Source organism: Heterodontus francisci, chromosome 8 (genome assembly GCF_036365525.1).
Source record: "Heterodontus francisci isolate sHetFra1 chromosome 8, sHetFra1.hap1, whole genome shotgun sequence".
In the NCBI taxonomy this organism is placed as follows: domain Eukaryota; kingdom Metazoa; phylum Chordata; class Chondrichthyes; order Heterodontiformes; family Heterodontidae; genus Heterodontus; species Heterodontus francisci.
In genome coordinates, this window is record NC_090378.1 from 112,742,980 (window position 1) to 112,815,068 (window position 72,089).

Here is a 72,089-nt window from a genome sequence, read left to right on the forward strand (position 1 = left end):
AGCGGCGCTTGAGATGGCTTGGCCATGTGAGCCGCATGGAAGATGGCAGGATCCCCAAGGACACATTGTACAGCGAGCTCGTCACTGGTATCAGACCCACCAGCGTTTTAAAGACGTCTGCAAACGTGACATGAAGTCCTGTGACATTGACCACAAGTCATGGGAGTCAGTTGTCAGTGATCGCCAGAGCTGGCGGACAGCCATAAAGGCGGGGCTAAAGAGTGGCGAGTCGAAGAGACTTAGCAGTTGGCAGGAAAAAAGACAGAACTGCAAGGGGAGAGCCAACTGTGCAACAGACCCTACAACCAATTTTATCTGCATCACCTGTGGAAGAGTCTGTCTCTCTAGAATTGGCCTTTATAGCCACTCCAGGCGCTGCTTCACAAACCACTGACCACCTCTAGGCGCTAACCCATTGTCTCTCGAGACAAGGAGGCCAAAGAAGAATGGCATTGAATAGTCAGATTACACAGCTTCTCCTCAATACTTTAAACAATAGTAACCCCTCGTCTCCCTCCTCCATGTGCCATCAGTTGCCTTTCTGCTTCCCTGGTCCTGCGCCGGACCTGCCTCTTTTAGCGCCAAAGAGATGGCCAGGTGACATTACCCAAACAGCTGTTACACTGGGGACTGTTTTAAAGGGGTAGATTCCTCACAGAGTAAACATTCTTTTGACAAACATTCTTTTCTCTCTGGGGCAGGAGGAGAAATGCATCTCGCCGTCAAGTGGGATTGATTGGTGCAATCAGTTTCAAGGCAGCTGAGGTCATCATTTCTGTGATGCATGCATACAAACGCCTGGGCTCGAGGTGTCCTGTCCCTTTAAAGAGATGAATGCATCACATTGACTCTGGCTGGGCTCCGGTTGTTGAAAAGATGGAACTTGTAATGCCAAGAGTAGGGCATGAAATATGCCGTAGCAAAACAATGACCCACTCTGTTACCAAATTAAAGGGATCATTAATCGATTCCTCAATGCTCTGTAGTTGTATAGCTCACCATGGGCTTCTTAAAGGGACACTGCTTTCCTGAAAGTGCATTTGACAACCATCCACCACATGCCAAAGAGTCTGTGAAAGCTCAATATTGTAACAAGTCATCACATCAGTAACACACTGTAACATCATAAAAAAATGGCCCACAACTCACCTGGTCCTACTTCTACTCATTCCTCCAATCGGATTTCTGGGGTGGGGAGGGGGAAGGGTGAACAATCGCAGTGTGGGACGGGGTTAACAATCGGGATGTGAGTATTGCTCTGTCTCACAGACTGCTGGGACCAAGCTTTGAATCCAGGCCAGAGAGAGGGGATGGAAGTCTCACGTCATTGCTGTAATGGTCTGTTATGAAAGGTGTTGTGGACAATTTCAGCCTAGTCCCTACTGGGCCCCACAGCACAAGAAAACGCCGCTAATTTGGCAGTGAGTTGACAATCTCACTGAGACAGGTGACAAGCAGGGCAGGCAAATGCAAATGCAAACACAAATACAAGATGGGTGCAGCAAGGAGTTCATCTTGTTGGGGCCAGGTAGAGAAGCTTGATGACACTTCCATCGACTGCACCACTGACCCTTGACTACCTCAGTAAGGTTGCTACATTGTGCCAAGTTATATTAGTTTTGTGCAACGCAACTCATAAGATTGCATAGGATATACAGTACTTAAACAGGCCATTTGGCCCAGGCAGTCCATGCCAGCATTTATGCTCCACTGGAGCCTCCTCCCAATGCAACTCCCCGTGGTCACAAATTCTACATTCCGCTCTCTGGGTAAAGAAGTTTCTTCTCAATTCCATATTAGATTTCTTGATGACAATCTTATATTGATGGTCTCTAGTTTTACTCTTCCCCACAGTGGAACACTCTCTCTGTGTGTCTACTCCATCAAAACATTTCATAATTTTAAATAGGTCACCCCTCAGCCTTCTCTTTTCAAGAAAAAAGAGACCCAGCCTCATCCTCTCCTGATAGGTATATCCTCAAATTTCTGGTATCATCCTTGCAAATCTTTTTTGCACCCTCTCCAGTGCCTCTATATCCTCTTTATAATATGGTGACCAGAACTATACACAGTACTCCAAGTGTGGACTAGCCAAGGTTTGATACAGGTATAGCATAGGGTCCCTACTTTTCGATTCTATCCCTCTCAGAATAACCTCTAGTGCTTGGTTTGCTTTTGTTATGGCCTTATTAACCTGTGTCATTACCATTAGGGATTTGTGTTTGTACTCCCAGATACCATTATTCCTCTTGCCCCTTTAAATTCTTATTTTTCAAGTAACATGTGACCTCCTTATCCAGGGACTCCTTGTGAGCAATGCCACAGAAGGATTGGCAAGTTTCAAGATACAAGCCAATTAAAAAGCCTATCTTTTAGCTGGCACCAGTCCACTTTTAGACCAGATATCTGTTTCTGAGTGCAAAGTCAAGCCGGTAAAGGGCAAAAAATGTGAAGCAGACTTTATTCTGGCCATGCGAGGATGTGGTGGTGGCAGTGGGTGTGGGGATGGCAGGGGGGGGTGGGGGTAGTGGTGGTACGGGCAGAGGGTAGAGGTGAAGGGGTTGAGCTTTCAGCCTTCCCATAAAGGCCTGCAATGTGGTTTAACCACCCCCCCGCACTCACCCGGCCTGATTTGGGAAAGTCCATGGTCAGAATGAGAAATCCTTACACACGCTCAGTGGTCAGATCACACACATGCAGCTGTGAGATGGCACACACGTAGCGAAAGGATCGCACACGTGCAGCCGTCGGAGCAGGCAGTGCGGCTGTAAGATGGCGCACACTGGCAGATGTCAAATTGCAGCCATGCAGCCGTGGGACCTTGCACCACAGCTGTCAAATCGCACCCAGGCAGCTGTGAGATCGTACAGGTACAGCGCACATGTGCAGCTGGTGAAATTGCACACGTGCGTCGGTCAGATCGAGCACAGGCAGCTGTGAGATGGCATCCCTGCAGTTTTGAGAGCACACCCATGCAGTTACACAATCACGGGCATGGAGATTGAAACCAGCACCTCTGAGTGCCCAGCAACAGCGCCTGCTAAACCAGCACGCAGGCACTCGCTCCCTTGCAGTCGGACTATCTCCCTGTGATATAAGTGTGTTGTGTCCGACATCGTGGGAGGTGGTTGGCTAATACAGAGCGACTTCTTTACCACATCCCAGTCCCAAGGGGCAACGATGTGGGAACTGGGCAAACAGTGTGGTGAGTTGGGGAGCAGTGTCTGCTGGACACACAGAAGCGACTGTGGGCTGCTTTTTTACACTCGGGATGCTCCAGGATGCTACTGTATTTAAGTAATAAGGATAATCACAGGCTCCCTGGAGATAGGTAGGCAGAATTACTGAAACTGGCCTCTCCCTGCCCCTTTGGAACCAAGAGGAATTTTAAAAAACCATTGCTTACTTCCCAATATTCCAGGATTTGCAAAAACAAGAGGCTTCCCTTCACCTCAAGTAATCTCAGGGAAAAAGAGAGAGAGACAAGGAGGCAAGCAGTGCTGGCAATTGAAATGGCCAACCTCCCCCACACATACACTCAGCACCCCCTCCCCCTCTCCAGGGCCCCTTCTGACTGAAGCGGCTCAGAGTACAGCGAGCCAGCGAGTGAGAGAGTGAGGCTGGCTGGCTGCAGCCAGGCCCACGGATCTCGAGATTGGCAGCAAATGCTATGCCCGAGTCTGTGCTGGAATCCAGTGGGAAAGGAGCGAGGGATTCACTCAGGCACCATGGATGCCGAGGCCTACCTTCACCTCAGTGAGTCTGCCGTGGGTTTTATTTTATATTTAAAGAAAGGAGCCCTCCTTCAGTTGCCTTTATTTCCGATGAGTGACTTGTTGTGGAATTTGGAGAATGTCTGTAGCCCGGGTTATGTGCGCGCGCCTGTGCATAATCTGAATGTTGTTCACTCAGTCAGCGTAGGGTTGAGAGGGGATGGGCAGAGGGGCAGCGAGGTGCCAGATCCCCCCCCCACCCCCCACCTCCTCCCACACACCCTGGGTGAACTGTGACCAGCTAGTTCTAAGACCCCTTCCAGCAATTGTTCAGTGTCTCACATCACTCGAGAGGGGCTGTGCACACCTCCTCCGCTGCTGCTCTGGCCATTTCTGTCTCGTCGGGGGGTGATTGGGGGGTGGGGGGTGGAGGGGAGCGCTGTTGAGATAAAGTCAGATGATTAAGCTTGTTCTTTGGTTGTGGCCTCAGGTGCAAGCGTGAATTGCACCCTGTATCTTTCGCAGTCAGTCTCTGGAGTGTTGTGACGGTTCTTGCTAAAGTTCTGCAGCGGTCAGTTCCTGCTGCATGGCCGCTTTATCCCGGGACAGGCCGCACCACCCTCCAGTCAGGAATTTGTTCTGTCAGAAGTTCGCTGTCAGTCCGGCTGGATAAGCCCCCCATCAAACAAACATTAGAGTCTCTCTCTCTCCCTCGCTCTCTTTATTTATTTATAGGAACAAGCTTCCTGCGAGGCTAAGAAACAGAAATAACCTGGAGTTAACTGTCGGGTGTTTTCTGCAAAAGGAGAGGGAGAAAGGAAGAAAGAGGGAGGGAGAAAGGGAAAGAGACAGAGAGGGAGACAGAGAGACAGAGGGAGGGAGAGAGAGAGAGGGAAGAAGAGAGAGAAAGGGTGGGGGAGAGAAGGAAAGAAAGATGAAGGGAGAAAGGGAGGGAGAATGAAGGAAAAGAGAGAGCAAGAGGAAGGGAGGGGAGAAAGAGAGAAAGGGAGGAAGTGTGGCAGAGAGAAAGAAATGGAGAAAGGGAGAGCAAGGGACAAGAGAGAGGGGAGAGAGAGTGAGGGAGCGGCAGGCGTAGACAGGGAGGGAGGGAGAGAGGGAGTGGGAGACAGCAAGGGAGGGAATGACTGTACTTGAACTGACCTGACCTGTGAGGTTGTCCTTATGTAACCCACATAGCTGCCTGTGGTCAGTCAGCGGGCAATCTGTACAGAATGATGAGTGTTGCCTCTTACCCCCTCCCCTGGGCAGAAGACCGGCATTTTCAGTGCACAGGAGGCCATTCAGCCCCTCACGCCTGTTCCGCCATTCAATTAGATCATGGCTAATCTGTATCTTAGCTCTATCTACCCGTCCCACTTTAGTTCCGTAACCTTTACTACTCTTACCTAGCAAAAATCTATCAATGCAGTTCTGAAATTTTCAATTGCTCCCCAGTCTCAACAACTTTTTGGGGGAGACAATTCCAGATTTCCACTACTTTTTGTGTGAAGAAGTGCTTCCTGACATCACCCCTGAATGGCCCCTTGTTCTGAGTTCCGCACCAGAGGAAATAGCTTCTGTCTATCTTATCAACCCCTTTAATCATTGCAACCTTTTTCATTAGATCACCCCTTAATTTCTATATTCAAGGGAACACACGACTACTCTATGCAACCAGCCCTTATAATGCAAGCCTCGAAGAATGATATTCTCCACATCTGGGATAGGCTGAGTTGTAAAATAGTTGATGTAGAAGGCGGCAGTGACTGTTTAAGGCTATGACTTTGAGGTGCTGTTCACAAACAGCTCTTTGTGGCTTGTGGGCTGTGGTGAGGTTTCATATCGGTCGGCAGAATCTCTACACTCTTGGCGATGGCGTTCCAGTCAGGGTGACTTCCCCTGGCTCGTGCATGCCGATTGGATAATGATGCCCAGGCAGGCCCGTTGAATCTGGGCACGATTCCTTCGCTCAAGGTCCCACAGCAAGTGGCTCCCTCGCTGCAGTACTTGACTTTCCACAGGCTGTGGCTGTGAGCACAGGGAGATGGAGGCCTGCTCAGGGGGCCTGCAGCCTACCTGTTTCACCATATCTGTTTCTTACCTTTTGTGATGATGATCAGAGGCCTGTATTTCACAGGGTCGCCAATGAAGTCTCTCAGGAGCAGGGTGAGCCCTTAGAAAAGGTTCGACTAGGGGCTCCTTACAGTGGGGCACTGGGCAATGATATCGTGGCTCAGTGGGTAGAACTCTTAGCTGGGAGGCAGAAAGTTGTGGATTCAAGTCCCACTCCAGAGATTTGCGCTCATACTCCAGGTTCACGATCTCAGTGCGATACCGTCTGAGATGCCATCTTTTGGCTGAGATGTTAAATTGAAGCCCCGTCTGCCCTGTCAGGTGGACTTAAAAGATCCAATCGTACTATTGGGAGAAGAGCCAGGGAGTTCTCCCTCAACAGACATTGCTAAGATAGATTATCTAGCCCTTTTGCTGTTTGTGGGATCTTGCTGTGCACAAATTGGCTGCCATATTCCCTACATCATAACAGTGACTGCAGTTCAAACAAGTATGTCATTGGCTGTAAAGTGCTTTGGGCCGTCATGTGATTATGAAAGGTGCTGTCGAAATACAAGGGTGCAGATTTGACTCTGGAACAAGTAGATAAAAGAGAGCTTGCATTTATATATATATATTTTTTATTCATTCATGGGATGTGGGCGACGCTGGCCAGGCCAGCATTTATTGCCCATCCCTAATTGCCCTTGAGAAGGTGGTGGTGAGCTGCCTTCTTGAACCGCTGCAGTCCATTTGGGGTAGGTATACTCACAGTGCTGTTAGGAAGGGAGTTCCAGGATTTTGACCCAGCGACAGTGAAGAAACGGTGATATAGTTCCAAGTCAGGATGGTGTGTGACTTGGAGGGGAACTTGCAGGTGGTGGTGTTCCCATGTATTTGCTGCCCTTGTCCTTCTAGTTGGTAGAGATTGCAGGTTTGGAAGGTGGTTTGGAATCCTTTTGGCCAATACCTCCTTATGTGGCTCAGTGTTGAATTTTGTTTGGAAGGGCCCTCTAGAGAAAGTCTTAGACTCTGGTAAAGGTTAACTTAACAACTCTATTATTTACAGTTACTATGTACACTCTCCACAAGCCACGTAAGCTAGCATTCTTCGTGCTGCTTCTTCTCCTCAAGCCTATCTCATGTCACTGTTACATCATCACTTGTGCAGTGGGAGGGGTCTCTCTCACTGTCTTCGGTATTAACACTATACATCCTTATACCACAACTGGTACACCTGCGAGTCCCTGGAAATGTTTGATCACATGAAATGTTTTGCCACAGGGAAGTGGTCAAAGGAGAGACCATTGTATCTGTTAAAGGAAAATTGGCTGAACATTTGAAGCAGAGGAAGATAAAGGGGTATGGGGAGAGAGTGGGGCAGTGATATTAGGTTTGGATTGATACAGGAATATAAGGAGAGAGCAGTGCATTGGGTTTAGTTTTGGATTGATACAGGGGTATGAGGAGACAGTGGGCCAGAGTTTGATATTGATACAGAGGAAAAGTGGGGCAGTGGGATTACTTTTGCCACAATACTGAAACAGCTCTTATCAAAGGCACAAACGACACTCTATGTGACTGTGACAGAGGTAAACATTCCCTCCTCATCCTTCTTGACCTGTCTGCAGCATTTAACACGGTTGACCACATCATCCTTCTGCAACACCTCTCCACTGTTGTCCGGCGGGGTGGGACTGCCCTGTCTCCCACATTCTACCTTCCATGAACCTGACGTCATCCAAAGCTCTACTGTCCATGGACACCAAGTCCCATTTACCCATCACCACTGGGCGGACTGAACTATACTGGCTCCTGGTCTGGCAACACCTCAATTTTAATATTCTCATTCTTGTTTTCAAATCCCTCCCTGACCTCACCCTCCCTATCTCTGCCACCTCCTCCAGCTGGACAACCATCCAAGATCTCTGCACTCATCTAATCCTGGCCTCTTGCACATCCTCAATTTTAACCATTCCACCATTGGCATCTGTGCCTTCAACTGCCTAGGCCCTAGTCCTGGAAGTCCCTCCCTACACTGCTCCATCTCTCCATCTCTCTCTCCTCCTTTAAGAAGCTCCTTAAAACCTGCCACTTTGGACAATCCTTTTGGCCAATACCTCCTTTTGTGGCTCAGTGTTGAATTTTGTTTGATAATGTCTCTGTGAAGCAGCTTGGACCATTTTGCTGCATTACAGGTGCTCCATATATGCAGGTGATTGTTGCTGATTGAGAGACACCGTAAGTTTACAGGTCTTTCAGATTTCGGATCTGGTGTCAATCTGCAGGATTGCCCCTTTAAGCTTCCCACAGTGAACAAAGCTTTCCATTATCCAAGGACCACTGATGGGATATCTGTTACTCTGGAGTTTACCATCTGTAATAATGTTGGATAACAGATGTGTTTCTCAGATACTGGCTCCATCATAGAATTATACAGAGTGTCCAGCACAGAAACAGGCCATTTGGCCCAAATGGTATATGCCAGTGTTTTTGCTCTGCACGAGCCTCCTCCCACCCTACATCATCTCAATCCGGTCCACATATTCTTCTCTACCTTTCTCCCTCGTGTGTTTATCTAGCTTCCCCATAAATGCATCTCTACTATTCACCTCAACCATTCTCGATGGTAGCAAGTTCTACATTCTCATCACTCTCTAGGAAATGAAGTTTCTCCTGAAATGTTTATTTAATGTCTTGGTGACTATCCTATATCGATGGTTCCAGTTTTGCTCTTCTCCACAAGTGGAAAAACTCTGTGTCTACTCTATCAAAACCTTCCATTAGGTTAAAGACCTTTATTAGATCACCCTTCAGACATTGCTTTTCTGGAGAAAAGAAGGTGCAGCATGTTCAATATTTCCTGAAAGCATTACTTACTTGTTTTCTTCATGCCACCCCCACCACCTACTGGTGCCTCCTCTTGACAGCCTGGGAGCATACATCATGCTTATGGTGCTTTCTGCCAGTTAGCTAGGGCTGTTCTGTGGGACCAGTCTGCCAAGCCCTGCAGCAGGCTACAACTTTCCCCCAGGTAGTTGATTTGTCTTTTGAATTCCCAAGGCTCGACAGCTCATTTGTTCTGAACATCACTCCCTCCGTCAGAGACATCTTGTGTTCCTTTAAAAAGACACTGCAGTCAAAGGGAATTCATTTACCGACAGGAGTTTAAGGACATAAGATCTTTTTGTAAAAGAACTGGCAGTTATATAACACCTTTCACAACCTCAGGGAGTTGCAATGCATTTCACAGCCAATGAAGTACTTTTTGAAGTGTAGTCAGTGTTGTAATGTAGGAAACGCAGTAGCCAATTGGTGCACAGCAAGATCCCGAAAACAGCAATGTGATAATGAGCAGATAATGTTGTAGTGATGTCGATTGAGCGATAAATATCGATCAGGAGACCGGTGATAACTGCCTTGCTCTTCTTTGAAATAGTGCCATGAGATCTTTCACATCCACAAGAGAGACTGACGGTGACTTGGTTTAACGTTTCACGTGAAAGACGGCACCTCCGACCGTTCAGCATTCCCTCAGTACTGCACTCAAGTGTCAGTCTGGATTTTGTGCTCAAATCTCTGCAGCAGTAAAACCACAAAACAAATATGGGAGAGATGCAAATTTCCAGTGAAGAGAGGCCATCAGATTTGCAATTGGACCCCAGCATCGATCCACTAATGATTGTAGCAATTCCTCTTTAATTAAGGACAAGGCTTTCAGCCACTTAATGCTCTAATGTGCCCACTGTGTGCAACTGAATCATTTTAATGAACTTCCCGCAGCAGTCTCTCTTTCTCCTTGTAGGAGTTTCTCGTATCCCACATGGCCCATAAACTGCGGTGTGTAGTAGTATGTCAGATCAGTGAAGCAAGCTTTCAGTGAATGAATCCTCAGCTATTAAAGGCCAGGCGGAAATGGATTGCTTTAAGAAGTCTTGTGTGGCCCATGGCTCGATTCCGACTAGCATATGAGGAAAGTGGGGAAATCGGACGTCTCTGGCTTGTTCAGATTATCAACGGTAGAAATTTCACTGTCTGTCATATTCCATTATGAGCAGACACTTCAAAGATCAGCATCCCTACATGGAGTCACATGGTAATCGCTGTTCTTCTGATGTAAGACACTTTTTCTTCATGCCATAAAGAAGTGACCTTTTGGACTGAGCAATGTCCTTTGTCAAATCTCACCAATGTCAACTTCACAAAACATCCAACACACACTGACTGTGGGAACCATAGAGTGGCGGGGGTTTTGTTTCTGGGGGAGTGACTTGGTCTGAGTACTTCAAGGTGAAGCAAGCCCAAGCTGCAGAGAGGTGAAGAAGGTTTTCCCATTCATTATATCGTCATTTAGCAGCCCAGGGACAGCTCCGTTACAGCCAGACATAAAGTGGCGTGCACTCTCCTGCAACAATGTACTCAAAACAACCAAACTCAGGAGAGTGCCTTGTCCTGGCAAAGAAGAACATTGGGCATTCCCCTACCAAGATCAGGACAGATGATGCAGGCCATATAGCCCATCCAACAGATGCCATCACACAAAGCAACAGTCCAAAGTCACAACACCCAAATGCACACTGTGATTGTTCTGCTTGATTGTACAAACAGTGATGGGACCGTGTAATTATACACCTGTGAGTGGACAAACAGTGTTTAGACCATGTAATTATACAAACAGTGATTGGGCCGTGTATTTACACTAACAGTGATTGGACAAACAGTGATTGCACCGTGTAATTTTGTAAACAGTGATTGAACCATGTGATTATAGAAACAGTGATTGGACAAACAGTGATTGGACCCTGTGATTATGCAAACAATGATTGGAGAAGCAGTGATTGGACCATGTGATTATAGAAACAGTGATTGGACAAACCGTGATTGGACCCGATGATGAGACCAACAGTGATTGGCCAACCAGTGTTTGGACCGTGTGATTATCCAAAAGGTGATTGGACAAATAGTGATTGTCAATATAAGTGTACAAACTGCAACTGGACTGTGTGCTGGTACAAACAGTGATTGGACAAAGAGTAATTGGACCGTGTGACTGTACAAACGGTGATTGCACAAGCAGTGGTTGGACCATGTGAGTGTACAAACTGTGATTGTACAAACACTGATTGGACCATGTGATTGTACAAACGGTGATTGTACAGTGTTTGGAACGTGTGAATATACAAACAGCGATTGGGCAAAAAGTGATTGGAACATGTGATTGCACTAACAGTGATGGGACCATGTGATTATGATTGGACAAACATTGATTGGAGCATATGATTGTACACACTGTGATTTTACAAACAGTGATTGGACGATGTGATTGTACATCCAGCGATTGGACTGTGTAATTATGCGAACAGTGATTGGACAAACAGTGATTGGGCCATGTGATTGTACACAATTTCATTGGACCGTGTGTTTATACTAATAGTGATTGGACCATGTGATTGTACAAACAGTGATTGGACCGTGTAATTAGGCAAACAGTGATTGGACAAACAGCAATTGTACAAATAGTGATTGGACCATGTGATTGTACCAACAGGGATTGGACCATGTGATTGTAGAAACAGTGATTGGACAATGTGATTGTAGAAACAGTGATTGGACAATGTGATTATACAAACAGTGATCGGATCATATGATTGTACAAACAGTGATTGGACAAACAGGGATTGGGCCATGTGATTGTAGAAACAGTGATTAGACCATGTGATTGTACAAACAGTGATTGGACAAATAGTGATTGAACAAACAGTGATTAGACCATGTGATTGTACAAATAGTGATTGAACAAACAGTGATTGGATCGTGTAATTATACACCTGTGATTATACAAACAGTGATTGGACCATGTGATTGGACAAACGGTGATTGTCCCATGTGATTGTACCAACAGTGATTGGAAAAACAGGGATTGGACCATGTGATTGTAGAAACAGTGATTGGACAAACCGTGACGAGATCATGTAATTGGACAAATAGTGATTGAACAAACAGTGATTGGACCATGTGATTGTTGAAACAGTGATTGGATCGTGTAATTATACACTTGTGATTGGACAAAGACCATTTGGACCTTGTGATGATACAAAGAGTCATTGACCCATGTATTTATAAAAACAGTGATTGGTCCATGTGATTATACAAATGATTATATATTTGGGCGGCACAGTGGCGCAGTGGTTAGCACTGCAGCCACACAGCTCCAGGGACCTGGGTTCAATTCTGGGTACTGCCTGTGCGGAGTTTGCAAGTTCTCCCTGTGACCGCGTGGGTTTTCGCCGGGTGCTCCGGTTTCCTCCCACCGCCAAAGACTTGCAGGTTGATAGGTAAATTGGCCATTGTAAATTGCCCCTAGTGTAGGTAGGTGGTAGGGAACATGGGATTACAGTAGGGTTAGTATAAATGGGTGGTTCTTGATTGGCACAGACTCGGTGGGCCGAAGGGCCTGTTTCAGTGCTGTATCTGTAAATAGAGTAAAATAAAATGAACAGGGATTGGACAATGTGATTGTACAAAGAGTGATTGGACCATGTGATTGTACAAAGAGTGATTGGACAAACAGTGATTGGACCATATGATTGGACAAACAGTATTTGAACAAACTATGATTGGACCATGTGTTTGTACAAACAGTGATTGTACAAGCAGTGATTGGACCATGTGATTTTACAAACAGTGATTGGTCCGTGTGATTGTGCAAAGAGTGATTGGACCGTGTGATTATACCAACAGTGATTGGACCGTGTGATTATACCAAATGTGATTGGACCATGTGATTATACAAACATCGATTGGACCGTGTGATTATACCAAATGTGATTGGACCATGTGATTATACAAACATCGATTGGACCGTGTGATTATATAGCAGTGATTGGATCATGCTTTTATACAAACAGTGATTGGACCGTGTGATTATACAAAGAGTGATTGGACCATTTGTATATACAGTGATTGGAGTGATTTCACCATGTGATTCTACAGTAATTGGAACGTGTGATTATACAGTGATTGGACCGAGAGTTAATTCAAAAAGAGATTGCACAATGTCGTTTTCCAGACAGTGACTGGACCGTGTAATTTGAAATCAATGTTTGTAACTTGTGGTTATACAAACAGTGATTGGACCATGTGATAATGCCAACAGTGTTTGGACCATGTCATTATAGAAACAGTGATTGGACCATGTGTTGTACAATCGCTGATTGGACCCTATGATTATGCCAACAGTGATTGGACCATGTGATTCTGCAAACAGTGATTGGACCACGTAATAATACAAACACTGATTATACCGTATGAATATACAACAGTGATTGGATTGTGTGATTATATAAACTGCGATTGGACCACGTGATAATACAAACAGTGATTGGAGCATTTGATTATACGAACAGTGATTGGACCGTGTGATTATAAAAAGAGTGATTGGATTGGGTGTTTATACAGCAGTGATTGGACCGTGTGATTATACAAACAGTGATTAGATTGGCTGATAATACAGCAGTGATTGGACCGTGTGATTATAAAGCAGTGATTGGACTGTGTGATTGTACAAATGGTGATTGGACCTTCTGAATATACAAACAGTGATTGGACCTTGTGATGATACAAAGAATGATTGGACCGTGTGATTATACGCACAGTGATTGGACCTTGTGATTGTCCAAACAGTGATTGGACCGTGTGATGATACAAAGAATGAATGGACCTTGTGATTGTGGCAACAGAGATTGCACTGTGTGATTATACAAGCAGTGAATGGACCATGTGATCATACAAAGAATGATTGGACCGTGTGATTATACGCACAGTGATTGGACCTTGTGATTGTACAAGCAGTGATTGGACCGTGTGATGATACAAAGAATGAATGGACCTTGTGATTATAGCAACAGGGATTGGACTGTGTGATTATACAAGCAGTGAATAGACCATGTGATTATACCAACAGAGATTGGACCTTGTGATTATACTAACAGTGATTGGACTGTGTAATTATACTAACAGTGATTGGACTGTGTGATTATACCAAAAGTGATTGGACCATGAGATTATACAAACAGTGATTGGACCATGTGAAAATATAAACAGTGATTGGACCATGTGATTGTACAAATAGTGATTGGACCGTGTAATTGTACCAAAAGTGATTGGACCGTGTGATTGTACAAAGAATGAATGGACCATGAGATTATACAAACAGTGATTGTTCCGTGTGATTATACAAAGAGTGCTTGGACCGTGTGATTGTACAAACAGTGATTGTTCCATATGATTATACAAACAGTGATTGGTCCGTGTGATTGTACAAAGATTGAATGGAACATGAGATTATACAAACAGTGATTGGACCATGTGATTATACAAACAGTGATTGGACTATGCGATTATACAAACAGTGATTGGAACATGTGATTTTACAAACAGTGATTGGACCGTGTGATTATACAAACAGTGATTGGACTATGCGATTATACAAACAGTGATTGGAACATGTGATTATACAAACAGTGATTGGACCATGTGATTATACAAACAGTGATTGGACTATGCGATTATACAAACAGTGATTGGAACATGTGATTATACAAACAGTGATTGGACCATGTGATTATACAAACAGTGATTGGACTATGCGATTATACAAACAGTGATTGGAACATGTGATTATACAAACAGTGATTGGACTGTGTGATTATACAAACAGTGATTGGACCATGTGATTATACAAACAGTGATTGGACTGTGTGATTATACAAACAGTGATTGGACCATGAGATTATACCAAAAGTGATTGGGCCGTGTGATTATACAAACAGTGATTGGACCATGTGCTTTTACAAACAGTGATTGGACTGTGTGATTATACAAACAGTGATTGGAACATGTGATTTTACAAACAGTGATTGGACCGTGTGACTGTACCAAAAGTGATTGGACCGTGTAATTATACAAACAGTGATTGGACCATGAGATTATACCAAAAGTGATTGGGCCGTGTGATTATACAAACAGTGATTGGACCATGTGCTTTTACAAACAGTGATTGGTCCGTGAGATTATACAAAGAGTGATTGGACTGTGTGATTATACAAACATCGATTGGACCGTGTGATTATATAGCAGTGATTGGATCATGCTTTTATACAAACAGTGATTGGACCGTGTGATTATACAAAGAGTGATTGGACCATTTGTATATACAGTGATTGGAGTGATTTCACCATGTGATTCTACAGTAATTGGAACGTGTGATTATACAGTGATTGGACCGAGAGTTAATTCAAAAAGAGATTGCACAATGTCGTTTTCCAGACAGTGACTGGACCGTGTAATTTGAAATCAATGTTTGTAACTTGTGACTTTACAAACAGTGATTGGACCATGTGATTATACAACAGTGATAGGACCGTGTGATAATGCCAACAGTGTTTGGACCATGTCATTATAGAAACAGTGATTGGACCTTGTGTTGTACAATCGCTGATTGGACCCTATGATTATGCCAACAGTGATTGGACCATGTGATTCTGCAAACAGTGATTGGACCACGTAATAATACAAACACTGATTATACCGTATGAATATACAACAGTGATTGGATTGTGTGATTATATAAACTGCGATTGGACCACGTGATAATACAAACAGTGATTGGACTGTGTGATTGTACAAACAGTGATTGGACAAACAGGGATTGGGCCATGTGATTGTAGAAACAGTGATTAGACCATGTGATTGTACAAACAGTGATTGGACAAATAGTGATTGAACAAACAGTGATTAGACCATGTGATTGTACAAATAGTGATTGAACAAACAGTGATTGGATCGTGTAATTATACACCTGTGATTATACAAACAGTTATTGGACCATGTGATTGGACAAACGGTGATTGTCCCATGTGATTGTACCAACAGTGATTGGAAAAACAGGGATTGGACCATGTGATTGTAGAAACAGTGATTGGACAAACCGTGACGAGATCATGTAATTGGACAAATAGTGATTGAACAAACAGTGATTGGACCATGTGATTGTTGAAACAGTGATTGGATCGTGTAATTATACACTTGTGATTGGACAAAGACCATTTGGACCTTGTGATGATACAAAGAGTCATTGACCCATGTATTTATAAAAACAGTGATTGGTCCATGTGATTATACAAATGATTATATATTTGGGCGGCACAGTGGCGCAGTGGTTAGCACTGCAGCCACACAGCTCCAGGGACCTGGGTTCAATTCTGGGTACTGCCTGTGCGGAGTTTGCAAGTTCTCCTTGTGACCGCGTGGGTTTTCGCCGGGTGCTCCGGTTTCCTCCCACCGCCAAAGACTTGCAGGTTGATAGGTAAATTGGCCATTGTAAATTGCCCCTAGTGTAGGTAGGTGGTAGGGAACATGGGATTACAGTAGGGTTAGTATAAATGGGTGGTTCTTGATTGGCACAGACTCGGTGGGCCGAAGGGCCTGTTTCAGTGCTGTATCTGTAAATAGAGTAAAATAAAATGAACAGGGATTGGACAATGTGATTGTACAAAGAGTGATTGGACCATGTGATTGTACAAAGAGTGATTGGACAAACAGTGATTGGACCATATGATTGGACAAACAGTATTTGAACAAACTATGATTGGACCATGTGTTTGTACAAACAGTGATTGTACAAGCAGTGATTGGACCATGTGATTTTACAAACAGTGATTGGTCCGTGTGATTGTGCAAAGAGTGATTGGACCGTGTGATTATACCAACAGTGATTGGACCGTGTGATTATACCAAATGTGATTGGACCATGTGATTATACAAACATCGATTGGACCGTGTGATTATACCAAATGTGATTGGACCATGTGATTATACAAACATCGATTGGACCGTGTGATTATATAGCAGTGATTGGATCATGCTTTTATACAAACAGTGATTGGACCGTGTGATTATACAAAGAGTGATTGGACCATTTGTATATACAGTGATTGGAGTGATTTCACCATGTGATTCTACAGTAATTGGAACGTGTGATTATACAGTGATTGGACCGAGAGTTAATTCAAAAAGAGATTGCACAATGTCGTTTTCCAGACAGTGACTGGACCGTGTAATTTGAAATCAATGTTTGTAACTTGTGGTTATACAAACAGTGATTGGAGCATGTGATAATGCCAACAGTGTTTGGACCATGTCATTATAGAAACAGTGATTGGACCATGTGTTGTACAATCGCTGATTGGACCCTATGATTATGCCAACAGTGATTGGACCATGTGATTCTGCAAACAGTGATTGGACCACGTAATAATACAAACACTGATTATACCGTATGAATATACAACAGTGATTGGATTGTGTGATTATATAAACTGCGATTGGACCACGTGATAATACAAACAGTGATTGGAGCATTTGATTATACGAACAGTGATTGGACCGTGTGATTATAAAAAGAGTGATTGGATTGGGTGTTTATACAGCAGTGATTGGACCGTGTGATTATACAAACAGTGATTAGATTGGCTGATAATACAGCAGTGATTGGACCGTGTGATTATAAAGCAGTGATTGGACTGTGTGATTGTACAAATGGTGATTGGACCTTCTGAATATACAAACAGTGATTGGACCTTGTGATGATACAAAGAATGATTGGACCGTGTGATTATACGCACAGTGATTGGACCTTGTGATTGTCCAAACAGTGATTGGACCGTGTGATGATACAAAGAATGAATGGACCTTGTGATTGTGGCAACAGAGATTGCACTGTGTGATTATACAAGCAGTGAATGGACCATGTGATTATACAAAGAATGATTGGACCGTGTGATTATACGCACAGTGATTGGACCTTGTGATTGTACAAGCAGTGATTGGACCGTGTGATGATACAAAGAATGAATGGACCTTGTGATTATAGCAACAGGGATTGGACTGTGTGATTATACAAGCAGTGAATAGACCATGTGATTATACCAACAGAGATTGGACCTTGTGATTATACTAACAGTGATTGGACTGTGTAATTATACTAACAGTGATTGGACTGTGTGATTATACCAAAAGTGATTGGACCATGAGATTATACAAACAGTGATTGGACCATGTGAAAATATAAACAGTGATTGGACCATGTGATTGTACAAATAGTGATTGGACCGTGTAATTGTACCAAAAGTGATTGGACCGTGTGATTGTACAAAGAATGAATGGACCATGAGATTATACAAACAGTGATTGTTCCGTGTGATTATACAAAGAGTGCTTGGACCGTGTGATTGTACAAACAGTGATTGTTCCATATGATTATACAAACAGTGATTGGTCCGTGTGATTGTACAAAGATTGAATGGAACATGAGATTATACAAACAGTGATTGGACCATGTGATTATACAAACAGTGAATGGAACATGTGATTTTACAAACAGTGATTGGACCGTGTGATTATACAAACAGTGATTGGACTATGCGATTATACAAACAGTGATTGGAACATGTGATTATACAAACAGTGATTGGACCATGTGATTATACAAACAGTGATTGGACTATGCGATTATACAAACAGTGATTGGAACATGTGATTATACAAACAGTGATTGGACCATGTGATTATACAAACAGTGATTGGACTATGCGATTATACAAACAGTGATTGGAACATGTGATTTTACAAACAGTGATTGGACCGTGTGATTATACAAACAGTGATTGGACTATGCGATTATACAAACAGTGATTGGAACATGTGATTATACAAACAGTGATTGGACCATGTGATTATACAAACAGTGATTGGACTATGCGATTATACAAACAGTGATTGGAACATGTGATTATACAAACAGTGATTGGACTGTGTGATTATACAAACAGTGATTGGACCATGTGATTATACAAACAGTGATTGGACTGTGTGATTATACAAACAGTGATTGGACCATGAGATTATACCAAAAGTGATTGGGCCGTGTGATTATACAAACAGTGATTGGACTGTGTGCTTTTACAAACAGTGATTGGACTATGCGATTATACAAACAGTGATTGGAACATGTGATTTTACAAACAGTGATTGGACCGTGTGATTATACAAACAGTGATTGGACTATGCGATTATACAAACAGTGATTGGAACATGTGATTATACAAACAGTGATTGGACCATGTGATTATACAAACAGTGATTGGACTATGCGATTATACAAACAGTGATTGGAACATGTGATTATACAAACAGTGATTGGACTGTGTGATTATACAAACAGTGATTGGACCATGTGATTATACAAACAGTGATTGGACTGTGTGATTATACAAACAGTGATTGGACCATGAGATTATACCAAAAGTGATTGGGCCGTGTGATTATACAAACAGTGATTGGACTGTGTGCTTTTACAAACAGTGATTGGACTGTGTGATTATACAAACAGTGATTGGAACATGTGATTTTACAAACAGTGATTGGACCGTGTGACTGTACCAAAAGTGATTGGACCGTGTAATTATACAAACAGTGATTGGACCATGAGATTATACCAAAAGTGATTGGGCCGTGTGATTATACAAACAGTGATTGGACCATGTGCTTTTACAAACAGTGATTGGTCCGTGAGATTATACAAAGAGTGATTGGACTGTGTGATTATACAAACATCGATTGGACCGTGTGATTATATAGCAGTGATTGGATCATGCTTTTATACAAACAGTGATTGGACCGTGTGATTATACAAAGAGTGATTGGACCATTTGTATATACAGTGATTGGAGTGATTTCACCATGTGATTCTACAGTAATTGGAACGTGTGATTATACAGTGATTGGACCGAGAGTTAATTCAAAAAGAGATTGCACAATGTCGTTTTCCAGACAGTGACTGGACCGTGTAATTTGAAATCAATGTTTGTAACTTGTGACTTTACAAACAGTGATTGGACCATGTGATTATACAACAGTGATAGGACCGTGTGATAATGCCAACAGTGTTTGGACCATGTCATTATAGAAACAGTGATTGGACCTTGTGTTGTACAATCGCTGATTGGACCCTATGATTATGCCAACAGTGATTGGACCATGTGATTCTGCAAACAGTGATTGGACCACGTAATAATACAAACACTGATTATACCGTATGAATATACAACAGTGATTGGATTGTGTGATTATATAAACTGTGATTGGACCACGTGATAATACAAACAGTGATTGGACTGTGTGATTATACAAACAGTGATTGGTCCCTGTGATTGTACAAATGGTGATTGGACCCTGTGATGATACAAAGAATGATTGGACCGTGTGATTATACACACAGTGATTGGACTGTATGATTATACCAACAGTGATTGGACCGGGTGGTTATACCAAAAGTGATTGGACTGTGTGATTATACAAACATCGATTGGATCATGTGATTATACAAACAGTGATTGGTCCGTGTGATTGTACAAAGAATGATTGGACCGTGTGATTATACAAAGTGTGATTGGACCATTTGTGTATACAGTGATTGGAGTGATTTCACCATGTGATTATACAGTGATTGGAACCTGTGATTTTACAGTGATTGGACCGAGAGTTAATTCAAAAAGAGATTGCACCATGTCATTTTCCAAACTGTGACTGGACCGTGTAATTTGACATCAATGTTTGTAACTTGTGATAATACAAACAGTGATTGGACCTTGTGTTGTACAATCGGTGATTGGACCTTGTGATTATACCAGCAGTTATTCGACCATGTGATTTTACAGTCATTGTACCTTGTGAATATACAAACAGTGATTGGACCACTCCCTGGTGTGCAGTAAGGTTAGACTCAGACCAAAGAAGTTGCATCATTCCAAGCAGAAGGGCCACCCGTGCATCAACACGAACAGAATTTCTCACCCACAGCTGTTACAAAAATTTCTAAATTCACTTGTAACAGCCCTTCAAAACACTCCCACAGGGGATGCTGAGACCAAGTGGGCCCACATCAGAGACGCCATCTATGAGTCAGCTTTGACCGCCTACGGCAAAAGTGCGAAGAGAAATGCAGACTGGTTTCAATTTCAATTGCACTGTTGAACTACAAGAAAGCCCCCAGCGAGTTAACATCGGTAGCACTTAAAGCAGCCAGAAGCACTGCACAAAGAACAGCCAGGCGCTGCACAAACGACTACTGGCAACACCTATGCAGTCATATTCAGCTGGCCTCAGACACCGGAAACATCAGAGGAATGTATGATGGCATTAAGAGAGCTCTTGGGCCAACTATCAAGAAGATCGCCCCCCTCAAATCTAAATCAGGGGACATAATCACTGACCAACGCAAACAAATGGACCGCTGGGTTGAGCACTACCTAGAACTGTACTCCAGGGAGAATGTTGTCACTGAGACTGCCCTCAATGCAGCCCAGCCTCTCCCAGTCATGGATGAGATGGACATACAGCCAACAAAATCGGAACTCAGTGATGCCATTGATTCTCTAGCCAGCGGAAAAGCCCCTGGGAAGGACAGCATTACCCCTGAAATAATCAAGAGTGCCAAGCCTGCTATACTCTCAGCACTACATGAACTGCTATGCCTTTGCTGGGACGAGGGAGCAGTACCTCAGGACATGCGCGATGCCAATATCATCACCCTCTATAAAAACAAAGGTGACCGCGGTGACTGCACAACTACCGTGGAATCTCCCTGCTCAGCATAGTGGGGAAAGTCTTTGCTCGAGTCGCTCTAAACAGGCTCCAGAAGCTGGCCGAGCGCATCTACCCTGAGGCACAGTGTGGCTTTCGTGCAGAGAGATCGACCGTTGACATGCTGTTCTCCCTTCGCCAGATACAGGAGAAATGCCGTGAACAGCAGATGCCCCTCTACATTGCTTTCATTGATCTCACCAAAGCCTTTGACCTCGTCAGCAGTCGTGGTCTCTTCAGACTACTAGAAAAGATTGGATGTCCACCAAAGCTACTAAGTATCATCACCTCATTCCATGACAATATGAAAGGCACAATTCAACATGGTGGCTCCTCATCAAACCCCTTTCCTATCCTGAGTGGCGTGAAACAGGGCTGTGTTCTCGCACCCACACTTTTTGGGATTTTCTTCTCCCTACTGCTTTCATATGCGTTCAAGTCCTCTGAAGAAGGAATTTTCCTCCACACAAGATCAGGGGGCAGGTTGTTCAACCTTGCCCGTCTAAGAGCGAAGTCCGAAGTATGGAAAGTCCTCATCAGGGAACTCCTCTTTGCTGACGATGCTGCTTTAACATCTCATACTGAAGAGTGCCTGCAGAGTCTCATCAACAGGTTTGCGGCTGCCTGCAATGAATTTGGCCGAACCATCAGCCTCAAGAAAACGAACATCATGGGGCAGGACATCAGAAATGCTCCATCCATCAATATTGGCGACCACGCTCTGGAAGTGGTTCAAGAGTTCACCTACCTAGGCTCAACTATCACCAGTAACCTGTCTCTAGATGCAGAAATCAACAAGCGCATGGGAAAGGCTTCCACTGCTATGTCCAGACTGGCCAAGAGAGTGTGGGAAAATGGCGCACTGACACGGAATGCAAAAGTCTGAGTGTATCAGGCCTGTGTCCTCAGTACCTTGCTCTACGGCAGCGAGGCCTGGACAACGTATGTCAGCCAAGAGCGACGTCTCAATTCATTCCATCTTCGCTGCCTCCGGAGAATACTTGGCATCAGGTGGCAGGACCGTATCTCCAACACAGAAGTCCTCGAGGCGGCCAACATCCCCAGCTTATACACACTACTGAGTCAGCGGGGCTTGAGATGGCTTGGCCATGTGAGCTGCATGGAAGATGGCAGGATCCCCAAGGACACATTGTACAGCGAGCTCGCCACTGGTATCAGACCCACCGGCCGTCCATGTCTCCGCTTTAAAGACGTCTGCAAATGCGACATGAAGTCCTGTGACATTGATCACAAGTCGTGGGAGTCAGTTGCCAGCGTTGGCGGGCAGCCATAAAGGCGGGGCTAAAGTGTGGCGAGTCGAAGAGACTTAGCAGTTGGCATAACAAAAGCAGAGGCGAAAGGGGAGAGCCAACTGTGTAACAGCCCCGACAAACAAATCTTTCTGCAGCACCTGTGGAAGAGCCTGTCACTCAAGAATTGGCCTTTATAGCCACTCCAGGCGCTGCTCCACAAACCAATGACCACCTCCAGGCGCTTACCCATTGTCTCTCGAGATAAGGAGGCCAAAGAAGATTGGACCGTGTGATTTGACGGTCATTGTACCTTGTGAATATACAAACAGTGATTCAACGATGTGATTTTACAGTCATTGTACCTTGTGAATATACAAACAGTGATTGGACCGTATCATATACAAACAGTGATTAGATTGGCTGATAATACAGCAGTGATTGGACCGTGTGATTATACAAACAGTGATTGGACCTAGTGATTGTACAAACAGTGATTGGACCCTGTGATTATACAAAGAATGACTGGACCGTGTGATTATACACACAGTGATTGGACCATTTCAATATACAGTGATTGGAGTGATTTCACCATGCGATTATCCAGTAATTGGAACCTGTGATTATACAGTGATTGGACCGATAGTTAATTCAAAAAGAGATTGCACCATGTCGTTTTCAGACAGTGGTTGGACCATGTAATTTGACATCAATGTTTGTAACTTGTGATTATACAAACAGTGATTGGACCACGTGATTGTACAACAGTGATTGGACCGTGTGGTAACACAAACAGGGATTGAACCTTGTGTTGCAAACTCGGTGATTGGATCATGTGATTAGACAGTTATTGTACCTTGTGGATATACAAACAGTGATTGGACCGTGTGATAATGCCAATAGTGATTGAACCGTGTCATTATACAAACAGTGAGTGGACCTTGTGTTGCACAATCGCTGATTGTACCCTGTAATTATACCAACAGTGATTGGACCATGTGATAATACAAACAATGATTGGACCTTGTGATTATACAAACAGTGATTGGATTGGGTGTTTATACAGCAGTGATTGGACCGTGTGATTATACAAACAGTGATTAGATTGGCTGATAATACAGCAGTGATTGGACCGTGTGATTATAAAGCAGTGATTGGACCTTGTGATTGTACAAACAGTGATTGGACCCTGTGATTATACGAAGAATGAATGGACCATGAGATTAAATCAACAGTGATTGGACTGTGTAATTATACAAACAGTGATTGGACCATGTAATTATACAAACTGTGATTGGACCATGAGATTATACAAACAGTGATTGGACCATGTGATTATACAAACAGTGATTGGACCATGAGATTATACCAACAGTGATTGGACCATGAGATTATACAAACAGTGATTGGACCATATGATTTTACAAACAGTAATTGGACCCTATGAATATACAACAGTGATTGGACCATGTGATTCCACAAACAGTGATTGGACCATTTGATTATACGAACAGTGATTGGACCTTGTGATTATGCAAAGAGTGATTGGACCGTGTGATTGTACAAAGAGTGATTGGATTGGGTGTTTATACAGCAGTGATTGGACCATGTGATTATACAAACAGTGATTAGATTGGCTGATAATACAGCAGTGATTGGACCGTGTGATTATACGAAGAATGAATGGACCATGAGATTATACCAAAAGTGATTGGACTGTGTAATTATACCAAAAGTGATTGGACCGTGTAATTATACAAACTGTGATGGGACCGTGTAATTATACAAACAGTGATTGGACAATGAGATTATACAAACAGTGATTGGACCATATGATTTTACAAACGGTGATTGGTCCGTGTGATTATACAAACAGTGATTGGACCGGGTGATTATACAAACAGTGATTGGACCATATGATTTTACAAACGGTGATTGGACCGGGTGATTATACAAACAGTGATTGGACCATATGATTTTACAAACAGTGATTGGACCACATGATAATACAAACAGTGATTGGACCGTGTGATTGTACAAAGAGTGATTGGATTGGGTGTTTATACCGCTGTGATTGGACCGTGTGATTAGATTGGCTGATAATACAGCAGAGATTGGACCATGTGATTACACAAACAGTGATTGGACCATTTGATTATACGAACAGTGATTGGACCTTGTGATTATGCAAAGAGTGATTGGACCGTGTGATTGTACAAAGAGTGATTGGATTGGGTGTTTATACAGCAGTGATTGGACCATGTGATTATACAAACAGTGATTAGATTGGCTGATAATACAGCAGTGATTGGACCGTGTGATTATACGAAGAATGAATGGACCATGAGATTATACCAAAAGTGATTGGACTGTGTAATTATACAAACTGTGATTGGACCGTGTAATTATACAAACAGTGATTGGACAATGAGATTATACAAACAGTGATTGGACCATATGATTTTACAAACAGTGATTGGTCCGTGTGATTATACAAACAGTGATTGGACCGGGTGATTATACAAACAGTGATTGGACCATGTGATTATACAAACAGTGATTGGACCGTGTGATTATACAAACAGTGATTGGACAATGAGATTATACAAACAGTGATTGGACCATGTGATTATACAAACAGTGATTGGACCGTGTGATTATACAAACAGTGATTGGACCGTGTGATTATACAAACAGTGATTGGACCGTGTGATTATACAAACAGTGATTGGACAATGAGATTATACAAACAGTGATTGGACCATGTGATTATACAAACTGTGATTGGACTGTGTAATTATACAAACTGTGATTGGACCGTGTAATTATACAAACAGTGATTGAACCATGAGATTATACAAACAGTGATTGGACCGTGTGATTATACAAACAGTGATTGGACAATGAGATTATACCAACAGTGATTGGACAATGAGATTATACAAACAGTGATTGGACCATATGATTTTACAAACAGTGATTGGTCCGTGTGATTATACAAAGAGTGAATGGACCATGAGTTTATACAAACAGTGATTGGACCGTGTGATTGTACAAACAGTGATTGGACCACATGATAATACAAACAGTGATTGGACCGTGTGATTGTACAAAGAGTGATTGGATTGGGTGTTTATACCGCTGTGATTGGACCGTGTGATTAGATTGGCTGATAATACAGCAGAGATTGGACCGTGTGATTACACAAACATTGATTGGTCCCTGTGATTGTACAAATAGTGATTGGACCATGTGATTGTACATACAGTGATTGGACCGTGTAATTATACAAACAGTGATTGGACCGTGTAATTATACAAACAGTGATTGGACCGTGTAATTATAAAAACAGTGATTGGACCATGAGATTATACAAACAGTGATTGGACCGTGTAATTATAGAAACAGTGATTGGACCATGAGATTATACAAACAGTGATTGGACCGTGTTATTGTACCAAAAGTGATTGGACCGTGTAATTATAGAAACAGTGATTGGACCATGAGATTATACAAACAGTGATTGGACCGTGTAATTATAGAAACAGTGATTGGACCATGAGATTATACAAACAGTGATTGAACCCTGTGATTGTACCAAAAGTGATTGGACCATGAGATAATAACAAAAGTGATTGGACCGTGTAATTATACAAACAGTGACTGGACCGTGTGATTGTACAATGAATGAATGGACCATGAGATTATGCAAACAGTGATTGGACCATGTGATTTTACAAACAGTGATTGGTCCATGTGATTAAACCAACAGAGATTGGACCTTGTGATTATACAAACAGTGATTGGACTGTGTGATTATACCAACAGTGATTGGACCGTGTGATTATACCAACAGTGATTGGACTGTGTGATTATACCAAAAGTGATTGGACCATGTGATTTTACAAGCAGTGATTGGTACGTGTGATTGTACAAAGAGTGATTGGACCGTGTGATTATACCAACAGTGATTGGACCGTGTGATTATACCAACAGTGATTGGACCGTGTGATTATACCAAAAGTGATTGGACTGTGTGATTATACAAACAGTGATTGCACCATGAGATTTTACAAACAGTGATTGGACGATGAGATTATACTAACAGTGTTCGGACTGTGTGATTATACCAACAGCGATTGGACTGTGTGATTATACCAACAGAGATTGGACCTTGTGATTATACAAACAGTGAACGGACTGTGTGATTGTACCAAAAGTGATTGGACCGTGTAATTATACAAAGAGTGATTGGACCATTTGAATATACAGTGATTGGAATGATTTCGCCATGTGATTATCCAGTAATTGGAACGTGTGATTATACAGTGATTGGACCGAGAGTTAATTCAAAAAGAGATTGCACCATGTCGTTTTCCAAACAGTGACTGGACCGTGTAATTTGACATCAATGTTTGTAACTTGTGATTTTACAAACAGTGATTGGACCATCTGATAATACAAACAGTGATTGGACCTTGAGTTGTACAATCGATGATTGGACCATGTGATTATACCAACAGTGATTCGTCCATGTGATTTTACAGTCATTGTACCTTGTGGATATACAAACAGTGATTGGAACGTGTGATAATGCCAATAGTGATTGGACCGTGTCATTATACCAACAGTGATTGGACCACGTGATAATACAAACAGTGATTGGACCATTTGATTGTACAAAGAGTGATTGGATTGGGTGTTTATACAGCAGTGATTGGACTGTGTGATGATACAAAGAGTGATTAGATTGGCTGATAATACAGCAGTGATTGGACCGTGTGATTATAAAGCAGTGATTGGACCTTATGATTATACAAACAGTGATTGGTCCCTGTGATTGTACAAACAGTGATTGGACCCTGTGATTATACGAAGAATGAATGGACCATGAGATTTTACCAACAGTGATTGGACTGTGTAACTATAGCAAAAGTGATTGGACAGTGTATTTATACAAACAGTGATTGGACCATGTAATTATACAAACTGTGATTGGACCGTGTAATTATACAAACAGTGATTGGTCCGTGTGATTATACAAACAGTGATTGGACCGGGTGATTATACAAACAGTGATTGAACCATGAGATTATACCAACAGTGATTGGACAATGAGATTATACAAACAGTGATTGGACCATATGATTTTACAAACAGTGATTGGTCCGTGTGATTATACAAACAGTGATTGGACCGGGTGATTATACAAACAGTGATTGGACCATATGATTTTACAAACAGTGATTGGACCACATGATAATACAAACAGTGATTGGACCATGTGATTATACAAACAGTGATTGGACCATGAGATTATACCAACAGTGATTGGACCATGTGATTATACAAACAGTGATTGGACCATATGATTTTACAAACAGTGATTGGACCGTGTAATTATACAAACAGTGATTGGACCGTGTAATTATACAAACAGTGATTGGACCACGTGATAATACAAATAGTGATTGGACCATGTGATTGGACAAAGAGTGATTGGATTGGGTGTTTATACTGCAGTGATTGGACCGTGTGATTGTACAAACTGTGATTAGATTGGCTGATAATACAGGAGTGATTGGACCGTGTGATCTTAAAGCAGTGATTGGACCATGTGATTATACAAACAGTGATTGGTCCATGTGACTATACAAAGAGTGGTTGGACCATGCGATTGGACAAAGAATGAATGGACAGTGTGATTATACCAACAGTGATTGGACTGTGTGATTATCCTAGCAGTGAATGGACCATGTGATGATACCAACTGAGATTGGACCTTGTGATTATACAAACAATCATTGGACTGTGTAATTATACTAACAATGATTGGACCATGTGATTGTACAACTAGTGATTGGACCGTGTGATTTTTACCAAAACTGATTGGACTGTGTGATTATACAAACATCGATTGGACCATGAGATTATACAAACAGTGATTGGACCTTGTGATTATACCAACAGTGATTGGACCATGTAATTATAAAAGCAGTGATTGGACCATGAGATTATACAACAGTGATTGGACCGTGTAATTATAAAAACAGTGATTGGACCATGAGATTATACAAACAGTGATTGGACCGTGTAATTATACAAACAGTGATTGGACCGTGTGATTGTACAATCAATGAATGGACCATGAGATTATGCAAACAGTGATTGGACCATGTGATTATACAAAGAGTGATTGAACCATTTGAATATACAGTGATTGGAATGATTTCGCCATGTGATTATCCAGTAATTGGAACGTGTGATTATACAGTGATTGGACCGAGAGTTAATTCAAAAAGAGATTGCACCATGTCGTTTTCCAAACAGTGACTGGATCGTGTAATTTGACATCAATGTTTGTAACTTGTGATTTTACAAACAGTGATTGGACCATGTGATTATACAAACAGTGATTGGACCGTGTAATTATACAAACAGTGATTGGACCGTATAATTATACAAACAGTGATTGGACCACGTGATAATACAAAAAGTGATTGGACCGTGTGATTGTACACAGAGTGATTGGATTGGGTCTTTATACCGCAGTGATTGGACCGTGTGATTGTACAAACAGTGATTAGATTGGCTGATAATACAGCAGTGATTGGACCGTTTGATTTTAAAGCAGTGATTGGACCATGTGATTATTCAAACAGTGATTGTTCCGTATGATGTCCAAACAGTGATTGGACCATGTGATTTTACAAACAGTGATTGGTCCATGTGACTATACAAAGAGTGGTTGGACCGTGCGATTGTACAAAGAATGAATGAACCGTGTGATTATACCAACAGTGATTGGACTGTGTGATTATACAAGCAGTGAATGGACCATGTGATTATACCAACTGAGATTGGACCTTGTGATTATACAAACACTCATTGGACTGTGTAATTATACTAACAATGATTGGACCATGTGATTGTACAACTGGTGATTGGACCGTGTGATTATACAAACAGTGATTGGACCGTGTGATTTTTACCAAAACTGATTGGACTGTGTGATTATACAAACATCGATTGGACCATGAGATTATACAAACAGTGATTGGACCTTGTGATTATACCAACAGTGATTGGACCGTGTGATTATACCAACAGTAATTCGACCATGTGATTTTACAGTCATTGTACCTTGTGAATATATAAACAGTGATTGGACCATGTGATAATGCCAACAGCGATTGGACCATGTGATTCTACAAACAGTGATTGGACCACGTAATAATACAAACACTGATTGGACCCTATGAATATACAACAGTGATTGGACCATGTGATTCTACAAACAGTGATTGGTCCACGTGATGATACAAACAGTGATTGGACCCCGTGATTGTACAAAGAGTGATTGGACCTTGTCTTGTACAATTGCTGTTTGCACCCTGTGATTATACCAACAGTGATTGTACCATGTGATTCTACAAACAGTGATTGGACCTTGTGATTTTACAGTCATTGTACCTTGTGAATATACAAACAGTGATTGGACCATGTGATAATGCCAACAGTGATTGGACCGTGTCATTATACAAACAGTGATTGGACCTAGTGTTGTACAATCGCTGATTGGACCCTGTGATTATACCAACAGTGATTGGACCATGTGATTCGACAATCAGTGATTGGCCACGTAATAATACAACCAGTGATTGGACCGTATCAATATACAACAGTGATTGGATCGTGTGATTGTACAAACAGTGATTGGACCCTGTGATTATACGAAGAATGAATGGACCATGAGATTTTACCAACAGTGATTGGACTGTGTAATTATAGCAAAAGTGATTGGACAGTGTAATTATACAAACAGTGATTGGACCGTGTAATTATACAAACAGTGATTGGACCATGAGATTATACAAACAGTGATTGGACCATGTGATAATACAAACAGTGATTGGACCGTGTGATTGTACAAAGAGTGATTGGATTGGGTGTTTATACAGCAGTGATTGGACCGTGTGATTGTACAAACAGTGATTAGATTGGCTGATAATAAAGCAGTGATTGGACCGTGTGATTATAAAGCAGTCATTGGTCCCTGTGATTGTACAAACAGTGATTGGACCATGTGATTGTACATACAGTGCTTGGACTGTGTGATTATACAAAGAATGAATGGACCGTGTGATTATACCAACAGTGATTGGACTGTGTGATTGTACATACAGTGCTTGGACTGTGTGATTATACAAAGAATGAATGGACCGTGTGATTATACCAACAGTGATTGGACCGTGTGATTATAAAGCAGTGATTGGTCCCTGTGATTGTACAAACAGTGATTGGACCATGTGATTGTACAAACAGTGATTGGACCATGTGATTGTACATACAGTGCTTGGACTGTGTGATTATACAAAGAATGAATGGACCGTGTGATTATACCAACAGTGATTGGACTGTGTGATTATACTATCAGTGATTGGACTGTGTGATTGTACCAAAAGTGATTGGACTGTGTAATTGTACAAACAGTGATTGGACCATGAGATTATCCAAACTGTGATTGGACCATGTGATTGTACAAACAGTGATTGGACCGTGTAATTGTACAAACAGTGATTGGACCGTGTAATTATAAATACATTGATTGGACCATGAGATTATACAAACAGTGATTGGACCATGAGATTATACCAACAGTGATTGGACCATGAGATTATACAAACAGTGATTGGCCACGTGATAATACAACCAGTGATTGGACCGTATGAATATACAACAGTGATTGGATCGTGTGATTATACAAACAGTGATTGGACCACGTGATAATACAATCAGTGATTGGACCATGTGAATATACAAACAGTGATTGGATATTGGGTTGCACAATCGGTGATTGGACCATGTGATTATCCCAACAGTGATTGGACCATGTGATTCGACAAACAGTGATTGGCCACGTAATAATACAACCAGTGATTGGACCGTATGAATATACAACAGTGATTGGATTGTGTGATTATACAGTGATTGGACCACGTGATAATACAATCAGTGATTGGACCGTGTGAATATACAAACAGTGATTGGATATTGTGTTGTACAATCGGTGATTGGACCATGTGATTATCCCAACAGTGATTCGACGATGTGATTTTACAGTCATTGTACCTTGTGAATATACGAACAGTGATTGGACCGTGTGATTATACCAACAGTGATTCGACCATGTGATTTTACAGTCATTGTACCTTGTGAATATACGAACAGTGATTGGACCGTGTGATTATACCAACAGTGATTCGACCATGTGATTTTACAGTCATTGTACCTTGTGAATATACAAAGAGCGATTGGACCGTGTGATAATGCCAAACGTGATTGGATCGTGTCATTATACAAACAGTGATTGGACCGTGTCATTATACAGACAGTGATTGGACCTTGTGTTGCACAATCGCTGATTGGACCCTGTGATTATACCAACAGTGATTGGACCTTGTGATTATGCAAAGAGTGATTTTACCGTGTGATTGTACAAAGAGTGATTGGATTGGGTGTTTAAACAGCAGTAATTGGACCGTGTAATTATACAAACAGTGATTGGATTGGCTGATAATACAGCAGTGATTGGACCGTGTGATTATAAAGCAGTGATTGGATCTTGTGATTATACAAAAAGAGATTGGACCTTGTGACAGTACAAACAGTGATTGGACCGTGTGATTAGAGAAAGAATGATTGGACCGTGTGATTATACGAACAGTGATTGGACTGTGTGATTATACCAACAGTGATTGGACCATGAGATTATACAATCAGTGATTGGACCCTGTGATTGTACCAAAAGTGATTGGACCGTGTAATTATACAAAGTGATTGGACCACGAGATAATAACAAAAGTGATTGGACCGTGTAATTATACAAACAGTGATTGGACCGTGTGATTATACCAACATGGATTGGACCGTGTGATTATACAAACAGTGATTGGACCGTGTGATTATACCAACATGGATTGGACCGTGTGATTATACAAACAGTGATTGGACTGTGTGATTGTACCAAAAGTGATTGGACCGTGTAATTTTACAAACAGTGATTGGACCATGTGATTATACAAAGAGTGATTGGACCATTCGAATATACAGTGATTGGAGTGATTTCGCCATGTGATTATCCAGTAATTGGAACGTGTGTTTAGACAGTGATTGGACCGAGAGTTAATTCAAAAAGAGATTGCACCATGTCGTTTTCCAAACAGTGACTGGACCGTGTAATTTGACATCAATGTTTGTAACTTGTGATTTTACAAACAGTGATTGGACCATGTGATTTTACAGTGATTGGACCATGTGATAATACAAACAGTGATTGGACCTTGAGTTGTACAATCGATGATTGGACCATGTGATTATACCAACAGTGATTGGACCATGTGATTTTACAGTCATTGTACCTTGTGGATATACAAACAGTGATTGGACCGTGTGATAATGCCAACAGTGATTGGACCGTGTCATTATACAAACAGTGATTGGACCTTCAGTAGTACAATTGCTGATTGGACCCTTTGATTATACCAACAGTGATTGGACCATGTGATTCTCCAAACAGTGATTGGACCACGTAATAATACAAACACTGATTGGACCGTGTGATTGTACAAAGAGTGATTGGATTGGGTGTTTATACAGCAGTGATTGGACCGTGTGATTATAAAGCAGTGCTTGGACCTTTTGATTATACAAACAATGACTTGTCCCTGTGATTGTACAAACAGTGATTGGACCCCGTGATTATACAAAGAATGAATGGACCATGAGATTATACCAACAGTGATTTGACAGCGTAATTAAACAACCTGTGATTGGACCGTGTAATTATACAAAGTGATTGGACCACAAGATAATAACAAAAGTGATTGGACCGTGTAATTATACAAACAGTGACTGGACCGTGTGATTTTACAAACAGTGATTGGTCCGTGTGATTGTACAAAGAGTGATTGGACCGTGTGATTATACCTACAGTGATTGGACCGTGTGATTGTACAATCAATGAATGGACCATGAGATTATGCAAACAGTGATTGGACCATGTGATTATACAAAGAGTGATTGAACCATTTGAATATACAGTGATTGGAATGATTTCGCCATGTGATTATCCAGTAATTGGAACGTGTGATTATACAGTGATTGGACCGAGAGTTAATTCAAAAAGAGATTGCACCATGTCGTTTTCCAAACAGTGACTGGATCGTGTAATTTGACATCAATGTTTGTAACTTGTGATTTTACAAACAGTGATTGGACCATGTGATTATACAAACAGTGATTGGACCGTGTAATTATACAAACAGTGATTGGACCGTATAATTATACAAACAGTGATTGGACCACGTGATAATACAAAAAGTGATTGGACCGTGTGATTGTACACAGAGTGATTGGATTGGGTCTTTATACCGCAGTGATTGGACCGTGTGATTGTACAAACAGTGATTAGATTGGCTGATAATACAGCAGTGATTGGACCGTTTGATTTTAAAGCAGTGATTGGACCATGTGATTATTCAAACAGTGATTGTTCCGTATGATGTCCAAACAGTGATTGGACCATGTGATTTTACAAACAGTGATTGGTCCATGTGACTATACAAAGAGTGGTTGGACCGTGCGATTGTACAAAGAATGAATGAACCGTGTGATTATACCAACAGTGATTGGACTGTGTGATTATACAAGCAGTGAATGGACCATGTGATTATACCAACTGAGATTGGACCTTGTGATTATACAAACACTCATTGGACTGTGTAATTATACTAACAATGATTGGACCATGTGATTGTACAACTGGTGATTGGACCGTGTGATTATACAAACAGTGATTGGACCGTGTGATTTTTACCAAAACTGATTGGACTGTGTGATTATACAAACATCGATTGGACCATGAGATTATACAAACAGTGATTGGACCTTGTGATTATACCAACAGTGATTGGACCGTGTGATTATACCAACAGTAATTCGACCATGTGATTTTACAGTCATTGTACCTTGTGAATATATAAACAGTGATTGGACCATGTGATAATGCCAACAGCGATTGGACCATGTGATTCTACAAACAGTGATTGGACCACGTAATAATACAAACACTGATTGGACCCTATGAATATACAACAGTGATTGGACCATGTGATTCTACAAACAGTGATTGGTCCACGTGATGATACAAACAGTGATTGGACCCCGTGATTGTACAAAGAGTGATTGGACCTTGTCTTGTACAATTGCTGTTTGCACCCTGTGATTATACCAACAGTGATTGTACCATGTGATTCTACAAACAGTGATTGGACCTTGTGATTTTACAGTCATTGTACCTTGTGAATATACAAACAGTGATTGGACCATGTGATAATGCCAACAGTGATTGGACCGTGTCATTATACAAACAGTGATTGGACCTAGTGTTGTACAATCGCTGATTGGACCCTGTGATTATACCAACAGTGATTGGACCATGTGATTCGACAATCAGTGATTGGCCACGTAATAATACAACCAGTGATTGGACCGTATCAATATACAACAGTGATTGGATCGTGTGATTGTACAAACAGTGATTGGACCCTGTGATTATACGAAGAATGAATGGACCATGAGATTTTACCAACAGTGATTGGACTGTGTAATTATAGCAAAAGTGATTGGACAGTGTAATTATACAAACAGTGATTGGACCGTGTAATTATACAAACAGTGATTGGACCATGAGATTATACAAACAGTGATTGGACCATGTGATAATACAAACAGTGATTGGACCGTGTGATTGTACAAAGAGTGATTGGATTGGGTGTTTATACAGCAGTGATTGGACCGTGTGATTGTACAAACAGTGATTAGATTGGCTGATAATAAAGCAGTGATTGGACCGTGTGATTATAAAGCAGTCATTGGTCCCTGTGATTGTACAAACAGTGATTGGACCATGTGATTGTACATACAGTGCTTGGACTGTGTGATTATACAAAGAATGAATGGACCGTGTGATTATACCAACAGTGATTGGACTGTGTGATTGTACATACAGTGCTTGGACTGTGTGATTATACAAAGAATGAATGGACCGTGTGATTATACCAACAGTGATTGGACCGTGTGATTATAAAGCAGTGATTGGTCCCTGTGATTGTACAAACAGTGATTGGACCATGTGATTGTACAAACAGTGATTGGACCATGTGATTGTACATACAGTGCTTGGACTGTGTGATTATACAAAGAATGAATGGACCGTGTGATTATACCAACAGTGATTGGACTGTGTGATTATACTATCAGTGATTGGACTGTGTGATTGTACCAAAAGTGATTGGACTGTGTAATTGTACAAACAGTGATTGGACCATGAGATTATCCAAACTGTGATTGGACCATGTGATTGTACAAACAGTGATTGGACCGTGTAATTGTACAAACAGTGATTGGACCGTGTAATTATAAATACATTGATTGGACCATGAGATTATACAAACAGTGATTGGACCATGAGATTATACCAACAGTGATTGGACCATGAGATTATACAAACAGTGATTGGCCACGTGATAATACAACCAGTGATTGGACCGTATGAATATACAACAGTGATTGGATCGTGTGATTATACAAACAGTGATTGGACCACGTGATAATACAATCAGTGATTGGACCATGTGAATATACAAACAGTGATTGGATATTGGGTTGCACAATCGGTGATTGGACCATGTGATTATCCCAACAGTGATTGGACCATGTGATTCGACAAACAGTGATTGGCCACGTAATAATACAACCAGTGATTGGACCGTATGAATATACAACAGTGATTGGATTGTGTGATTATACAGTGATTGGACCACGTGATAATACAATCAGTGATTGGACCGTGTGAATATACAAACAGTGATTGGATATTGTGTTGTACAATCGGTGATTGGACCATGTGATTATCCCAACAGTGATTCGACGATGTGATTTTACAGTCATTGTACCTTGTGAATATACGAACAGTGATTGGACCGTGTGATTATACCAACAGTGATTCGACCATGTGATTTTACAGTCATTGTACCTTGTGAATATACGAACAGTGATTGGACCGTGTGATTATACCAACAGTGATTCGACCATGTGATTTTACAGTCATTGTACCTTGTGAATATACAAAGAGCGATTGGACCGTGTGATAATGCCAAACGTGATTGGATCGTGTCATTATACAAACAGTGATTGGACCGTGTCATTATACAGACAGTGATTGGACCTTGTGTTGCACAATCGCTGATTGGACCCTGTGATTATACCAACAGTGATTGGACCTTGTGATTATGCAAAGAGTGATTTTACCGTGTGATTGTACAAAGAGTGATTGGATTGGGTGTTTAAACAGCAGTAATTGGACCGTGTAATTATACAAACAGTGATTGGATTGGCTGATAATACAGCAGTGATTGGACCGTGTGATTATAAAGCAGTGATTGGATCTTGTGATTATACAAAAAGAGATTGGACCTTGTGACAGTACAAACAGTGATTGGACCGTGTGATTAGAGAAAGAATGATTGGACCGTGTGATTATACGAACAGTGATTGGACTGTGTGATTATACCAACAGTGATTGGACCATGAGATTATACAATCAGTGATTGGACCCTGTGATTGTACCAAAAGTGATTGGACCGTGTAATTATACAAAGTGATTGGACCACGAGATAATAACAAAAGTGATTGGACCGTGTAATTATACAAACAGTGATTGGACCGTGTGATTATACCAACATGGATTGGACCGTGTGATTATACAAACAGTGATTGGACCGTGTGATTATACCAACATGGATTGGACCGTGTGATTATACAAACAGTGATTGGACTGTGTGATTGTACCAAAAGTGATTGGACCGTGTAATTTTACAAACAGTGATTGGACCATGTGATTATACAAAGAGTGATTGGACCATTCGAATATACAGTGATTGGAGTGATTTCGCCATGTGATTATCCAGTAATTGGAACGTGTGTTTAGACAGTGATTGGACCGAGAGTTAATTCAAAAAGAGATTGCACCATGTCGTTTTCCAAACAGTGACTGGACCGTGTAATTTGACATCAATGTTTGTAACTTGTGATTTTACAAACAGTGATTGGACCATGTGATTTTACAGTGATTGGACCATGTGATAATACAAACAGTGATTGGACCTTGAGTTGTACAATCGATGATTGGACCATGTGATTATACCAACAGTGATTGGACCATGTGATTTTACAGTCATTGTACCTTGTGGATATACAAACAGTGATTGGACCGTGTGATAATGCCAACAGTGATTGGACCGTGTCATTATACAAACAGTGATTGGACCTTCAGTAGTACAATTGCTGATTGGACCCTTTGATTATACCAACAGTGATTGGACCATGTGATTCTCCAAACAGTGATTGGACCACGTAATAATACAAACACTGATTGGACCGTGTGATTGTACAAAGAGTGATTGGATTGGGTGTTTATACAGCAGTGATTGGACCGTGTGATTATAAAGCAGTGCTTGGACCTTTTGATTATACAAACAATGACTTGTCCCTGTGATTGTACAAACAGTGATTGGACCCCGTGATTATACAAAGAATGAATGGACCATGAGATTATACCAACAGTGATTTGACAGCGTAATTAAACAACCTGTGATTGGACCGTGTAATTATACAAAGTGATTGGACCACAAGATAATAACAAAAGTGATTGGACCGTGTAATTATACAAACAGTGACTGGACCGTGTGATTTTACAAACAGTGATTGGTCCGTGTGATTGTACAAAGAGTGATTGGACCGTGTGATTATACCTACAGTGATTGGACCGTGTGATTTTACAAACAGTGATTGGTCCGTGTGATTAAACCAACAGTGATTGGACCGTGTGATTATACCAACAGTGATTGGACTGTGTGATTATACAAGCAGTGAATGGACCATGTGATTATGCCAACAGAGATTGGAACTTGTGATTATACAAACAGTGATTGGACTGTGTGATTGTACCAAAAGTGATTGGACCGTGTAATTATACAAACAGTGATTGGACCGTGTGATTATACAAAGAGTGATTGGACCATTTGAATATACAGTGATTGGAGTGATTTCACCATGTGATTATCCAGTAATTGGAACGTGTGATTATACTGTGATTGGACCGAGAGTTAATTCAAAAAGAGATTACACCATGCCGTTTTCCAAACAGTGACTGGACCGTGTAATTTGACATCAATGTTTGTAACTTGTGATTATACAAACAGTGATTGAACCATGTGATTTTACAGTGATTGGATCGTGCACTTATTCAGTGTTTGGACCATGTGTTTATACAAACAGTGATTGGACCTTGTGATTATACAAACATTGATTGGACTTTGTGATTATACAAACTGTGATTATATTGGCTGATTATAAAGCAATGATTGGACCTTGTGATTATAGAAACAGTGATTGGTCCCTTTTGATTTTACAAACGGTGATTGGACTGTGTGATTATACAAAGAATGATTGGACCGTGTGATTATACACACAGTGATTGGACTGTGTGATTATACAACCAGTGATTGGTGCATTTGATTATCCAGTCATAGTACCTTGTGATAATACAAACAGTGATTGGATTGGCTGATTGTACCAACAGTGATTTGATTGGCAGATTATGGAGCAGTGATTGGACTGTGTGATTACACAAACAGTGATTTGATTGGCAGATTATGGAGCAGTGATTGGACTCTGTGATTATACAAACAGTGATTGGACCATCTGATTATACAAACAGTGATTGGACCATGTGATTATACAACAGTGATCGGACCATCTGATTATACAAACAGTGATTTGTTTGGCAGATTATGGAGCAGTGATGGGACTCTGTGATTAGACAACAGTGATCGGACCGTCTGATTATACAAACAGTGATTGGACCTTGAGTTGTACAATCGATGATTGGACCATGTGATTATACCAACAGTGATTCGACCATGTGATTTTACAGTCATTGTACCTTGTGGATATACAACCAGTGATTGGACTGTGTGATAATGCCAACAGTGATTGGACCGTGTCATTATACAAACAGTGATTGGACCTCGTGTTGTACAATCGCTGATTGGACCCTGTGATTATACCAACAGTGATTGGACCATCTGATTATACAAACAGTGATTGGACCATGTGATTATACCAACAGTGATTGGACCATCTGATTATACAAACAGTGATTGGACCTTGTGTTGTACAATCGCTGATTGGACCCTGTGATTATACCAACAGTGATTGGACCATCTGATTATACAAACAGTGATCGGACCATCTGATTATACAAACAGTGATTTGATTGGCAGATTATGGAGCAGTGATTGGACTCTGTGATTATACAAACAGTGATTGGACCATCTGATTACACAAACAGTGATTGGACCATGTGAATATTCAACAGTGTTCGGACCGTCTGATTATACAAACAGTGATTGGACCTTGAGTTGTACAATCGATGATTGGACCATGTGATTATACCAACAGTGATTCGACCATGTGATTTTACAGTCATTGTACCTTGTGGATATACAAACAGTGATTGGACTGTGTGATAATGCCAACAGTGATTGGACCGTGTCATTATACAAACAGTGATTGGACCTTGTGTTGTACAATCGCTGATTGGACCCTGTGATTATACCAACAGTGATTGGACCATGTGATTCTACAAACAGTGATTGGACCACGTAATAATACAAACACTGATTGGACCCTATGAATATAAAACAGTGATTGGACCATGTGATTCTACAAACAGTGATTGGACCACGTGATAATACAAACAGTGATTGGACCATTTGATTATACGAACAGTGATTGGACCTTGTGATTATGCAAAGAGTGATTGGACCGTGTGATTGTACAAAGAGTGATTGGATTGGGTGTTTATACAGCAGTGATTGGACCGTGTGATTATACAAACAGTGATTAGATTGGCTGATAATACAGCAGTGATTGGACCTTGTGATTATACAAACAGTGATTGGTCCCTGTGATTGTTCAAACAGTGATTGGACACTGTGATTATACAAAGAATGAATGGACCGTGTGATTATACCAACAGTGATTGGACTGTGTAATTATACAAACAGTGATTGGACTGTGTAATTATACAAACAGTGAATGGACGATGTGATTATACAAACAGTGATTGGATCATGAGATTATACAAACAGTAATTGAACCATGAGATTATACAAACAGTGATTGGACCATATGATTTTACAAACAGTGATTGGTCCATGTGACTATACAAAGAGTGGTTGGACCGTGTGATTGTGCAAAGAATGAATGGACCGTGTGATTATACCAACAGTGATTGGACTGTGTGATTATAAAAGCAGTGAATGGACCATGTGATGATACCAACTGAGATTGGACCTTGTGATTATACAAACAGTGATTGGACTGTGTAATTATACTAACAGTGATTGGACTGTGTGATTATACAAACAATGATTGGACCATGTGATTTTACAAACAGTGATTGGTCCGTGTGATTGTACAAATAGTGATTGGACCGTGTGATTATACCAACAGTGATTGGACCGTGTGATTTTTACCAAAACTGATTGGAATGTGTGACTATACAAACATCGATTGGACCATGAGATTATACAAACAGTGATTGGACCGTGTGTTTATACAAAGAGTGATTGGACCATTTGTACATGCAGTGATTGGAGTGATTTCACCATGTGATTATACAGTAATTGAAACGTGTGATTATACAGTGATTGGACCGAGAGTTAATTCAAAAAGGGATTGCACCATGTCGTTTTCCAAACAGTGACTAGACCGTGTAATTTGACATCAGTGTTTGTAACTTGTGATTATACAACAGTGATTGGACCGTGTGATAATACAAACAGTGATTGGACATGTGTTGTACAATCGGTGATTGGACCAAGTGATTATATCAACAGTGATTCGACTATGTGATTTTACAGTCATTGTACCTTGTGAATATACAAACAGTGATTGGAACGTGTGATTTTACAGTCATTGTACCTTGTGAATATACAAACAGTGATTGGACTGTGTGATTATACCAACAGTGATTCAATCATGTGATTTTACAGTCATTGTACCATGTGATTCTACAAACAGTGATTGGACCATGTGATTTTACAGTCATTGTACCTTGTGAATATACAAACAGTGATTGGAACGTGTGATTTTACAGTCATTGTACCTTGTGAATATACAAACAGTGATTGGACTGTGTGATTGTACCAAAAGTGATTGGACCGTGTAATTATACAAACAGTGATTGGACCGTGTGATTATACAAAGAGTGATTGGACCATTTGAATATACAGTGATTGGAGTGATTTCACCATGTGATTATCCAGTAATTGGAACGTGTGATTATACTGTGATTGGACCGAGAGTTAATTCAAAAAGAGATTACACCATGCCGTTTTCCAAACAGTGACTGGACCGTGTAATTTGACATCAATGTTTGTAACTTGTGATTATACAAACAGTGATTGAACCATGTGATTTTACAGTGATTGGATCGTGCACTTATTCAGTGTTTGGACCATGTGTTTATACAAACAGTGATTGGACCATGTGATTATACAACAGTGATTGGACCTTGTGATTACACAACAGTGAATGGACCTTGTGATTATACAAACTGTGATTATATTGGCTGATTATAAAGCAATGATTGGACCTTGTGATTATAGAAACAGTGATTGGTCCCTTTTGATTTTACAAACGGTGATTGGACTGTGTGATTATACAAAGAATGATTGGACCGTGTGATTATACACACAGTGATTGGACTGTGTGATTATACAACCAGTGATTGGTGCATTTGATTATCCAGACATAGTACCTTGTGATAATACAAACAGTGATTGGATTGGCTGATTATACCAACAGTGATTTGATTGGCAGATTATGGAGCAGTGATTGGACTGTGTGATTACACAAACAGTGATTTGATTGGCAGATTATGGAGCAGTGATTGGACTCTGTGATTATACAAACAGTGATTGGACCATGTGATTATACAACAGTGATCGGACCATCTGATTATGCAAACAGTGATTTGTTTGGCAGATTATGGAGCAGTGATGGGACTCTGTGATTAGACAACAGTGATCGGACCGTCTGATTATACAAACAGTGATTGGACCTTGAGTTGTACAATCGATGATTGGACCATGTGATTATACCAACAGTGATTCGACCATGTGATTTTACAGTCATTGTACCTTGTGGATATACAACCAGTGATTGGACCGTGTGATAATGCCAACAGTGATTGGACCGTGTCATTATACAAACAGTGATTGGACCTCGTGTTGTACAATCGCTGATTGGACCCTGTGATTATACCAACAGTGATTGGACCATCTGATTATACCAACAGTGATTGGACCATCTGATTATACCAACAGTGATTGGACCATCTGATTATACAAACAGTGATCGGACCATCCGATTATACAAACAGTGATTTGATTGGCAGATTATGGAGCAGTGATTGGACTCTGTGATTATACAAACAGTGATTGGACCATCTGATTATACAAACAGTGATTGGACCATGTGATTATTCAACAGTGTTCGGACCGTCTGATTATACAAACAGTGATTGGACCTTGAGTTGTACAATCGATGATTGGACCATGTGATTATACCAACAGTGATTCGACCATGTGATTTTACAGTCATTGTACCTTGTGGATATACAACCAGTGATTGGACCGTGTGATAATGCCAACAGTGATTGGACCGTGTCATTATACAAACAGTGATTGGACCTCGTGTTGTACAATCGCTGATTGGACCATGTGATTCTACAAACAGTGATTGGACCACGTAATAATACAAACACTGATTGGACCCTATGAATATAAAACAGTGATTGGACCATGTGATTCTACAAACAGTGATTGGACCATTTGATTATACGAACAGTGATTGGACCTTGTGATTATGCAAAGAGTGATTGGACCGTGTGATTGTACAAAGAGTGATTGGATTGGGTGTTTATACAGCAGTGATTGGACCGTGTGATTATACAAACAGTGATTAGATTGGCTGATAATACAGCAGTGATTGGACCGTGTGATTATAAAGCAGTGATTGGACCTTGTGATTATACAAACAGTGATTGGTCCCTGTGATTGTTCAAACAGTGATTGGACACTGTGATTATACAAAGAATGAATGGACCGTGTGATTATACCAACAGTGATTGGACTGTGTAATTATACAAACAGTGATTGGACTGTGTAATTATACAAACAGTGAATGGACGATGTGATTATACAAACAGTGATTGGATCATGAGATTATACAAACAGTGATTGAACCATGAGATTATACAAACAGTGATTGGACCATATGATTTTACAAACAGTGATTGGTCCGTGTGACTATACAAAGAGTGGTTGGACCGTGTGATTGTGCAAAGAATGAATGGACCGTGTGATTATACCAACAGTGATTGGACTGTGTGATTATAAAAGCAGTGAATGGACCATGTGATGATACCAACTGAGATTGGACCTTGTGATTATACAACAGTGATTGGACCGTGTGATAATACAAACAGTGATTGGACATGTGTTTTACAATCGGTGATTGGACCAAGTGATTATATCAACAGTGATTCGACTATGTGATTTTACAGTCATTGTACCTTGTGAATATACAAACAGTGATTGGAACGTGTGATTTTACAGTCATTGTACCTTGTGAATATACAAACAGTGATTGGAACGTGTGATTTTACAGTCATAGTACCTTGTGATAATACAAACAGTGATTGGATTGGCTGATTATACCAACAGTGATTTGATTGGCAGATTATGGAGCAGTGATTGGACTGTGTGATTATACAAACAGTGATTGGACCATCTGATTATACAAACAGTGATTGGACCATGTGATTACACAACAGTGATCGGACCATCTGATTATACAAACAGTGATTGGACCGTGTGATTGTACAAATAGTGATTGGACCGTGTGATTATACCAACAGTGATTGGACCGTGTGATTTTTACCAAAACTGATTGGAATGTGTGACTATACAAACATCGATTGGACCATGAGATTATACAAACAGTGATTGGACCGTGTGTTTATACAAAGAGTGATTGGACCATGTGATTATACAAACAGTGATTGGACCGTGTGTTTATACAAAGAGTGATTGGACCATTTGTACATGCAGTAATTGGAGTGATTTCACCATGTGATTATACAGTAATTGAAACGTGTGATTATACAGTGATTGGACCGAGAGTTAATTCAAAAAGGGATTGCACCATGTCGTTTTACAAACAGTGACTGGACCGTGTAATTTGACATCAGTGTTTGTAACTTGTGATTATACAACAGTGATTGGACCGTGTGATAATACAAACAGTGATTGGACATGTGTTGTACAATCGGTGATTGGACCAAGTGATTATATCAACAGTGATTCAACTATGTGATTTTACAGTCATTGTACCTTGTGAATATACAAACAGTGATTGGAACGTGTGATTTTACAGTCATTGTACCTTGTGAATATACGAACAGTGATTGGACCATGTGATTTTACAGTCATTGTACCTTGTGAATATACAAAGAGTGATTGGACCGTATGATAATGCCAAACGTGATTGGACCGTGTCATTATACAAACAGTGATTGGACCTTGTGTTGTCCAATCGCTGATTGGACCCTGTGATGATACCAACAATGATTGGACATTGTGATTCTACAAACAGTGATTGGACCATGTGATTTTACAGTCATTGTACCTTGTGAACATACAAACAGTGATTCGACCGTGTGATAATGCCAACTGTGATTGGACCGTGTCATTATACAAACAGTGATTGGACCTTGTGTTGTACAATCGCTGATTGGACCCTGTGATTACACAACAGTGATTGGACCTTGTGATTATACAAACTGTGATTAGATTGGCTGATTATAAAGCAATGATTGGACCTTGTGATTATAGAAACAGTGATTGGTCCCTTTTGATTTTACAAACGGTGATTGGACTGTGTGATTATACACACAGTGATTGGACCGTGTGATTATACAAACAGTTATTGGACCGTGTGTTTATTCAAACAATGATTGGATTGGCTGATAATACAGCAGTGATTAGACCATGAGTGTATACAAAGTGTGATTGGACCGTGTGATTATACCAACAGTAATCGGACCATATTATACAAACAGTGATTGTACCTTGTGATGATACAAACAATGATTGGAGTTTGTGATTATACAAACAGTGATTGGACCGAGTGATTATACAAACAGAGATTCGTCTTTGTGATTATACAAACAGTGATTGGACCGAGTGATTATACAAACAGTGATTGGTCCGTATGATTGTACAAAGAGTGATTGGACCATGTGATTATACCAACAGTGATTGGACTGTGTGATTATACCAAAAGTGATAGGACCATGTGATTATACAAACAGTGATTGGACCATGTGATTATACCAAAAGTGATAGGACCATGTGATTATACAATGAGTGATTGGACCGTTTGAATATACAGTGATTGGAGTGATTTCACCATGTGATTATACAGTAATTGGAACGTGTGGTTATACAGTGATTGGACCGAGAGTTAATTCAAAAAGAGATTGAACCATGTCGTTTTCCAAACTGTGACTGGACCGTGTAATTTGACATCAATGTTTGTAACTTGTGATTATACAATCAGTGATTGGACCATGTGATTATACCAACAGTGATTGGACCGTGTGATTATACCAACAGTAATTTGATTGTGTGATTATACAAAGAGTGATTGGACCCTGTGATTGTACAAACAGTGATTGGACCGTGTGTTTATACCAACAGCGATTGGACCGTGTGATGATACAAACAGTGATTGGACATTGTCATTGTACAAACAGTGATTGGACCGTGTGTTTATACCAACAGCGATTGGACCGTGTGATGATACAAACAGTGATTGGACATTGTCATTGTACAAACAGTGATTGGACCGTGTGTTTATACCAACAGTGATTGGACCATGTGATTCTACAAACAGTGATTGGACCACGTAATAATACAAACAGTGATTGGACCGTGTGAATATACAACAGTGATTGGATCGTGTGATTATACAACAGTTATTGGATCGTGTGATTGTACGAACAGTGATTGGACCTTGTGTTTATACCAACAGTGATTGGGCCGTTTGTTTATACCAACCGTGATTGGACCATATGATTATACAAACAGTGATTGTACCTTGTGATTATACAAACGGTGAATGGACCTTGTGATTATACTGTGATTGGAGTGATTTCACCATCTCGTAAGTAGTGAGTATATAGTAATTGGAACGTGTGATTATACAGTGATTGGACCGAGGGTTAATGCAAAAACTGATTGCACCATGTCGTTTTCCAGACAGTGACTGGACCGTGTAATTTGACAACCATGTTTGTAACTTGTGATTATACAAACAGTGATTAAACCATGTGATTTTACAGTGATTGGATCGTGCACTTATTCACTGATGGGACCATGTGATTGTACAAGCAGTGATTGGACCATTTGATTATACAAACAGAGATTGGACCATGTAAATATATAATGATTGGACCATGTCATTATACAGCAGAGATTGGACCGTGTGATTATGATTTTTCCTTGTGTTGATACAAACAGTGATTGGACCTCATGATTATGCAAACAGTGATTGGACAAACAGTGTTTGAATCGTGTGATTATCCCAACGGTGATTGGACAAACAGTGATTGGACTAACAGTGATTAAACCATGTGATTATACAAACAATGATTGGACAAACAGTGTGTGGACAGTCAGATTATACAGACTGTGACTGGACAAACAGTGAGTGGACGATGTGATTGTACAAACAGTGATTCAACCATGTAATTATTCACCTGTGATTGGACAAATAGTGTTTGGACCGTGTGATTGTACAAACAGTATCTGTATCATGTGATTATACGAACAGTGATTGGACCGTGTGGTTATACAAAGAGTGATTGGATTGGGTGTTTATACAGCAATGATTGGACTGTGTGATGATACAAACAGTGATGGAATTGGCTGATTATACAGCAGTGATAGGACCGTGTGATTAGACAAACAGTGATTGGACCGTTTGATTATACAACAGTGATTGGACCATGTGATTATACAAACAGTGATTAGACCATGTGATTATACAGCAGTGATTGGACCATGTGATTATACAAACAGTGATTGGACCGTGTGATTATATGAACAGTGATTGGACTGTTTGATTGTACAAACAGTGATTGGACCTTGTGATTATACAACAGTGATTGGACCTTGTGATTAAACAAACAGTGATTGGATTGTGTGATTATGCAAACAGTGATTGGACCTTGTGATTATACAAACAGTGATTGGACCCTGTGATTATGCAAAGAATGAATGGACCGTGTGATTATACAAACAGTGATTGGACCGTGTGATTATATGAACAGTGATTGGACCGTGTGATTATATGAACAGTGATTGGACTGTTTGATTGTACAAACAGTGATTGGACCTTGTGATTATACAACAGTGATTGGACCTTGTGATAATGCAAAGACTGATTGGACCCTGTGATTATACAAACCGTGATTGGACCTTGTGATTATACAAATAGTGATTGGACCGTGTGATTATACACACAGTGATTTGACTGTGGATTATACAAAGAATGATTGGACCGTGTGATTATACACACAGTGATTGGACCATTTGATTATACAGTCATCGTAACTGCCTGTGTGGAGTTTGCAAGTTCTCCCTGTGTCTGCGTGGGTTTCCTCCGGGTGCTCCGGTTTCCTCCCACTAGCCAAAGACTTGCAGGTTGATAGGTAAATTGGCCATTAGCAACTGCCCCTAGTATAGGTAGGTGGTAGGGAAATATAGGGACAGGGTGGGGATGTGGTAGGAATATGGAATTAGTGTAGGATTAGCATAAATGGGTGGTTGATGGTCGGCACAGACTCGGTGGGCCGAAGGGCCTGTTTCAGTGCTGTATCTCTAAACTAAACTGAACTAAACTAAACTTGTGATTATACAAATGGTGATTGGAGCGGGTGTTTATAGAAACAGTGATTGGACCGTGTGATTATACAGCAGTGATTGGACTGTGTGATTATACAAACTGCGATTGGACCATCTGATTATCCAAACAGTGATTGGATTGGCTGATTATAGAGCAGTGATTGGATTGGCTGATTATAGAGCAGTGATGCGAGCATGTGATTGTACAAACACTGATTGGACCATGTGATTATACAAACAGTGATTGGACCATCTGACTATACAGCAGTGATTGGAGCGTGTGGTTATACAGTAATAGTACGTTGTTATTCCACAAATGGTGATTGGAGCATGCAATTATACAATCAGTGATTGGACAGTGTGATTATACAAACAGTGATTGGACAGTGTGATTATACAAACAGTGATTGGACCGTGTGTTTATACAAACAGTGATTGGACTGTGTGATTATACAAACAGTGATTGGACCATGTGATTATACAAACAGTGATTGGACTGTATGATTATACAAACAGTGTTTGGACCGTGTGTTTATACAAACAGTGATTGGACCGTGTGATTATACAAACAGTGATTGGAACGTGTGATTATACAAACAGTGATTGGACTGTGTGATTATACCAACAGTGATTGGACCGTGTGTTTATACAAACAGTGATTGGACCGTGTGATTATACAAACAGTGATTGGACCGTGTGATTATACAAACAGTGTTTGGACCGTGTGTTTATACAAACAGTGATTGGACCGTGTAATTATACAAACAGTGATTGGACCGTGTGATTATACAAACAGTGATTGGACCGTGTGATTATACAAACAGTGTTTGGACCGTGTGATTATACAAACAGTGATTGGACCGTGTGATTATACAAACAGTGATTGGACCGTGTGATTATACAAACAGTGTTTGGACCGTGTGATTATACAAACAGTGATTGGACCGTGTGATTATACAAACAGTGATTGGACTGTGTGATTATACAAACAGTGTTTGGACCGTGTGATTATACAAACAGTGATTGGAACGTGTGATTATACAAACAGTGATTGGACTGTGTGATTATACCAACAGTGATTGGACCGTGTGATTATACAAACAGTGTTTGGACCGTGTGTTTATACAAACAGTGATTGGACCGTGTGATTATACAAACAGTGATTGGACCGTGTGATTATACAAACAGTGTTTGGACCGTGTGTTTATACAAACAGTGATTGGACCGTGTAATTATACAAACAGTGTTTGGACCGTGTGTTTATACAAACAGTGATTGGACCGTGTGATTATACAAACAGTGATTGGACTGTGTGATTATACCAACAGTGATTGGACCGTGTGATTATACAAACAGTGTTTGGACCGTGTGTTTATACAAACAGTGATTGGACCGTGTGATTATACAAACAGTGATTGGACCGTGTGATTATACAAACAGTAATTGGACTGTGTGATTATACAAACAGTGTTTGGACCGTGTGTTTATACAAACAGTGATTGGACCGTGTGATTATACAAACAGTGATTGGACCGTGTGATTATACAAACAGTAATTGGACTGTGTGATTATACAAACAGTGTTTGGACCGTGTGTTTATACAAACAGTAATTGGACTGTGTGATTATACAAACAGTGTTTGGACCGTGTGTTTATACAAACAGTGATTGGACCGTGTGATTATACAAACAGTGATTGGACCGTGTGATTATACAAACAGTGCCTGGACCATCTGATTATACAAACAGTGATTGGACAATGTGATTATACAAACAGTGATTGGATTGGCTGATTATATAAACAGTGATTGGACTGTCTGATTATACCAACAGTGATTGGACCGTGTGATTATACCAACAGTGATTGGACCGTGTGATTATACCAACAGTGATTGGACTGTGTGATGAGACAAACAGTGATTGGACAGTGTGATTATACAAACAGTGATTGGACCATCTGACTATACAAACAGTGATTGGAGCGTGTGGTTATACAGTCATAGTACGTTGTTATTCCACAAATGGTGATTGGAGCATGCAATTATACAAACAGTGATTGGACTGTCTGATTATACCAACAGTGATTGGACCATGTGATTATACAAACAGTGTTTGGACCGTGTGTTTATACAAACAGTGATTGGACCGTGTGATTATATAAACAGTGATTGGAGCTTGTGATTATACCAACAGTGATTGGACCGTGTGATTATACAAACAGTGATTGGACCGTGTGATTATACAAACAGTGATTGGACCGTGTGATTATACAAACAGTGTTTGGACCGTGTGTTTATACAAACAGTGATTGGACCGTGTGTTTATACAAACAGTGATTGGACCGTGTGATTATACCAACAGTGATTGGACCGAGTGATTATACAAACACTGATTGGACCGTGCGGTTATACAAACACTGATTGGACCGTGTGATTTTACAAATAGTGATTGGTTCATGTGATTTTCTAAAGAGTGATTATACCTTGTGATTTTGCAGTGATTGGACCATGTGATTATATAAACAGTGATTATACAAACACTGATTGGACCGTGTGGTTATACAAACAGTGATTGGACCGTGTGGTTATACAAACAGTGATTGGACCATGTGATTATACAAACAGTGATTGGACCGTGTGGTTATACAAACAGTGATTGCACTGTGTGATTATACAAACAGTGATTGGACCATGTGATTCTACAAACAGTGATTGGACCATGTGATTCTACAAACAGTGATTGGACCATGTGATTCTACAAACAGTGATTGGACTGTGAGTTTATACAAAGTGTGATTCGACCGTCTGATTTTACAGTCATAGTACCTTGTAATGGTGCAAATGGTTATTGGGCCATGCGATTATCCAAACAATTTTTGGATTGGCTGATTATACAGCAGTGATTGGACCGTGTGATTGTACAAACAGTGATTGGACCATTTGATTATACAACCAGTGATTGGACCGTGAGTTTATACAAAGTCTGATTCGACCGTCTGATTTTACAGTCATAGTACCTTGTAATGGTGCAAATGGTTATTGGAGCATGTGATTATACAAACAGTGATTGGACCATGCGATTATCCAAACAATTATTGGATTGGCAGATTATACAGCAGTGATTGGACCGTGTGATTATACAATCAGTGATTGGACCGTGTGATTATACAATCAGTGATTGGACCGTTTGGTTACACATACAGTAATTGGAACGTGTGAGTATACAAACAGTGTTTGGACCGTGTGTTTATACAAACAGTGATTGGACCTTTTGATTATACCAAAAGTAATTGGACCATGTGATTTTACAAACAGTGATTGGATTGGCTGATAATACAGCAGCGATTGGACTGTGAGTTTATACAAAGTGTGATTCGACCGTCTGATTTTACAGTCATAGTACCTTGTAATGGTGCAAATGGTTATTGGAGCATGTGATTATACAAACAGTGATTGGACCATGCGATTATCCAAACAATTATTGGATTGGCAGATTATACAATCAGTGATTGGACTGTGTGATTATACCAACAGTGATTGGACCGTGTGGTTATACAAACAGTAATTGGACTGTTTGATTATACCAAAAGTAATTGGTCCATGTGATTATACAAACAGTGATTGGATTGGCTGATAATACAGCAGCAATTGGACTGTGAGTTGATACGAAGTGTGATTGGAACGTGTGATTTTACAGTCATCGTACCTTGTGATTATGCAATTATTGATTGGAGCGTGTGATTATACAAACAGTGACTGAACTTTGTGATTCTACAAACAGTGATTGGACTTTGTATCATCACAAGATCCAATCACTGTTTGTATAATTGCACGGTCCAATCACTGTTTGTATGATCACACGCTCCAATCAATAATTGCATAATCACAAGGTACGATGACTGTAAAATCACACGTTCCAATCACACTTTGTATAAACTCACGGTCCAATCGCTGCTGTATTATCAGCCAATCCAATCACTGTTTGTATAATCACATGGACCAATTACTTTTGGTATAATCAAACAGTCCAATTACTGTTTGTATAACCACACGGTCCAATCACTGTTTGTATAATCAGACGGTCCAATCACCTTATGTATAATCGCACGGTCCAATCACAGTTTGTATAAATACATGTTCCAAACACCATTTATTTAATCACAAGATACTATGACTGTATAATCACACGCTCCAATCACTGCTGTATACTCTATATCCCAACCGATGAGGGCAAGCATGCCGTATGCCTTCTTGACTACCTTATCCACCTGCGTTGCCACTTTCAGTGATCTGTAGACCTGTACGCCCAGATCTCTCTGCCAGTCAATACTCCTAAGGGTTCTGCCATTTACTGTATGCTTCCCACCTGTATTAGACCTTCCAAAATGCATTACCTCACATTTGTCCGGATTAAACTCCATCTGCCATTTCTCCGCCCAAGTCTCCGCCCACGTCTCCAACCGATCTATATCCTGCTGTATCCTCTGACAATCCTCAGCACTATCCGCAACCACCAACCTTTGTGTCGTCCGCAAACGTACTAATCAGACCAGCTACATTTTCCTCCAAATCATTTATATATACTACAAACAGCAATGGTCCCAGCACTGATCCCTGCGGAACACCACTAGTCACATCCCTCCATTCAGAAAAGCACCCTTCCACTGCTATCCTCTCTTCTATGCCAGTTCTCTATCCATCTTGCCAGCTCACCTCTGATCCCGTGTGACTTCACCTTTTGTACCAGTCTGCCATGAGGGACCTTGTCAAAGGCTTTACTGAAGTCCATGTAGACAACATCCACTGCCTTTCCTTCATCAATCATCTTTATCACTTCCTCAAAAAACTCAATCAAATTAGTGAGACATGACCTCCCCTTCACAAAACCATGCTGCCTCTCGCTAACAAGTTCATTTGTTTCCAAATGGGAGTAAATCCTGTCCCGAAGAATCCTCTCCAATAATTTCCCAAACACTGACGTAAGGGTCACCAGCCTGGAATTTCCTGGATTATCCTTGCTACCCTTCTTAAACAAAGGAACAACATTGGCTATTCTCCAGTCCTCTGGGAGCTCACCTGTAGCCAATGAGGATACAAAGATTTCTGTCAAGGCCCCAGCAATTTCCTCCCTTGCCCCCCTCAGTATTCTGGGGTAGATCCCATCAGGCCCTGGGGACTTATCTAACTTAATGTTTTTCAAGACGCCCGACACCTCCTCCTTTTTGATATCGACATGACCCAGACTATCTACACTCCCTTCCCTAGCCTCATCATCCACCAAGTCCTTCTCTTGGGTGAATTCTGATGCAAAGTACTCATTTAGTACCTTGCCCATTTCCTCTGGCTCCACACTTAGATTCCCTTCTCTGTCCTTGAGTGGGCCAACCCTTTTCTAGGTTACCCTCTTGCTCTTTATATACGAATAAAAAGCCTTGGATTCTCCTTAATCCTGTTTGCCAATGACTTTTCATGACCCCTTTTAGCCCTCCTGACTCCTTGCTTAAGTTCCTTCCTACTTTCTTTATATTCCTCAAGGGCTTCGCCTGTTCCCAGCCTTCTAGCCCTTACGAATGCTTCCTTTTTCTTTTTGACTAGGCTCACCATATCCCTCATTATCCAAGGTTCCCGAAACTTGCCAAACTTATCCTTCTACCTCACAGGAACGTGCCGGTCCTGGATTCTAATCAACTGACGTTTGAAAGACTCCCACCTGTCAGATGTTGATTTACCCTCAAACAGCCACCCCCAGTCTAAATTCTTCAGTTCCTGCCTAATATTGTTATAATTAGCCTTCCCCCAACTTAGCACTTTCACCCGAGGACTACTCTTATCCTCATCCACAAGTACCTTAAAACTTACAGAATTATGGTCACTGTTCCTGAAATGCTCCCCTACTGAAACTTCGACCACCTGGCCGGGCTCATTCCCCAATACCAAGTCCAGTACGGCCCCTTCCCTAGTTGGACTATCTACATATTGTTTCAAGAAGCCCTCCTGGCGGCTCCTTACAAATTCTGCCCCATCCAAGTCCCTAGCACTAAGTGAGTCCCAGTCAATATAGGGGAAGTTAAAATCACCCACCACAACAACCCTGTTGATTTTACATCTTTCCAAAATCTGTCTACATATCTGCTCCTCTGTCTCCCGCTGGCTGTTGGGAGGCCTGCAGTAAACCCCCAACATTGTGACTGCACCCTTCCTATTCCTGCACTAAGTGAGTCCCAGTCAATATAGGGGAAGTTAAAATCACCCACCACAACAACCCATATTGCCTCGCTGCATGATCCCTCCGAGGTGTCCTCCCGCAGTACAGCTGTGATATTCTCCTTGACCAGTAATGCAACTCCCCCACCCCTTTTACATCCGGCTCTATCCCGCCTGAAGCATCGAAATCCCAGAACATTTAGCTGCCAATCCTGTCATTCCCTCAACCAAGTTTCTGTAATAGCAACAACATCATATTTCCAAGTACTAATCCAAGCTCTAAATTCATCTGCCTTACCTGTTATACTTCTCACATTGAAACAAATGCACTTCAGACCACCAGTCCCGCTCTGCTCAGCAACATCTCCCTGCCTGCTCTTCCTCTTAGTCTTACTGGCCTTATTCACTAGTTCCCCCTCAGTTATTTCACCTGCTGACCTACTACTCTGGATCCCACCCCCCTCACCACACTAGTTTAAACCCTCCCGAGTGATGCTAGCAAACCTCGCAGCCAGGATATTTGTGCCCCTCCAGTTTAGATGCAACCCATCCTTCTTATACAGATCCCACCTGTCCTGGAAGAGATCCCAATGATCCAGATATCTGAAACCCTCCCTCCTACACCAGCTGTTTAGCCACGTGTTTAGCTGCACTATCTTCCTATTTCTAGCCTCACTGGCACGTGGCACAGGGAGTAATCCAGTGATTACAACCCTAGAGGTCCTGTTTTTTAACTTTCTACCTAACTCCCTAAACTCCCCCTGCAGGACCTCGTCACTCTTCTTGCCTATGTCGTTAGTACCAATGTGTACCACAACCTCTGGCTGTTCACCCTCCCCCTTCAGAATGCCCCCTGCCCGTTCAGAGACATCCTTGACCCTGGCACCAGGGAGGCAACATACCATCCTGGAGTCTCTTTCACGTCCACAGAAGCGCCTATCTGTGCCCCTGACTATAGAGTCCCCTATAAATATTGCTCTTCTACGCTTTGTCCCTCCCTGCTGAACAACAGAGCCAGCCGTGGTGCCACTGCTCTGGCTGCTGCAGTTGTTTTCCCCTGATAGGCCATCCCCCCCCAACAGTATCCAAAACGGTATACTTGTTAGAGAGGGGGATAGACAGAGGGGATTCCTGCACTGACTGCCTGCCCCTTCTAGCGGTCACCCATCTATTGCCTGCACATTGGATGTAACCACATCTGAAAAACTCCTGTCTATGATGCTTGCCGCCACCTGCATGCTCCTGTGACCATGTGACTATACAGTCATTGTATGTTGTGATTATACAAATGGTGATTGGAGCCTGTGATTATACAACAATGATTGGAGCATGTGATTATACAAACAGTGACTGGACCATGTAATTATGCAGTGATTGGACCGTGTGATTTTACAGTCATTGTACCTTGTCATTATTCAAACAGTGATCGGACCGCGTGATAATACAAACAGTGATTGGACCGTGTGTTTATACAAACATTGATTGGACCATGCGATTATACAAACAGTGATTGGACTGTGTGATTATACCAACAGTGATTGGACCGTGTGATAATACAAACAGTGATTGGACCGTGTGTTTATACAAACAGTGATTGGATCATGCGATTATACAAACAGTGATTGGACCGTGTGATTATACAACAGTGATTGGACCTTGTGACTCTACAAACAGAGATTGGACCTTGTGATTCTACTAACAGAGATTGGACCGTGTGATTATACAACAGTGATTGGACCGTGTGATTCTACAAACACTGATTGGACCTTGTGATTCTACAAACAGTGATTGGACCGTGTGATTATACAACAGTGATTGGACCGTGTGATTCTACAAACAGTGATTGGACTGTGTGATTATACCAACAGTGATTGGACCGTGTGATAATACAAACAGTGATTGGACCGTGTGATTATACAAACAGTGATTGGACCGTGTGATAATACAAACAGTGATTGGATGTTGTGATTATACAACAGTGATTGGACCGTGTGATTATACAACAGTGATTGGACCTTGTGACTCTACAAACAGAGATTGGACCTTGTGATTCTACTAACAGAGATTGGACCGTGTGATTATACAACAGTGATTGGACCGTGTGATTCTACAAACACTGATTGGACCTTGTGATTCTACAAACAGTGATTGGACCGTGTGATTATACAACAGTGATTGGACCGTGTGATTCTACAAACAGTGATTGGACTGTGTGATTATACAACAGTGATTGGACCTTGTGATTCTACAAACAGAGATTGGACCATGTGATTATACAACAGTGATTGGACCTTGTGATTCTACAAACAGTGATTGGACCGTGTGATTATCCAACAGTGATTGGACCTTGTGATTCTACAAAAAGTGATTGGACCGTGTGATTATACAACAGTGATTGGACCTTGTGATTCTACAAACAGTGATTGGACCGTGTGATTATACAACAGTGATTGGACCTTGTGATTCTACAAACAGTGATTGGACATTGTGATAATACAAACAGCGATTGGACCATGTGATTATCCAGTGATTGGACTGTGTGGTAATTCAAGCAGTGATTGGATGACGTGATTTTATGAAGAGTGATTGGATTGCATGCTTTTACGGTGATTGGGCTGTGCAATTATTCAGTGATTGGACCATGTGATTTTACAGTCATTGTTCCTTGTGATTATACAAACAGTGATTGGACCATGTACATATATAATTATTAGACCATGCATTATACAACATTGATTGGACTGTGTGATTATGCAAGCAATGATTGGACTTTGTAATTTTACAAATAGTGATTGGAGCCTGTCATTAAACAGTGATTGGACCGTGTGTTTATGCAAAGGCGATTGGACTGTGTGATTTATACAACAGCGATTGGATCGGGTAATTATAAAACGATTGGACCGTGTGATTATACAAAGAGTGATTGGACCATTTGAATATCCAGTGATTGGAGTGATTTCACCATGTGATTATACAGTAATTGGAACATGTGATTATCCAGTGATTTGACCGAGAGTTTATGCAAAAAGTGATTGCACCATATCGTTTTCCAAACAGTAATTGGACCATCTAATTTGACATCGGTGTTTGTAACTTGTGATTATACAAACAGTGATTGGACCATGTGATTTTACAGTGATTGGACCATGCAATTATTCAGTGATTGGGCCATGTGATTTTGCAAACAGTGATTGGATATTGTGATTGTTCAAGCAGCGATTGGACCATCTGTTTTACTGCGATGGATCCATGTGCTTATACAATAATTGGACCGTGTGATTATACAAACAGTGATTGGACCATGTGATTTTAGAAGGAGTGATTGGATCATGTGATTATACAAACAGTGATTGGACCGTGTGAATATCCAATCAGTCATTGGACCTTGTGATTTTACAAACAGTTTTTGGACTGTGTGATTATACGACTGTGTGATTAGACAAATAGTGATGGACTGTATGTTTATACAAGCAGTGATTGGACAATGTGATTTTAGAGTGATTACACCTTGTGAATGTACAATCAGTGATTGGACCGTGTGAACATAAAATCAGTGATTGGACCATGAGATTATACAAAGAGTGATTGGTGCATGTGATTATACAGTGATGGGATTGTGTGATTGTACAAGCAGTGATTGATCTGTGTGATTATAAATACAGTGATTGGACCATGTGATTAGACAACAGTAATTAGACCATGTGATTATTCAAACAGTGATTGGACTGTGTGATTATTCCATGTTTGGACCATGTGAGTATACAGTGATCAAAGTGATTTCACCATGTGATTATGCAGTGATTGGAGTGATTTAACCATGTGATTATATAGTGATCAGAGTTATTTCACATTGTGATTATACAGTAATTGGAATGTATGATTATGCAGCCTAGCCTAGCATGACAATACAGTGATTGCATAATCGCACGGTCCAATCACTGATTATGGAACGTGTGCTTATAAAGTCACTTGCCTGACAGATTATGCAAAAAGTGATTGGTCCATGCTGTTTTACAAACAGTGTTTGGACTGTGTGATTACACAAACAGTGATTGGACCCTGTGATTATGCAAACATAGTTTGGTCCCTGTGACTGTAATAACATTTATTGGACTGGGTGATTATTGATTATACAGTGATTGGATTGTGTGATTACACAGTGTTTTGACCATGTGATTTTACAAACAGTGATTGGCCCATCTGATAATACAAACAGTGATTGGACCGTGTGATTATGCAAACAGTGATTGATCTGTGTGATTATAAATACAGTGATTGGCCCGTATGATTATACAAACCGTGATTAGGCCCTGCGATTATACAGTGATTTGACCATGTGATTATACAAACAGTGATTGGACCGTGTGATTATACAGTGATTGGGCTGTGCGATTTTACAAACAGTAATTGAACCATGTGTATATACAATGATTGGACAATGTGACATACAGTGATCGGACTGTGTGATTATACAGTGATTTCACCGTGTGATTATACAATAATTGGAATGTGTGATTATCTAATAATTGTACTGAGAGTTTATGCAAAAAGTGATTGGATCGTGTCGTTTTGCAAACAGTGACAGGACCATGTAATTTTACAAACAGTGTTTGTAATATGTGAATATACAATCAGTAATTGGCCAGAAGTACTGCACAAAGAACAGCTAGGCGTTGCGCAAACGACTACTGGCAACACCTATGCAGTCATATTCAGCTGGCCTCAGACACCGGAAACATCAGAGGAATGTATGATGGCATGAAGAGAGCTCTTGGGCCAACCATCAAGAAGATCACCCCCCTCAAATCTAAATCGGGGGACATAATCACTGACCAACGCAAACAGATGGACCGCTGGGTTGAGCACTACCTAGAACTGTACTCCAGGGAGAATGCTGTCACTGAGACTGCCCTCAATGCAGCCCAGCCTCTACCAGTCATGGATGAGCTGGACATACAGCCAACCAAATCGGAACTCAGTGATGCCATTGATTCCCTAGCCAGCGGAAAAGCCCCTGGGAAGGACAGCATTACCCCTGAAATAATCAAGAGTGCCAAGCCTGCTATACTCTCAGCACTACATGAACTGCTATGCCTGTGCTGGGACGAGGGAGCAGTACCCCAGGACATGCGCGATGCCAACATCATCACCCTCTATAAAAACAAAGGTGACCGCGGTGACTGCAACAACTACCGTGGAATCTCCCTGCTCAGCATAGTGGGGAAAGTCTTTGCTCGAGTCGCTCTGAACAGGCTTCAGAAGCTGGCCGAGCGCGTCTACCCTGAGGCACAGTGTGGCTTTCGTGCAGAGAGATCGACTATTGACATGCTGTTCTCCCTTCGTCAGATACAGGAGAAATGCCGTGAACAACAGATGCCCCTCTACATTGCTTTCATTGATCTCACCAAAGCCTTTGACCTCGTCAGCAGACGTGGTCTCTTCAGACTACTAGAAAAGATCGGATGTCCACCAAAGCTACTAAGTATCATCACCTCATTCCATGACAATATGAAAGGCACAATTCAACATGGTGGCTCCTCATCAGAGCCCTTTCCTATCCTGAGTGGTGTGAAACAGGGCTGTGTTCTCGCACCCACACTTTTTGGGATTTTCTTCTCCCTGCTGCTTTCACATGCGTTCAAATCCTCTGAAGAAGGAATTTTCCTCCACACAAGATCAGGGGGCAGGTTGTTCAACCTTGCCCGTCTAAGAGCGAAGTCCAAAGTACGGAAAGTCCTCATCAGAGAACTCCTCTTTGCTGACGATGCTGCTTTAACATCTCACACTGAAGAATGCCTGCAGAGTCTCATCGACAGGTTTGCGTCTGCCTGCAATGAATTTGGCCTAACCATCAGCCTCAAGAAAACGAACATCATGGGGCAGGATGTCAGAAATGCTCCATCCATCAATATTGGCGACCACGCTCTGGAAGTGGTTCAAGAGTTCACCTACCTAGGCTCAACTATCACCAGTAACCTGTCTCTAGATGCAGAAATCAACAAGCGCATGGGTAAGGCTTCCACTGCTATGTCCAGACTGGCCAAGAGAGTGTGGGAAAATGGCGCACTGACACGGAACACAAAAGTCCGAGTGTATCAGGCCTGTGTCCTCAGTACCTTGCTCTACGGCAGCGAGGCCTGGACAACGTATGCCAGCCAAGAGCGACGTCTCAATTCATTCCATCTTCGCTGCCTTCGGAGAATACTTGGCATCAGGTGGCAGGACTATATCTCCAACACAGAAGTCCTTGAAGCGGCCAACATCCCCAGCTTATACACACTACTGAGTCAGCGGCGCTTGAGATGGCTTGGCCATGTGAGCCGCATGGAAGATGGCAGGATCCCCAAAGACACATTGTACAGTGAGCTCGCCACTGGTATCAGACCCACCGGCCGTCCATGTCTCCGTTATAAAGACGTCTGCAAACGCGACATGAAATCGTGTGACATTGATCACAAGTCGTGGGAGTCAGTTGCCAGCATTCGCCAGAGCTGGCGGGCAGCCATAAAGACAGGGCTAAATTGTGGCGAGTCGAAGAGACTTAGTAGTTGGCAGGAAAAAAGACAGAGGCGCAAGGGGAGAGCCAACTGTGCAACAGCCCCAACAAACAAATTTCTCTGCAGCACCTGTGGAAGAGCCTGTCACTCCAGAATTGGCCTTTATAGCCACTCCAGGCGCTGCTTCACAAACCACTGACCACCTCCAGGCGCGTATCCATTGTCTCTCGAGATAAGGAGGCCCAAAAGAAATCAGTAATTGGACCATTTAATTATAGAACAGTGATTGGACTGTGTGAATATAAAATCAATGATTGGACCGTTTGAATATACAGTGAAGGGAATGAGTGACTATACAAACATTGGAATGTGTGATTGTACAACAGTAATTGGACCGTATGAATGTAAAATCACTGATTGTACTGTGAAATTATAAAATCAGTGATTGGACCGTGTGAATATACAGTGATGGGAATGTGTGATTATACCACAGTTATTGAACCTAGTGATTATACAATCAATGATTGTACCGTGAAATTATACAACAGTGATTGGACAGTGTGAATATAAAATCAATGATTGGACCGTGTGATTAAACATTGATTGGACATGTGATTTCACAAGCAATGATTGATCTGTGTGATTTTACAAACAGAGCTTGGATGGTTGATTATACACACAGACATTGGCTGATCTGTTTAACAAGTCCTCCCCTCACTCCAGTAACAGTTTAAAATCAATGTTCATAGCAAAATTAATGTGCCTCATTCTTGGCAGGTGGGGGCCTAGCATGACAATACAGTGATTGCATAATCGCACGGTCCAATCACTGATTGCATAATCACAAGCCCAATCGCTGTCTGTATAAGCACACGGTTATAGAGTGATTGGACCATGTGATTATACAAACAGCGATTGGCCGTGTGATTATATAAACAGTGATTGGCCGTGTGATTATACAAACAGTGATTGGCCGTGTGATTATACAAACAGTGATTGGACCGTGTGATTATACAAACAGTGATTGGACCGTGTGATTATACAAACAGTGATTGGACCATGTGATTATACAAACAGTGATTCTTATTCTTCTTCTTTGGCCCCCTTGTCTCGAGAGACAATGGGTAAGCACCTGGAGGTGGTCAGTGGTTTGTGGAGCAGCGCCTGGAGTGGCTGTGAAGGTCAATTCTAGAGTGACAGACTCTTCCACAGGTGCTGCAGATAAAATTTGTTGTTGGGGCTGTTACACAGTTGGGTCTCTCCTTGCACTTCTGTCTTTTTTCCTGCCAACTGCTAAGTCTCTTCGACTCGCCACTCTTTGGCCCCGCCTTTATGGCTGTCCGCCAGCTCTAGCGATCACTGGCAACAGACTCCCATGACTTGTGGTCAATGTCACAGGACCTCATGTCGCGTTTGCAGACTTCTTTAAAGCGGAGGCATGGATGGCCGATCGGTCTGTTACCAGTGACGAGCTCGCTGTACAATGCGTCCTTGGGGATCCTGCCATCTTCCATGCGGCTCACATGGCCAAGCCATCTCAAGTGCCGCTGGCTCAGTAGGGTGTATATGCCGGGGACGTTGGCTGCCTCGAAGACTTCTGCGTTGGAGATACGGTCCTGCCACCTGATTCCAAGGATTCTTCGGAGGCAGCAAAGATGGAGTGAGTTGAGACATCACTCTTGGCTGACATACGTTGTCCAGGCCTCGCTGCCTTAGAGCAAGGTACTGAGGACAGGGGCTTGAAACACTCGGACTTTTGTGTTCCGTGTGATTTTGTGTGACTGGGCCATGTGATTATACAATGATTGGACGTGTGATTCTACAAACTGTAATTGGACCATGTAATTATAAAACACTTTTTGGACTGTGCAATTACTCAAATAGTGATTGGATCATGTTATTATGCATTTTATTGGAGCGTGCGATTATAACAACATTGATTGGACTGTGTAATTATACAAAAAGTGATTGTGTGATTATAAATTTAGTGATTGGACCATGTAATTATACAACAGTGATTGGTCCGTGTGATTAAACAGTGATTGGACATGTGATTATAAGCAGTAATTGGACCGTGTGAATATAAAATCAGTGATTGTACCATGAAATTGTACAACAGTGATTGGACAGAGTGAATATAAAACCAGTGATGGGACTGTGTGATCAAACATTGATTGGACGTGCGACTACGCAAGCAATGACTGATCTGTGTGATTATGCAAACATTGACTGGATTGTTTGATTATACAGTGATTCAACTGTGTGATTTTACAGTGATTGGACCAGGTGATTTTCAGTGATTGGACCATGCGATTTTATTAACAGTTATTGGACCGTGCGATTTTGCAAACACTGGTTGGAATGTGTGAATATGCAATCAGTGATTGGACTGTGCAATTATACAACAGTGATTGGACCGTGTGAATATAAAATCAGCGATTGGACCGTGTGATTATATGAACAGTGATTGGACATTTGATTGTACAAACAGTGATTGGACCATGTGATTTTACAAACAGTGATTGGACCAAGTGATTTTACAAACAGCTTGCGATTATACAGTGATTGGATCGTGCATTTATACAAACGGTGATTGGACCGTGCGATTATACAAACAGTGATTGGACAGTGTGATTATACAAATAGTGATTGGACAGTGTGATAATACAAACAGTGATTGGACCGTGTGATTATGCAAACAGAGATTGGGCCATGCGATTATACAGTGATTTGTCCGTGCGGTTATACAAACAATGATTGGACCGTGTGATTATACAAACCATGATTGGGCCATGCAATTATAAAGCATTGATGGGACCTTGAGATTTTACAAAGAGTGATTGGACCATGTGATTTTACAAACAATGATTGGAGCTTGTGATTATCCAAACAGTGATTGGAGCTTGTGATTATACAAACAGTGATTGGACCGTGTGATTTTGCAAACCATGATTGGGCCATGCGATTTTAAAGCATTGATGGGACCTTGAGATTTTACAAAGAGTGATTCGACCGTGTGATTATGCAAACAGTTTTTGGACTGTGCAATTACACAAATAGTCTTTGGACCTTGTGATTACACAAAGAGAGATTGATCTGTGTGATTATAGAACAGTTTTTGGACCATGCAATTTCACAGTGATTCGACTGTGTGTTTTTTCAGACGGTGATTGGAGCAAGTGATTATACTGTGATTGGACCCTGTGATTAAAAAAACAGTTTTTGTACTGTGCAATTAGGCTAATCGTGACTGGACTGTGTGATTACGCAAATAGTGATTGGACTGTGTGATTATACAAAAAGTGATCTGAGTGATTATAAATACAATGATTGGATGGAATGATCATACAGTGATGGGACCATGTGATTATACAAACAGTGATTGATTCATGAGATTATAGAGTGATTGGGCCATGCGGTTATACAAACAGTGATTGGACCTTGTGATTATACAATGATTGGACCGAGTTTTTATATAAGTAGTGATTGGATGGTGTGATTATACAGTGATGGGACCATGTGATCATACAAATAGTGATTGGACCTTGTGATTATACAAACAGTGATTGGACCGTGCGATTCTACAGTGATTGCACCATGCGATTACACAGTGATTTTAATGTGCGATTATACAAGCTGTTCGATATGGTGTGTTCTCCTCATCACCCTTTAAACCATGACTATTTACAAGGTTAGAAACAAAGTAGGAATTTGCTGTTTCAGTTGAACTATTGCTTTAGTTAAAATCAATCAACCGACTCCCGAAAGCCTGTCCACCATCTGCAAAGCAGAAGTCAGGAATGTGATAGAATATTCTCCACTTGCCTGGATGGGTGCAACTCCAACAACACTCAGGAAGCTCACCACTATCCAGGACAAAGCAGCCCGCTTGATCGGCACCCCATCTACAAACATTCACTCCCTTCCCCACCGACGTACAGTGACAGCAGTGTGTACCATCTACAAGATCCACTGCAGCAACTCACCAAATCTCCTTAGACTGCACCTTCCAAACCTGCAACCTTTACCACCTAGAAGGTCAAGAGCAGCAGATGCATGGGAACACCACCCCTTGCAAGTTCCCCTCCAAGTCACACACCATCCTGACTTGGAACTATATCGCCGTTCCTTCACTGTCGCTGGGTCAAAATCCTGGAACTCGCTTCCTAACAGCACATGGACTGCAGTGGTTCAAGAATGTGGATCACCACCACCTTCTCAGGGGCAACTGGGGATGGGCAATAAATGCTGGCCTTGCAAGCAATGCTCACATCCCATGAATGAATAAAAAAGAAATACATTTTAACAGAATGTAAATCAAAAACCTCCATATTCTGGACAAAGCAATTCTGCGCATTTGCATTTTTTTGTAAAACAATCCGAAAGTTGATGACCGATTTCATTTTAGAAATTTCCTTTCTTTCTATTTGTTTCAAGCTAGCAAGGTCAATCTGTAACCTTTACTCACTCACACTTTCGTCCAGTTTACATGATGCCACAAGGAACAATTATCTATATAACATTCAGAAGTTATAACATTCAGAAGGTACACTATCTTCACATACACCCATCTTACAGAATCTCACTTAAAATACTTGACAAATACAATCACAGGGACTGTATAGACTGTATAGAACACTCCATATATCAGGGGACTATAGACTTACAGAACACTCCATACACGGGGACTGTAATAGAATACTTCATACACCGGGGCTGTAGAGACCGTAAAAGAGTGTTCTATACAGTCTATACAGTCCCTGTTTATGGAGTGCTCCATATAGCCTATACAAGCCTGGGTATGGAGTGTTCTATACTGTCTCTGTGTGTGGAGTGCCCCATACAGTCTATACTGTTCCTGTGTATGAAGTGTTCTATACAATCTATACTGCCCCTGTATAAGGAGTGTTCCATACAATCTATACTGTCCCCCATGTATGGAGTGTTCTCTCCAGTGTATACTGTCCCCATGTATGGAGTGTTCTATATAATCTAGACTGTCCCCGTGTATGGAGTGTTCTATACAGTCTATAAAGTCCCTGTGTATGGAGCTTTCTATACAGCCTATCCAGTCCCTGAGTATGGAGTGTTCTATACTGTCTATTCTTACGAACAACGTAGGAGAAATGCGCCTTTAATTCAGTCCCACTTCTCCACGGGTCACAGCATATCAATGAATTTTCCCACGTACCAAAGAATAACCAATTAAAACTATTTGTCCTCCAGAATAAAGCTCACAAACCAGGTTTCTTGAAACAACAACAAGATTAACTATTTATTAGAAAAAAAGTCTTAACCACTAATGAGATAAATCTATATATATGAAAGCTCCTTATTTCCCTAGCCCTCATGCACATACACACACATACATTCAAAACAACCAGTTAAAAAGGGGGGGGGGGGGGGGGGGAAGGATTCTAGTTTACAGCTGCTTCATATGAATAAAAGGAATAATAAAATAATTCAGTTTATCATGTTCTGGTAGGAAATTCTTTGGTTGGGTGAGGTGTCCCAGAGCCGAATAGTTGGATGCCACTCGTAGTCTCTCCAGGCGAGGTTAATGAACAGTCTGTAATGGGTAGGCGTTCAAGACAATTCAGCTACAGCAGGCATCACATAGGTCATTCAGCTGAGATGTAGTAACAGGTCTGCTTAGGACTCACAGCAGCAGAATAGCAATAGAAGCTTTCTTCACGTTCCAGGATTTCCCAAAACACAGCAGGCAACAGGAACCACACTGGATGCAGGAATTCTTCAGAGACAGGAGGCAATAGGAATCTTCCACCTTACAAATACAGGGTTAGTTTCAAGAGATGCAAGTTTCTTTTACAGAGAGAGGGCTTTTCTGGGTCTTTCACTTTGATCTCCAGGCAGTTCAGAAACCCAATTTCAAATGCCTGCTCTTTGTCCAACTCACTGTTTTTTTAATGGGTTCAAAGTGAAAGTAAACCTTCCTGAGCCGATCACATGATGCAGTGTCTTCCCTGTCATTCAAAGTGTTGCTTTGAGGATGTCAAATACCCCTGGCTGGCTTCCTGGAAACTGCTAGCTTTCATATTCTGGTATACAAAGTCAACATCCAAAAATTTCATCTATTTGCAGGTGTCCCTGTCCAACGGAAATCCTTTTTGCAGTTTTTTTAAAACACACAGAACACACAGATTTTTTAATGTAAGTTGGATGATCAGCCATGATCATAATGAATGGCGGAGCAGACTCGAAGGGCTGAATGGCCTACTCCTTCTCCTGTTTTCTATGCTAATACAAAAATAAAACCCTTGTGGCACCTCTGCCCTTGGTGAAATGAAACGCCGTTCTTAAATGTGTTTCATTACAAGGTAAAAACAGAAGTTGAAAACACTTTAAACATATTTTTGCACTCATGCCCCTCGTTCACTCTACTGGTCGTTAACACAATTTTGCTTTGTACCATTGTTACTCATGTAACAAAGCATCTGCGATAACATATTTTTTCCCAAAATGTGTACAATCCTCACGTGATTAAGCTGTAACAATAAACTTCATCTGAACATTCTGGCATTTTGGTTTTTAAATTTTTCAACAAAGGTTAATGCATTATAGAGTCATAGAGTTATACAGCACAGAAACAGGCCCTTTGGCCCAGTGCGTCTGCACTGGCCATCAAGCACCCATCCAATTTAATCCCATTTTCCCGCACATGGCCCGTAGCCTTGTATGCTATGACATTTCAAGTGCTCATCTAAATACTTCTTAAATGTTGTGAGGGTTTCTGCCTCTACCACCCCTTCAGGCAGTGTGTTCCAGATTCCAACCACCCTCTGGGTGAAAAAATTTTTCCTCGACTCCCCTCTAAACTTCCTGCTCCTTACCTTAATTCTATGCCCCTGGTTATTGACCCCTCCGCTAAGGGAAAAGGTTTCTTCCTATCTATCCTATCAATGCCTCTCATAATTTTGTATGCCTCAATCAGGTCCCTCCTCAGCCTTCTCCGCTCTAAGGAAAACAACCCTAGCCTTTTCAGTCTCTCTTCATAGCTGAAATGCTCCAGCCCAGGCAACATCCTGGTGAATCTCCTCTGCACCCTCTCCAGTGCAATCATGGTCAGTGTATATCAGTGTTTCTTTGTTGTCGTGGCAGACATATACTTCAAAATGTTTAAGAGCTAGCAATTGGCCTAACGTTTCTTTTTCCATGGTGGAAGACATTTTTGGTGGCTATTCATTTTTTTGAAAAGTATCTATTGGTTTTTCTATGCCCGATTCGTCATCTAGTAATAGGACTGCACCAACCCCCAGGTCACGAGCATCAATCGCCCCCTTGAAGGGCTTAGTAAAATTTGGAGCAGCCAATACTGGTTCATTAGTCAAAATTGCCTTTAGCTTTTCAAAAGATGCCTGGCATTCCCCTGTCCACACTACCTTGATTTTCTTTTTTGTAGCAAATCGGTTAGTGGAGCAGCTACAGTACTAACATTTGGTGCAAACTTTCTTTAGAAACCACACATCCCCAAAAACCTCATGATTTCACACTTAGTCTTAGGAAAGGGGACTCCACTAAGCCTTGTATTTTTGCCATTCTTGGCAACATTTGTCCTTGCCTCACTATATGCCCGAGGTAGGTCACTCTTACGAATTCGCTTTTTGCCAGATTTACTAGTCAATCAGCAGTTTGCAATTATTTAAACAGAGTTTCTAGCTGTTTTAAGTGTTCCTTCCAAATTTTACTTTATATTAGTACATCATCAAGATACACTACACAGTTGGGAACACTGGCCAACACTTGATTCATTTGTCTCTGAAAAGTTCCTGGGGCATTCTTTAGACCAAATAGCACCAATCAGCACTGGTAATGAACCGGGAGAGGATAAATCCAGCGCGAGGCTCGGGGCCTTCACTTACCTTCAGGGGTGGAGAGCAGTTGGACCTCTTTCAGCGCACTGGAAATTTGAAAAAATAAGCCACCAGTGACGTCACAGGAAAGCTGCAAGGTGATTGGTTGGTGAGTCGCTGATGTTAGGGAATAGCTCTAAATAGCTAGGTAATTATCTAAGGTAAAGGTTTACAGTTTATTTCATATATAGTAAGTAGTGTTTTTTTAGGGAGTTCTGTCGTAACGAGGACCAGGGAAGAAGGGCCCTAGAGTAACTGATATTATTTGTCATTAAGATCTTCCAATAGGTTAATTTAAAGGGTGAAGTCATGGTAGGAGAGCTCAAAGCCATGGTCTGCTCCTCGTGCTCCATGTCGGAAGCCGGGAACATTTCCAGTGCCCAGGGCCGGCATGTGTGCAGGAAGTGTCTCCAGCTGCAGCTCCTGGAAGCCTGGGTTTTGGAGCTTGAGTGGCAGCTGGGGACACTGTGGAGCATCCACGAGGCAGAGAGTACCATGGATAGCATGTATAGAGAGATGGTCACACCGCAGGCTCCAACTCCACAGGCAGGAAGGGAATGGGTGACCACCGGGCAGAGCAAGAGGACTAGGCAGGCAGTTCAGGAATCTCCTGTGGCTATTCCCCTGCAAAACAGATATACTGCTTTTGATACTGTTGGGGGGAATGGCCTCTCGGGGAAAGCAGCAACAGCCCAATTCGTTGCACCATGGGTGGCTCTGCTGCACAGGGGAGGAGTAAAAAGTGTGGGAATGCAATTGTTATAGGGCATTCAATTGTAAGGGGAATGGATAGGCATTTCTGTGGCTGCAAAAGAGACTCCAGGATGGTATGTTGTCTCCCTGGTGCTAGGGTCAAGGATGTCTCAGAACGGTTACAGGACATTCTGAAGGGGAAGGGTGAACAGCCGGTGGTTGTGGTACACATTGGTACAAACGACATAGATAAAAAAATGGATGAGGTCCTAAAAGCAGAAAGCTAGGAAGTAAAACAAAAAGCAAAAGGCGGGAGAGTTGCATTGCTGGTTAAAGAGGAAATTAACGCAATAGTGAGGAAAGATATTAGCTCTGACGATGTGAAATCTGTATGGGTAGAGCTGAGAAACACTAAGGGGAAAAAACATTAGTGGAGGTTGTATATAGACCCCCAAACTGTAGCAGTGATCCTGGGAATGGCATCAAACAGGAAATTAGAGACTCATGTGATAAAGGAACATCTGTAATTATAGGTCACTTTAATCGGTATATAGATTGAGGAAATCAAATTAGTCACAATACCGTAAAGAAGGAATTCATGAAGTGTATACGGGATGGTTTTCTGGACCAATACATTGAGGAACCAACTAGAGAACAGGCCATCCTAGACTGGGTATTGTGTAATGAGAGAGGAATAATTGACAATCTAGTGGTGCGAGACCCCTTGGGGATCAACGACCATAATATGATAGAATTCTTCATCAAGATGGAGAGTGACGTAGTTGATTCTGAGACAGGGGTCCTGAATCTTAGTAAAGGTAATTATAGACCGGTGAGCCTGACGTCAGTGGTAGGGAAGCTGCTGGAGAAGATACTGAGGGATAGGATCTATTCCCATTTGGAAGAAAATGGGCTCATCAGTGATAGGCAACATGGTTTTGTGCAGGGAAGGTCATGTCTTACCAACTTAATAGAATTCTTTGAGGAAGTGACAAAGTTGATTGATGACGGAAGGGCTGTCGATGTCATATACATGGACTTCAGTAAGGCGTTTGATAAGGTTCCCCATGGCAGGCTGATGGAGAAAGTGAAGGCGCTTGGGGTCCAAGGTGTACTAGCTAGATGGATAAAGAACTGGCTGGGCAACAGGAGACAGAGAGTAGCAGTAGAAGGGAGTTTCTCAAAATGGAGACGTGTGACCAGTGGTGTTCCACAGGGATCCGTGCTGGGACCACTGTTGTTTGTGATATACATTAATGATTTGGAGGAAAGTATAGGTGGACTGATTAGCAAATTTGCAGACGACACTAAGATTGGTGGAGTAGCAGATAGTGAAGGGGACTGTCAGAGAATACAGCAGAATATAGATAGATTGGAGAGTTGGGCAGAGAAATGGCAGATGGAGTTCAATCAGGGCAAATGCGAGGTGATGCATTTTGGAAGATCCAATTCAAGAGTGAACTATACAGTAAATGGAAAAGTCCTGGGGAAAATTGATGTCCAGAGAGATTTGGGTGTTCAGGTCCACTGTTCCCTGAAGGTGGCAACGCAGGTAAATAGAGTGGTCAAGAAGGCATACGGCATGCTTTCCTTCATTGGACGGGGCATTGAGTACAAGAGTTGGCAGGTCATGTTACAGTTGTATAGGACTTTGGTTCGGCCACATTTGGAATACTGCGTACAGTTCTGGTCGCCACATTATCAAAAGGATGTGGATGCTTTGGAGAGGGTGCAGAGGAGGTTCACCAGGATGTTGCCTGGTATGGAGGGCGCTAGCTATGAAGAGAGGTTGAGTAGATTAGGATTATTTTCATTAGAAAGACGGAGGTTGAGGGGGGACCTGATTGAGGTGTACAAAATCATGAGAGGTATAGACAGGGTGGATAGCAAGAAGCTTTTTCCCAGAGTGGGGGTTTCAATTACTAGAGGACACGAGTTCAAAGT

General features: G+C 41.5%; 1 long non-coding RNA gene across 2 annotated transcripts; it reads left to right on the forward strand.

Moving 5' to 3' along the window:
• The first annotated feature begins 3,589 nt into the window (after positions 1 to 3,589).
• LOC137372590 (uncharacterized) lies at positions 3,590 to 58,791 on the forward strand. 2 transcript variants are annotated; one of them, XR_010975451.1, is made up of 3 exons: positions 3,590 to 3,756; positions 47,009 to 47,147; positions 56,620 to 58,791. It is a non-coding gene; the product is annotated as an uncharacterized lncRNA (long non-coding RNA). The 2 variants fall into 2 exon arrangements; XR_010975450.1 differs by having other exon boundaries at positions 47,009 to 47,140.
• Positions 58,792 to 72,089: the final 13,298 nt, after the last annotated feature.